Source organism: Rutidosis leptorrhynchoides, chromosome 6 (genome assembly GCF_046630445.1).
Source record: "Rutidosis leptorrhynchoides isolate AG116_Rl617_1_P2 chromosome 6, CSIRO_AGI_Rlap_v1, whole genome shotgun sequence".
Classification (NCBI taxonomy): Eukaryota; Viridiplantae; Streptophyta; class Magnoliopsida; order Asterales; family Asteraceae; genus Rutidosis; species Rutidosis leptorrhynchoides.
The window spans coordinates 48,143,447-48,215,535 of NC_092338.1; the positions used below are offsets into that span (position 1 = coordinate 48,143,447).

The 72,089-nt window shown below is 33.9% G+C and overlaps 3 protein-coding genes and 1 pseudogene across 3 annotated transcripts; 2 read left to right on the plus strand and 2 right to left on the minus strand.

Moving 5' to 3' along the window:
* Positions 1 to 7,689: 7,689 nt before the first annotated feature.
* Positions 7,690 to 18,241, plus strand: LOC139851348 (F-box/LRR-repeat protein 15-like). Its single transcript, XM_071840371.1, has 17 exons — positions 7,690 to 8,465; positions 8,625 to 8,832; positions 8,929 to 9,061; positions 11,478 to 11,577; positions 11,668 to 11,865; positions 11,946 to 12,216; positions 12,610 to 12,708; positions 12,792 to 12,880; positions 13,037 to 13,136; positions 13,226 to 13,396; positions 14,165 to 14,317; positions 15,053 to 15,213; positions 15,305 to 15,503; positions 15,601 to 16,034; positions 16,743 to 16,806; positions 17,087 to 17,173; positions 17,892 to 18,241. Exons 1-17 carry the CDS (start codon positions 8,146 to 8,148, stop codon positions 17,970 to 17,972), a joined length of 2,868 nt encoding a protein of 955 aa, XP_071696472.1. The 5' UTR covers positions 7,690 to 8,145; the 3' UTR covers positions 17,973 to 18,241.
* Positions 18,242 to 19,788: 1,547 nt separating this feature from the next.
* On the plus strand, positions 19,789 to 36,440 carry LOC139851347 (myosin-15). Its single transcript, XM_071840370.1, has 38 exons — positions 19,789 to 20,138; positions 20,909 to 21,052; positions 22,683 to 22,828; positions 22,922 to 23,078; positions 23,447 to 23,505; positions 24,089 to 24,245; positions 24,538 to 24,687; positions 24,784 to 24,920; positions 25,046 to 25,192; positions 25,284 to 25,385; positions 25,520 to 25,577; positions 25,854 to 25,955; positions 26,488 to 26,525; positions 26,619 to 26,745; positions 26,839 to 27,012; positions 27,161 to 27,292; positions 27,396 to 27,505; positions 27,960 to 28,020; positions 28,181 to 28,358; positions 29,042 to 29,247; positions 29,340 to 29,459; positions 29,769 to 29,867; positions 29,968 to 30,189; positions 31,113 to 31,252; positions 32,007 to 32,118; positions 33,255 to 33,305; positions 33,388 to 33,477; positions 33,621 to 33,791; positions 33,938 to 34,087; positions 34,306 to 34,479; positions 34,682 to 34,819; positions 35,145 to 35,215; positions 35,296 to 35,395; positions 35,495 to 35,551; positions 35,635 to 35,691; positions 35,774 to 35,854; positions 35,944 to 36,026; positions 36,132 to 36,440. The coding sequence occupies exons 1-38, from the start codon at positions 20,019 to 20,021 to the stop codon at positions 36,253 to 36,255; spliced, it is 4,545 nt and encodes a 1,514-aa protein (XP_071696471.1). The 5' UTR covers positions 19,789 to 20,018; the 3' UTR covers positions 36,256 to 36,440.
* Positions 36,441 to 36,862: 422 nt separating this feature from the next.
* LOC139853614 (endoglucanase 16-like) lies at positions 36,863 to 48,701 on the minus strand (annotated as a pseudogene).
* Positions 48,702 to 49,497: 796 nt separating this feature from the next.
* On the minus strand, positions 49,498 to 52,460 carry LOC139853615 (endoglucanase 16-like). Its single transcript, XM_071842994.1, has 8 exons — positions 52,260 to 52,460; positions 51,688 to 51,900; positions 51,365 to 51,565; positions 51,193 to 51,270; positions 50,674 to 50,823; positions 50,477 to 50,585; positions 49,957 to 50,120; positions 49,498 to 49,833 (listed from the first exon to the last, which is right to left on the minus strand). Exons 1-8 carry the CDS (start codon positions 52,458 to 52,460, stop codon positions 49,498 to 49,500), a joined length of 1,452 nt encoding a protein of 483 aa, XP_071699095.1.
* Between the last annotated feature and the right edge of the window lie 19,629 nt (positions 52,461 to 72,089).

The window sequence follows — 72,089 nt, forward strand, 5'->3', positions numbered from 1 at the left end:
TATCGTGTCGGAAACGTTAAAGATTAAGTTTAAATTTGGTCAGAAATTTCCGGGTCATCACAGTATCCCCCCGTTAAAGAAATTTCGTCCCGAAATTTGAGTGAGGTCGTAATGGCTAACAATAACAATGTTTTCATGACGTATATGAGTCGATAAATAGAGTTTTATCACCGTTGAATAATATGGATATAACAATCCGATTACTCGAATCGTAAGAGAGAAGTTATCGCATAATAGTGAATTTGAAGGAATAGAGATTCGTCTTAACTTTTGATGTAGTAACGATTGATTTTCGGAATTTAAGGAATAGAAAATCTTCATAATCTAAATAAGATTTGATTCTTCGGGAATTAGGGAAATTAAGTTTTCCTTTGATTGAATGCGTAATCTACCTCGATTGCTATATCTGATATTTCGCTATAAATTGACCACTTCCGTTTCATTTATTTTCACCACTCCTATAATCTTCTTCCTTATTTCATACTTTCAACAGATTGTGAAATGCTTAATCCAGTTCTGATTCTTGATATACTCCTAACTTTCATATCTGTCATTCTTCTTTTTCATCTACCACCAGAGGAAGTTACTTTCTTCTACCATTACCTTGGGGTTATAGTGTTTTTCATTCTCCCGTGTCTTTATATTGCTATACGTATTGATATACACGGTTTGTAATTTCGGGGTTGTTCCAGGGTTTTATATCCTCCGTTATATTTCGGAGCTCCATGCTTTCGTTCTCTCTTCCCGACTTTAAGTCAAGCGAATAATGGTCCAGAATTCGTAGGTATGGATTTCGGAATGAACATAATTAATGTTCAAGGAAAGAAATTGTAATGGCACGATCTTGATTTGTCAAATTACCAGAATATCTGGAAAAGGCCGAATCATCAAGAAATATGTTTTCTTGATAATTTTAGAGGTTAAATAGAATGAAAGAGTTATGTAACATGGTTCATGATGAGGGTGGGATCTGTGAACCTTCATCACGTTCCATTAGAAACTCAGCATGACTTACTGTAATATAATCACGTTGGCCTGACGTCATTATATTATACTAATTCATGCTTCAGTTCTCAACACTACTTCATAACATTCATATTTTAAACTTGAATTTTTCAGAATTTAGAAACTAACACAGTTTCTTTTATGATGTAACACAGATAGCGTGAAGGAATGAATAATTTCAGATAGTCACGAAATTATCCTCAGAAATATTGAGGATATTTATAATGAAAGATACGATGATATCTTAGAATATTCAAGATAAGATGATGATGAAGAATATTATCCGTAAGGGTTTTAGAGTAAGGAGTAAGGTATTCGTTAATGGCTTCGGCAGATACTGAATCATTTGAATTCTTTGAAGGCAGGTTCAATCTTTGTGATTTATCCTCCTTCATACTTTGCTCAATCCGTTTTCCAGTTCCAACCTCCTATTTTCTCAGCTTTACCATCATACCATTCTTTATCATCAAACTTTTGACTGTTAAAGTCGTTTACAGTTTTTGCTGCTTCATCAGCATTTCTAGAACTAGTTCGCAGTTCAGGGTGTTTTTCAGAAACTTCACATTCAAAGTATGTAACTGTTGGCGTAGAGGTGCTGCAAGATTTCAAAATACTGATTGCTAATTTCCTTTAATTCGTATGGCAATTATTGTTAAGAGATGTGGATGAGTACATGATAGGGTTATAATGAGTATACGGATTTTTCAGAAGGTCAAGAACAAATGAAGTTGTTGGTAAATGTGGTGGAACATAAAAGGTTCCCCGGTAACAATATCATATATGTCAAGGTTACAAATCTGAAAGGTCGAAATTTACTGGTTGCAAGGGTGATAACACTAGATACCTTGAAAAGGAATTGCAAGATTATTTTCGGTAAAAACAACGCTAAAGGATCTTGCACGGTTTTGAAGTCAAAGTATAGCTTTGAAAGATGTAGAGATCTAAGAATGATGTCACCGGTTCAGAGTTATGAATTGGATTCTGATCCGTCAATATCAGAATGTGTAATTGAATTTGTATGAGATGATTGGGTATCATTGTGAGCATGATTGATAGATTTGTGAATCAAAGTTGAAGAATGTACAATCTAACATATTAATTGCGAACTTATATATTTCCCGAGTATTACCTACCCGTTAAAGATTTCACAATTAACATTTTGTACAAAAGAATTTTTATTACAGTCTTTATGAAAATATATGTATGTATATTTTCTTCAGATGTAATACAGATTTAATGAGTTAATATCATATTAAGCTCATTTGATTTTTGGCTTGAATTAGAAATGAATAATCTCTAAAACATTAGAGATTGCATAATCTTCGCGGAGTATTTCACTAATGAAATCAATACTTCATTATTTATTCTTATTAATATTCCTCAATAAAGGATGTTGGTATTCGTGGAATTCTTGCTAACTTTGCAAGGTGCAATTGATGTTTTCTAGAAAGTTTCGAGTGCATCGAAGATGAAAGTGTAAAATCAACCATGTTATTGAATAATACACTTGGTTTATTATGAAACGAAATTCATTGAATTGAAACAGAGATTGTAGTTAACGAAGGTTGTACATCATATCATATTAGTAATATGAATTAACAGAGTAGTTAAGTTTCATACATAATAGCTTAGCACAGAAAGATTTATTAGGGTTTAAAATTTATATATATATAAGATATACATATAATTTCTTCGGAGGGAATGAGTTATTATTTTATAACTCGTTGATTCAATATACGCGTTATTGATTCGTAATGATGTCCACGGTAATTCTTGACCTAGAGGAGCTTGTGATGTTAGAGGTGCTGACGATTCTAACGATATTGACAGCACTGACTGTGCTGGTGAGGCTAAGGGTATTGTTGTTATTGTGATATAACAAGTCTAACTTGTAAATCATTCACTATTCCGATCAAGGTTTCTAATCTATCTGATTTATGGTTAAGGCTTGAATAGATAATCTCTAAACTTTAGAAATTACATAATCGCCGTAGAATGTTTCTCCGATGAAGTTATGAATCAATACTTCATCGTTTATTGTTGTTGATACTCCTTGGTATCTATGGTGCGTATGATGTTGATATCCGAGGTACAGATCGTGATGTTGAGGCGTGTGATGTGGATGTTGTTGGTGGTGGTAATGGTACTGTTGGTGTTGTTGTCAGTGGTACTAGTGCTGTTGGTGCTGAGGATGGTGATGTTACTGGTGTTGGTGATACTGCTGGTGTTTGTAAATTGTGTACCGTGCTCTCTAAAGTTAACACTCGAGCTCGAAGTTCTTTAACTTCTTCTACTAACCCTGGTTGGTTATCGGTGTGAGGTCGGATATCTTTTCTGGTTCCGTTAATGGTAGCTTCAAGATGAAAAATTCTCGCAAAAAGAGTATAAACGGTGTTGCGAACAGGTTCGCCAGTAAGTGGATCGAGTACTCCGACGTTAGGCGGTAGGTTCGGCTCGTGGTATGGAGTACCTTCTTCATTTCTCCATAGGGTAAGTATTTCGCTAACCCATCTCCACTTTCTAAAGAAATCACGGTAGTTAATCGGTCGATGCGGTCCCGTCACGCTGTCTTCGGAGTTGGAGGGACTTGGTCTATTCGAGGAGGCCATCTTACGTGTTCACAGAAAGTTATGAAATGATTCTTGGTATAAATTGAGGGTTGAATACTGGATGATACCTTCGTCTTCTCGCATACGTATATATAGTAAAAGGATTCCGTAATTTACGGAGGAAATTTCGAAAAGCGCCAAATAAGATTCACTGTAGTAGATATGATAGGATATGATTTGTATATACACCGTGTATGCAATAAATGCAAAAACACGTGTCAAGACGTAAGATTGATAAACAGGTAATTTCCGACAAGAAATGATAAGCAAAACTTTTTACATGCAGACAAGGTCAAAGTCCAGACTTACGAATGCATCCTAACATCTATCAGTTAGACACATTAATGCAAGACCTGATTCGCTAAGACCAACGCTCTGATACCAACTGTGACGATCGCTCCAAATCCATATGGACGAACACGTCATTCGTTGATTTCATTGCGAGGTATTTGACCTCTATATGATACGTTTTGTAAACATTGCATTCTTTTGAAAAGGAACACCATAAATGTATATTTAAATCAAAGGTTTTCGACAACTGATGATTTCTACATATAGACAATCACCGTATATAATAGTTTACAATAGTGCTTTCGTTGACAATACAGTCAAATAAGGTACATGGTGATGAATTGGTGAATGCAACGTTTTCTTGAAAAATATGTCAGGTAAGACTCCATGCACATAGCTTGTATATCATATAAGCAAACAGCGGAAGACTTCTAGGGAACCTGAGAATAAACATGCTAACAAGTGTCAACACAAAGGTTGGTGAGTTCATAGTTTATATGTTTCGCATAATCTGTATATAAAGATGGATCACAAGATTTCAGTTGTTTCTCCCATAAATGGTTATCAAAATATTCTACAAGAATGAGCACCCTGGTAACTAAGCTTTAACGTCTATATAATAAGTACCCCTCGTTTAACATGCAACCAACATGTACAATACACTCAAATAGCATACGTCTGTTTTATAGTTCAGGATAGGATTTCTATACCTGGAACAGACGGGGATGTCAAACCCTATGGATCCATATACTACTACTCGCGCCCACCAGTTCTTATAACTGGCAGTTAACAGTTACCAAAGCTAAGAGATTTTCGGTTCAAACTCGGTGTAGAATTTAGTATGTACTTGTATCCATTATGTTTAAAATAAAGTGCATGTATTCTCAGCCCAAAAATATATATTGCAAAAGCAATTAAAAAGGGATCGTATGAAACTCACCCATATAAATATTGTAAATCAGTTAATAAAGCATTTGCATGTATTCTCAGCCCAAAAATATTGAGAGAAAAAGGGTTCTTATGAAACTCACATTTCAATATTGTGGTTCAATATTGTAGGCAAAATATGTAGATGCAATGACAACAACGAATGCATAGTTGGTCTGAGATTCACGAACAATACACCCGAACATTATCCATAACCTCCTTAGCTATAACCCACTTGAAACTCGTTTTCAAAATCACCCGAACATAACCCCGTCGTTGTATTTTATGTATATTATTATTTTTGTATCATAAAAATAATAATACTAATAGTAATAAAATTGATAATAATAATATTAAGTATAATAATAAAATATTGATACTATGAAGTAACAAGTGTGTTTTATAAAAAAAAATGATTGAGTGTAATCCATCTATCTATCCATATGCGTATATATATAGAGATATAGATGTAGATATTTTAAATTTAATAATATAATAAAACATTAATATAATATAATAAAATAATAAAATAATAATCATTTTTGTTGTTTTCCTTGTCGACATATTTAAATATAATATATATAATAATATAATAATATTGAAATAAAATATAATAATATAATAATATATTTAGAATCAAATTTGAATCGTTTAAAAAAAGTCGTATTTATTAAATACTTCAGGGTTATATTATGTAACTTATAATTAATAATTTCTATCATGTCGCTTTCATGTGAATAGTAAATTAATTAATTTCGTTTCATATACTATTCAATGAATAGTAAATGAATTAATTTAAATTCAACTATTTAAGCTACACGTTGTTGTACGTTATGCTTTACAAATTGTACATTTTTAATTTAACTTCGTTTCTTAAAAAAAATTACAAAAATTATATCATAAAAATAAAACGACTTAATACGTAAAATTTTTAAATAGAAAAAGCATCGTTTAATAGTAAATTTTTATCATTTCATATATAAATATTATAAAATTTAGTTTTCTAGAACTAATTATATTCAATATTCATAACCACGTTTTAAATATACGTCGCAAGTTATTCATACAATTACTATTCCAACTTATCATATATATTCAAATAGATATATAAACCAATAAGTTCAATGTACGGTATCATACAATTAATACCTTATTACGCTTTCAGGTTATAGTATATATAGGTATCTATTTACATATAATTGTTCGCGAATCATCGAGAACAGTCGAAGGGTAATTGTATAGTTCAAAATTTTGAGATTCAAATTCATAGACTTTGCTTATCGTGTCGGAAACGTTAAAGATTAAGTTTAAATTTGGTCAGAAATTTCCGGGTCATCACATATTCATAAGTCATATAATAGTTAGTTTTCTCTGAATCCCGATTAACTTCCAGATTTGCAAATCAACTAGGAAGGGGCTCAATCTAAACGTCATGTGGATCAATATCGTTGCCTCTCTCGACGTTTCTGCGAAGTTACCCCCGGGGTACATCAACATCTTACTCGTTTGACCATTACCTAGCAACTCTGATACCAAATAATGTTCCATCAGATGGCCAAACACAAAACACGAATGAACAAGCTGAAAAAAGCAAAAACCGTGCAACTACTATTTTATTTATTAATTAAAAATTTGATAATCAAAACCGTAAACATCAAGTATTTATTTGAAAACAAATCATAACTAGAAAAACAAATCTGATCAGAATAAGGAAAACACTTCTGACCAGAATAGCCTTATGATTGTCTTTTTGGCTGGTCTCTTTAGCCCTTTATTGACCGCAGGCTTTGCAGCCCCAAAGCCACCAAATACTCAGCCACCCTTGTTGCTTGACTTGAGCCTTCGCGACCCGTTCAATTTTGCATTAGTAACTAATTGAATAGTTTCTTCATAAATGTATAATCAAATGTGTTTATATGATTGACATAAGAAGTAATAATATGGATGTTAACAGCTTGTTAAAAAATATGGATAATAACAAATCCATTCGAATTGAGAAATAGAAAATTTGAGCTCGACTTGTTTGTAAATTACTTCGTAACTATTAATTTTTTCAAGGATGTTTCTAAGTGTAGCTCTAAAGATTAACTTTAAAAATTTATGACATGCTTTATCTGGTTATACTATGATTTTAAGCGTAAATTAACTTTTAAAACTACTTTTTCCACCTTTTATGTGCCATCAAATATACATAAAACTATTTCATAGGTATAGATTTGTATTTTTCAAATTAATAAATATATTAAGAAATTTCTAATCATATCTCTAAAGGTCAGCTTTAACAGAAAGTTAATGCACAAAATAGAACATTAATGGAAAAAAAAAAGAACATTAAAGTTATTGTGGTAGTTAAGAAGAAGCGAATGAGTTGATTAATATCAATGCATAAGCGAATAAAGATGTCTAAAAATTTTAAAAATAACTTTTAGAGCTATTTTTTTAAAAATTTCATAATTTCATAATATAATATATAGTAGTTGCTTTATTCGTATTTTCAAAATACATTATAAAAATTTTTCAAGCAAATAAAAAAGCTGAATTATTAATAGAATTCTTCAACTCTCAACAATTCATTACACTTTTTATTGTGGTTTGTGTAATTTATCAATCAATCAATTATTCAATTAAAAGTCTTAAAATAATTTAAATAAATATAAATATGGTAAATGGCAAATAGTAAACGCTCAACATTGACCAATGAATGATAACACTAAAGTACTACAAACACTAGTTAAGTTGCATGGCATTTTCGGCATTTCACTGATAAAGATTCATCAAGACAAACATGTTTACTTATTACTTATTACTTATTAAATCAATATATATTCTATAAGTATTCCTTTTTGGATTCCATCAGTCATCTCATCAACACACATACACCCCAAATCCCCGTATACAAAACTAACCTAATAATAAGCTCTCACTTTCTTGAATTCCCAGAGACCAAATCAAGGATTCTTCAACTCTTTTGTGCCGCCGATCGACGGCGATCACCTACCGGAGCAAGATCCGATCGGATCCGCCCCGATCCCACCTCAAAGTTTCCTCCTTTTCACAGTATCATGTTTATGTCCGAACGCATTTCATTGATTTCCGTTACAAATTTCAAATTCGTTTCAATTTTGTCAAATAAGTTTGTTTAATTGTTACAATGCGAATTCAATCGTTTTCCTAGGGTTTAGGTTTGTTTAATTGTACAATTAATTTGTAATATTTCGCTTGTGAGATCTTAACCTAGGGTTTTTATAAATAATAAAATCAATAAAAAATAAGTTCAATAAAAGCCATAAAATTTAGGGTTTTTTGTCTGTGCATGAAGATTTGGTGTTGTTTATGTTTTGACGAAGATAAAGAAGAAGAAGAATATAAGAAGAGAGAAACAATGAGAGATAGAGAGGACGTTTTCCGGGATTTAGTTGATTCTGATCAATTTCAATTAGAAGAAATTGAAAACTTTGAAGAATTAGGGTTTCCATTGCCTGGAGGTGAGGGCACATCTAAAGGTAGTACTGAAAATGGTAATTTGATTTTTGGAGGTGAGTCTTCATCTTCATCAGCTGTGCCTGTACTGGTAAGAGACGATTTGGATCGCCATAATTACAGCAAACGTCCAAAAGTTCAGTCTCATTTGATGTGAGTTTTCTTCATCTTACAGAAAAATGTAATCTTTAGGTACTTAATGATAGTATGTGTTAATAGGAATTGGACACCTTGGTCGTCTTGTGATTGAAGTGGTTAATTGTGTTCTTTTGGTTGTATGTAAGAAATGTGTGTTATGTTTTTTTTAATCAGGCATTACGAAGACGTTGCTCGGTCTCATAGAGAGTATAGGAGAACAGATAATAGCTCAGGACACTACGGCTGTTCGGTATCCGATGATGATGAGGAGGAGAGTCCTTTCGTATCTGACAATTGTAGAATGGAAGAAAATGAAGATGTGTTGGCAGAAATGGATGATCAAGTAATTCGAATGGATCTTACCGATGACTTGTTGCATATGGTACTGATTTGTTCTTTTTACCTTCTCTTGATCTTTTGTTCTGTTGTTCACTTGTTCTTGGTACTATGAGCTAACGATTATTGCACTGGTTTGTAGGTTTTTTCTTTTCTGGATCACATTAATCTTTGCAGAGCGGGCAAGGTTTGCAGGCAGTGGCGAACTGCTAGCGCACATGAAGATTTCTGGAGGTTTTTAAATTTCGAGAATCGGAACATATCTCTACTACAATGTAAGATGACTTCATTATATTTCAATTTTTTTTATGTCTGTAGTACAATTTGAGGTTTTGTATAAGCTAGAACCAGCATAAAACCCAAAATCATGCTTTATTTGCAGCATGAAAAACCTGTTATTTGCAGCACACATGCTTTATTTGATTAGGTATATGTCTTGATAAAATATATGTCTTGATAAAATATCTGCTTGATCAAGTTAAGGGGCATATAGATTGCCTTATTTGGGACGCCAAAAATAGATTTTTTTTCACTTTACAACTCAGTAGTAGCTGTTGATTTTGTAGAATGTAGACTGTCTTGCAGTTTCTTATGCCTTTACGGCTGAGTTATCATTTTTATATAAAATTAAATATATATACATATTTAAATTGCCAAAGGATGTATTATAATTTAAGTTATTATGTTGTAGTGCTTCGGTGTGCTTTTGTTTTTGCTATTACATTTAACAATTCTTTAGCTTAGAGACCTCTGCTGCAACAGAATTTGTGCTTGTGTTTGACATTCCTAGTACTATCATCTTTATAAGGGGATCTATTATTATGTTATTATAATTATACGGATGAAAATCAGAAGAAATTAACAATCACATTTATGAATGATTATCTAATGGTGAATAATCATTGAAAAAGGAATTTCTTTCCGAAAATTATAACGATGCGAGAAGCCAGGAACTTGTCTACTTTGTAGTAATATGGATATTGATGATATATGTATATTGGTCTTGTCATAAGCACTGGGAAAACCATTACGTTATTGATCAAGTGTTCAAAGTCACATGGGACAGCACATAACATATGTTATCCAAGATTTGGTCCCAAGTACAAGAGGTAATTTGTGAAAATTGGAAGTCTGGAGCTTAATCATATTTATCGGGAACAGCATTGACAAATGGCACTTTATATAGTTGCATTTTCTCCACCCACTAAGAATTCACGGTCAGACTTTACCTTTTTTGTGAAGACTATTATGATTTTCTTTGGGAAGTTAGGCATTAGCGAGTTCTTTGCTTAGCTTGAACTTCGGAGTAAGAATTTTCTGTTTTTGTATTGTCATTGATTAATCTGTTCTAATTTAAACCCAAACGAATGATTCCATTTTTGAGACCCATATGTAAACTTAGTAGGATGGAGGAGGATCTGAAAACTAAATTTGGTTAAAAGAGTCAGCTGGTGGATCTATTGTTTTTTGCTTTCAGATAATATTTGATGTTATCTTCCTGAGTTAAGTTAATGAAGGTTCTGGACTATGTACTTTATTTGTATCTAGAGGATTTGTTCAGATAATGCTTAGGCAGATTGTAGGTAGAGAGTATAATGTGTTTAGGGATGGGTCGAATGTGGATCGGGTGATGACATATCCACATCCTTATCCATTTAATTTTTGTTTATCCATATCCGTATCAATATCCTTTTAGTTTTATTTCATCTATACATATCCATATCCAATGGATTAAGCGGGTTAATGGATATTCATTGGATATTCATTGGATATCAATCTAACGACAATTTTGGAAATTAAATATAGATTATAAGAAATGTAAATGTATAATCTATGTTTTTCCTTTATTACACATATTTTGATTGTAATTTGTTGTCGGGTGTAACAAATATAAATATATAACCCTTATTTTTGTAATTAACTTTAAAATTTATAGGTTATATGTATATGTATATGTATATCGATATGTATGTAGATGTATATGCATATATATTAGTACATATATATGTATGTATAGAAGTATTTCGGGTCGTTATGGATGTATCCATGTATGATAAATTGTCATTCATATCCGATCCACAAAATATTTAGATCATCCATATCCATATCCATTATTCGTCCATTTAGATCATCCATATCCATTATAAATGGATCGGATCGGATGGATATCCATGGATGGATGTCCATTGCCATCCCTACGCATATTGGTCGATTGGAACTGATATTAGGTCTTTTTGAAGTGATGTTTGGTCATTCGTGTTACAAGGCATTTGATTTCACAATTTGCTTATCTTTTGAATGCTGTTATGTTTTTCTTTGTAGTTAATAAATTCATATATGATCTGCATACTAAAATTCTAATGGTGCAATATTGCCAATTGGTTAACTAATTTCATTTATAAGGTAACTTGAAATTATGTCTCAATCTTTGATTCATATCGTGTATCATAATCTCATTGTGGTAAATCATGAATTGTGATCAGAGTTTCCATTAAATACTTTTGAAGTTACAAATCCACGGACAAATTACAGAGTCTACAGACTTCGTTTCACTCCTTCCGTTTATACTTTAAGCGCGATTGTTTATGAATTTGACAACCCGGATCCAAGTTATGATGTCAAATATCTGGTAATTGTCCTGTTTTTGATCCTACTGGATTATGTAATCCTTACGAGTGTTTGTTTTTTCAGTTGAAGATATGTGTCAGCGGTATCCGAATGCCACTCAATTAAACATTAACGGGGCTCCGGCAATTCACTCACTTGTGATGCAAGCAATTTCTTCTTTGAGGTGATCACTGTTCATTTTCCTTGTTCATTTCTCAAATAGTCTCTTCATCTAACGTTGTTGTTCACTGGATATTCTTTTGGCTATTTTTAGGAACTTAGAGTTTTTAACTTTGGGCAAAGGACAATTAGGGGAGACATTTTTCCAAGCTTTAACTGATTGCACTATGTTACGGAGTTTGATTGTAACTGATGCCATTCTTGGCAATGGCATTCAGGAGATACCCATACATCATGATAGTTTACGGCACATTCAGATTGTGAAATGTCGTGTAGTCCGTATATCTGTCAGGTGATAGTTTACTCATGTAACTACAAGTGTCGTATGTGGGTGCACGATTAAGTTTTTTTGAGTTACTGTTATCTTGACAGGTGTCCCCAACTTCAGACTTTGTCATTGAAACGAAGCAGCATGGCACATGCGGTACTGAACTGCCCTCTTCTGTGGGATCTTGACATAGCATCTTGTCATAAGCTTCTAGATGCTGCAGTTCGGTCAGCAGTGACATCATGTCCTCTCCTGGAGTCCTTGGACATGTCGAACTGTTCGTGTGTCAGTGATGAAACGCTACGTGAAATTTCTCTAACTTGTGCCAATCTCCATTTCTTAAATGCTTCATACTGCCCAAACATATCTCTTGAGGTAATTTCCGTGGTTTATGCTGGTATTGTAATGATTCTAATTGTCAATTATAAAGCAAGTAACAAGCTTTATGTTACTTTTATAAAATATAATGCTAAATGTACATGAATCATACCAGTTTAATGGATGGGAAAGCTTTATGTTACTTTTATAAAATATAATGCTAAGTGTACATGAATCATACCAGTTAATGGATGGGAAATTTTAAATAAATTCACTATATAACCAAAGCAGGTACTCTAATAATATCGTTACTAAAATACAGAAATTATCCTGATATACGTGATAATGATTAGTATTGTGTTAATTTTTATCAACCAAACTGAATCGTGTATACTTTCAATTGATATGTTGATGATATGAGTTTTTTTTTTTTTTTTTTTTTTTTTGAAGTCTGTGAGGTTGCCAATGCTGACGGTTCTTAAACTTCATAGCTGTGAAGGCATAACTTCTGCTTCTATGGCTGCCATATCTCATAGCTATATGTTGGAGGTGAAAACTTATTTCTCTGTGTTTCAATACTGAAAACTAGTATCTGCAACTTTCCCAGTTTTTGTAACTTTTCTCAAACACAGGTCTTGGAGCTTGATAATTGCAGTTTATTGACATCAGTCTTCTTGGATCTTCCTCGTTTGCAGAATATCAGACTTGTACATTGTCGCAAGTATAATACTTTATACCAAACAAACTACAATTCCTAGGATAGACAATATTCTGTTAACATCATTAGTTTGCATTGCTACACGGTTGCATGTTCGACGACCTAATTTATATTGGCATCCTTTAGCGTCTTTAATTTTTTTCACTAATATGGTTTCAGGTTTGTGGACTTGAGTTTAAGAAGCATGGGATTATCATCTTTAAAAGTTTCTAATTGCCCTTCACTCCAGCGAATCAATATCGTATCAAACTCGCTGCAAGTATGGTTTATTTGTATATTTTTTTTTGGATTCCCAGTTCTTTATGCGATGGCGTATTGAATGCTCGAATTCTCATTATTTTTGTACAGAAATTAGTTTTGCAAAAACAGGAAAGCTTAACTTCCTTAGAGCTGCAATGTCAATCTCTACTAGAAGTTGATCTCACTGACTGTGAATCGTTGACAAATTCGATCTGTGAAGTATTTAGTGATGGCAGTGGATGCCCCATGCTCAAATCGTTGATTCTTGATAACTGCGAGGTTTGGATCTCACTTTCTAAGAACATTATTTCTGTTAGTTCCATTTGACATTTTTATTCTGTAAATACTGTTTATATAACTTGCAGTTGAATTTGTGATTATGGGCCCTGCTTTCATATAACGAGAATTGAATATGAAGTTTTAGCTTAAATGTTTTAATTTATTATCCATTCGAAGTAGGTTTATTATTCCGTACTTTCATATTTTTAAACCGTTGGCTGGTCACCTCGACTGCTCGAAGGTTTATTATTCCGTACTTTCATATTTTTAAACTGTTGGCTGGTCACCTCGACTGCTCGACAGTCTTGGTTTTGTTCCTTCGTATGTGTGTGTTTATCAGCTTGCTGAATCATTGTAATTGATGTTTAGCTGAGTATGCTAAAATTTTGTAGTTGGGTGTTAACATTTTATGTTTTTTTTTGTCAATTGGATTGTGTATCAGTGGTTAACTTACGTTCGCGGCTAGTTGATGTTAATGGTATTAGTGAAATTGTAGATTAGTAATTCTGCAATGTATATTCTGTTGATGTTGGGATTTTCTTGGCCCCCTTCTAAAAAGTGCTGCTTTAGCGTTTGTTTATTGATACCCCAAGTGTTTACACATTATTAATGCGTGCAATATACTTTTTTTTTTCCTTTTAAATTTACCGCAATGTTGTTGCTTTTTCTTTGTCTAATTCAGTTCGGCGGTCATTGCAATTATGATTTTGTATTATTTGTTTTTAATTGGTTTAGATTCTCTGACTTTGGTTACGTTTATATGTTCAGAGCTTGACAGCAGTTGAATTCTCGAGCAATTCTATAACTAGTCTTTCCCTTGCTGGTTGTCGCGCTATTACTTCTCTTGAACTAACTTGCCCTTATCTCGAGCAAGTGTCTCTAGATGGATGTGATCATCTTGAACGAGCTACTTTTAGTAAAGTAAGTTAATTGATTACTAAAATTTCTTGGATGTTTTATTCAGTGCCGAATCAATCTTGATCTCTTTCATATTTCTCAAAGTATATGACTTATCGAACTATGCACTTATGATCTTTACACAATTGACAACCACTACATATACCAAATAACGTATAGGACTTTGTCAAGCAACGGACCAACTTTCCTGTACAATAGCTCCTCCTGTGTCTAGTGTTTAATATTATGTGTATATAAATTGAATTTAGGCGGCATTCATCATCTCAATGGTATTATTTATATCTATGTCATTATTAACTAGTCACGAGAAGGGCTACCGTGGTTGCTGAAACCATGTTTGTATGGTGTGTTATTGCTCAAATAGGCCACCAACTCTGTCTAACTTCAAACTTTTGGCACCTATGTTTAAAAGTTACCTACAAAAAGCTTTTACCTGCAATAGTTTCTGTCTAGGGTATGTGTCTAAAGTTGTTTGCCATCCATTGAAATAGTTAGGTCTAATTAAATGCAAAGAAAGGCGATCAGCTTGGGTTACTTTACCACAGATGTTACCATCTTGAGTATTTAAGCCTTTTCTTGATGATTCTAAACTATCTGTTCCCAATTTAGAACATGGATAGGCAGTGCATATTTTGCGTTTTAATCTTGTTTAGTAATTAGTTAAGTTCAAATACCTGCCAGACTTGTCTTAATCTAAACCGTCTATTTCTGACGTGGTTCTTTTTGTTCTATTACTAGGTCGGCCTTCAATCTCTTAACCTGGGAATATGTCCAAAACTAAACGAGCTCAAGATTGAAGCACCTGCTATGGTGTTGCTTGAACTGAAGGGGTGTGGTGTCTTATCAGAAGCTTCAATAAATTGCCCATTGTTAACATCTCTAGATGCATCATTTTGCAGGTCATGTCAATTCACTTGTGTGCATTTGTTTATTTTGTGTTTTTTTTTATATATAATAAAGTGTGCTAAAGTTTAATGTTCTTGTATGCAGCCAATTGAAGGATGCGTGCTTATCTGCAACTACTGCATCATGTCCCCTCATTGAAACACTGATCTTGATGTCATGCCCATCAGTTGGTTCTGATGGGCTCTTGTCTCTGCGTCGCCTTCCAAATTTGACATCACTTGATCTTTCCTACACCTTTTTAACCAACTTGCAGCCTGTTTTCGAGTCTTGTTTGCAGTTAAAGGTGAATATACACTCTTTTATCTTAATTACATCAAGTTATTACATTCTCTTTTTTGTCCTCTTGTTTTTGGCTTACTTGCTTTCTGATTTTATTGAAGGTTTTGAAGTTGCAAGCATGTAAATATCTCACCGACTCATCACTTGAACCTTTATACAAAGACGGTGCTCTATCTACTCTTCGTGAACTTGATTTATCATACGGAACCTTGTGCCAGGCCTCCATAGAGGAGCTTCTTGCATGTTGTACTCACTTAACTCATGTCAGTTTGAATGGGTGTGTGAATATGCATGACCTGAATTGGAGTTTTAGCATTAATCGTCTGTATCTCTCAGAAGATGATGCGTCATTACGTGCTGAGCAGCCTCAACGTTTTCTACAAATTCTTAACTGTGTCGGCTGTCCAAATATCAAGAAAGTGCTCATCCCTTCAGTCGCTCATTTTTCTCACCTTTCTTCATTAAATATTTCGCTTTCTGCAAACTTGAAAGAAGTGGATGTGGCCTGCTTTAATCTGTGCTTTCTCAACTTAAGGTGTGACTTCTTCCCTTGTATTTGTGGTATTATTTCAGTTACTGTAATCAGGTAGCAATCTTGATCCATTTACTCATGTATAGTTTGGTTTAATTTTATCTTAAACGTGTCAATTGAATTTTAATTTCGCTAAAAATCAAAAAAGGTCGATGACATTGCCCAATGTCTATTTTTAATGCATACAACCTTTAAATTGTATTATTCAGAGATTTAGACCACAGTTGTATATATTGGTTCTGTAACGCAACTAACACAATAGTCTCCTAGGAAGTTATATAAAATGGTGGTTTCTGTGTTGACCCATTATCCAACTCGCTAAGAATGGGCCAATAGCCTAGTGGCGAATGACTCACTCTCCCTTGGGGGAGGTGAGGGTTCGATTCCCACTAGGTGAGGATTTTTCAAATAATTGGGACAAAAACCATTCTTACCGGGCCCAAATGATCCCTTGGTCCCACGCATGCGAAGATTGAAACAATGACAATGCAGGTTCGTTTATCGGGCCTGGCATGCTGTGGGGAAATGGGTGATGGTGTTTCGCCAGGCTCCAGTGGGCTACCGGGGACCGCTGGATGGGTTGACAAAGTCAACACAGGGCTAACATGTCCCTGCCGATACACATGTTTAGAAACAATTATCCAACTCGCTATTTTGTCACATCTAGATGTAATGTAAACTCGTGTTTCAATTTTTGTGTTTTCATCTCAGCAATTGCAGCTCATTGGAAATGTTAAAGCTCGACTGTCCAAGATTAACTAGCCTCTTTCTGCAGGTATTCATCCACATTAGTTACCCTTTTCTTGCATATATCTATTTATCTATGTACAAACTATATACAGTACTATTTAGGCTATTCGTCAAATACCTAACAAATCTTATGATATAAGAAAGTTAAGAAAACTTATGCATCACAATCAGTCTTACTAATATTTTGTTATTATATGTTTATTTTCACGGACAACTTCAAGTAGAAACTGTCGCATTCCTTTAGCAGTGTCGATATTGAAATTTGACTATATGCATTTCTAACCTTCAATTATTTCTTTAACCAGTCTTGCAATATTAGTGAAGAAGAAGTTGAATCCGCCATATCACAGTGTAACATGCTGGAAACTCTAGATGTCCGCTTTTGTCAAAAAGTAAGAGGGTTAAAATGCTTTGATAGAGTTGTTTTAAAGCAGTAGTTCCATCTTCACTAAGTACTTATTATTATTATTATTATTATTATTATTATTATTATTATTATTATTATTATTATTATTATTATTATTATTATTATTATTATTATTATTATTATTATTATTATTATTATTATTATTATTATTATTATTATTATTATTATTATTATTATTATTATTATTATTATTATTATTATTATTATTATTATTATTATTATTATTATTATTATTATTATTATTATTATTATTATTATTATTATTATTATTATTATTATTATTATTATTATTATTATTATTATTATTATTATTATTATTATTATTATTATTATTATTATTATTATTATTATTATTATTATTATTATTATTATTATTATTATTATTATTATTATTATTATTATTATTATTATTATTATTATTATTATTATTATTATTATTATTATTATTATTATTATTATTATTATTATTATTATTATTATTATTATTATTATTATTATTATTATTATTATTATTATTATTATTATTATTATTATTATTATTATTATTATTATTATTATTATTATTATTATTATTATTATTATTATTATTATTATTATTATTATTATTATTATTATTATTATTATTATTATTATTATTATTATTATTATTATTATTATTATTATTATTTTGGTAACTGAAACAGATAAGCTCAGCGAGCATGGGGAAATTACGGACCGCCTGCCCTAGCTTGAAACGCATATTCAGCAGCATTGTGCCAGTTTGATCCGATACATTGGTGTTTATCATAACTTATTTCAAGTGTTTTAAATGTTGTTGATTTACCAACTCTTGTGGTTTTGTTTGTTTCAACTCTGCTCTTCTTTTTTAGGGTGTATAAATGCTTTCATGTGATGCATACATACCTTGAGTGTTGTAATAACTAATAATAAATGGTCTTTGTGGCTTATCATTTTGAGTAGTGATAAAGCGAAACTTGCTATGAAGTATTAGATGAATCCTATGTACTCGAAATCTCATAGTTTGACTTGGCATAACGACAATTATTTAGTTTTTTACTTTTTATTTTTTTATATCAAACATCAACATACGTAGATGCAAGATAGTTGATACGTGTCACATGCCTTATTTAGCAGTCAGCTACTTGTTGTGACAAAGACACGGGGGGGTGAATCATATACAAAACAGTCGCGTGTTTTTATTATATTATATTTATAATTTATAATATAATTTATAACTTGAATCATATACAAAATAGTCATAGGACTGAAAACTGAATTGCGTAACAATCTTACGCAAAACTTGCTATGCATTTTCTAGTAGAAATCACAATTATAACAACTTAAACATACAATTACTCTTTTGTCTGAGCCAACTGCACAAAATATAAAGTTACTGTCATATTTGACTCCTAACTTTTTTCACATACCCTTCAATTTGTTCATATAAAACGATCACGCCACACAAAAAATACCATTACTCACACTACACTTAGCTAGTGATAGCTTTTATGTAAATTCGTAATCATGATCTTGATAGTTTAATTACTTTTTTAACATCGTTGTAGTTTTATTCTTTAACTAGACCCTTAAATTATTAGCAAGTCTTACATGTAAGTGGATTGACGGAACATCATAGAGATGAAGGGATTGTAGCGTCTCAAACATTTAAGTTAAAACCATTCGTTATGGTAATTGTAAATGTTTGTGATGTTAAAGAGTTGTGTGAGTGATTTATGTTGACGTGACATTGTTGTGGGATGGAGGAGTGTTGTGATAAATGTTGTGTTGTGGGTGATGTGGTAAAATATTATTGGTACTTGCGTGAATAAAGAGATAAAAAAATTAAAATCAGTAATTCTAGCCAATCAAATAAATCTTTCGTCGGTTATTATCTTCGTTGTTAGCCCCACAACTATCACCACGATGTCATGAATAACGGTTGCACAAGGGCCGTTGTCATCATAATAGTTCAACAAAAATGTTCGTTTCGATTGGGCAGTGCACGGTCTTATTTCCATGACATTTGTGATATATAAAAAAATAAAAATAAAAAATTATAAAAATCGCCTTCAAAATTAAAGTCATACATCATGTTTCACCTACATTTTTGTCAATAAATCAGCCATATATTATTTTCACAGTATTAAACCTAATCAAGTGTGACATGCAATATTGACTGTCCACTCACTATGACAAATTTAATTTCTTCCCACAAAGTAAGTATTAGCCCATTGAATATTAGTTGACCCAAAATAATATATTCATTTTCAAAATAATATATTCATTTTCAATTATCTATAAATATCACTACTAAATAAAATAAAATATTGGTATATTATAATTCTCAAAATTTTAATTTTAATTTCTAAGTTTTTAATTTTGTTTAATTATATAGTAAAAAAAAAAAAAAAGAATTGGAGTGTGTTTAGACTAGCAAACTCACAAGTGACAACTCACAAGTCATAAAAAGTAAAAAAGTAAAAAAGTTAAAAACCTCACAGTAAAAAAGAGGACTGGGGGGTTTAAAAGAGAGTAACTAAAATAGCAGATGTCTAATTTACGTAACCGCAGAATTTAATAAACCCAAATTTCCATTTCCATCTCTCCAACATTAAATTACTTTTCGATTACTGTATATGTCCATCGTCACATGCTCATCTTTATTTGTAGGACCATTTTTTAGGGCGGGAACCACTCCAAATTCACTCTTCCCTAGGGTTTCTTCGAATTTCAAATTTTAGGGTTTTGTATTTTGAACACCTAAATTAGATGATTTGTTTGCTGTGATTATCAGTAATAGTAACGCAAGTATGAGTCTACGCAAGGGTTGTAAGGTGTGGATTGAAGATAGAGACACCGCTTGGATCGCCGGTGAAGTTATTGATTTTACCGGAAAACAGGTTCAAGTAGTTACTGAATCTGGTAAACAGGTAATGAATTTGCTAATTTTAATTGTGTGTTTATGCTGTTTTTGTATGTTATTTGTTAACTCATGGTATATGACTTGTTGTTTAAGTTACATCGATGAATAATATGTTAATTTGTCAATGGATGATTAATTAGAGTGGTTGTTGATGTTGAAGCTATTATTATATGTTCAAATTGTATTACTTGGAACTTATTTGTTTCCATTTTTTTAATATGCTAAAAAACGCAATATGATAATGTGCGTTGGTGTAAGGATTGGATTTAGTTCAGAATGAAATCTAAGGTTTTGAATTTTGGTAGTTACAATAAACTTTATAATGATAATGATATATGTTTGTTACAAGTTGAGTGGTAGTATTATTGTTTCACATTTGGAATATTACTTCAAATTTGGGAAAAAAATGTTGTGGCGGTTAAATTGGGAGTTTGGGGATATTAGATTTGTGCAAATATTTATCTAACTAAATTAATGGTTAAGATTTGAAAAACCTTATTGAGACTTTGACTTAGAATTTAGGCTAGAGAATAAAGTGATTGAATGGTTACTATGGTTGATGACGAAACCAAGTCCATTTCACTGTTTATATTGAACAAAAGGAAGTGATGTTATGAAGTTCATAGTTGATGACGTTAACTTTTGGATTATCAGAAAAAGAAAGACGAATGTGACAACAAACTTTAAATGATTGATTAACCCATCGTTTGAGATTTATGTGGCAAAAGAAACTGCTTAGTTGATATTGACCATTCTATCGTTCCATGTCTCGTTCAGGTTTCAACGTCTGCAGAAAATCTGTTACTAAGAGATGCTGATGCAGACTATGGTGGCGTGGATGACATGACCAAATTGGCTTACTTGAATGAACCAGGAGTGCTTGATAATCTTAAGAAACGTTATGCTCTCAATGAGATATATGTAAGTGCCTTCTTTAAATAGGTACCGGGTAATTCTGTATCGAAACAGCTAGATCTTGAAACACCTTTTTATTTATATCATCCATATATGTATTTGTGCCCCTTCTTGTCTGGTTTTGTGCATTTGGCTTTGTTCAATTTTTGTGGTTTAGGGTGTGGTAGCTATGCTTTTATATGATAAACAGTAAAGGTGCGTGTGTCAATGTCTGAGTCGTTGTTACCAGATTCTTTGCCAACTTGAAAACTCACGAGTCACCTCTTTTGTACCATCTGTATCTTGTAGGTGAATTTGCGAATCAAAATATTAAAGTAAACAAATATATTAAGACCTTGGGATATGTAAGTATAGGACACTAATATACATCTAGTTGATGAGAAAAATTGGTGATGTTGCGTGTAGACCTTGAAGTATTTTATGAATGGGTAAGATATAATTATTGAATGCAAAGCGATGAGCTTTATAGAAACATATTAATGAAAATTCCCTTGACTATTTATTATTCATCACTTCATATACAATTTATTAATGGTAGCTGGCAATGCCCTTTTTTCTAATCCTGAATAGGGAAAACCTTCTCCATATGTCCATTTATTCTCCTTTCATTATATAGTAGGAGACTGTGGATGAATTTCTTCCATTGAGCTAACGTATAAGCAACTCACACAACTATCCCTATGGACCTCTGAGTTATCCTTTCTTACGGCGTAAAAAAAAAACTACAACCATTGAAAAGATCTTTATATTGTTTTTTGACGATGGCTGAAGCGGGTCGTTTTTCATAATAAAACATTGGATTGTGTTTTATGTGGATTGTGATGTTATTACATGAAGCAATAGAATTAACGTTTTAGCTATGGAATTCCTTATCCGACTAGAATTTGAGATTCAAGATTTAAGAAAGTCTTAAGTATCTCTTTGACATTGAATCATGTTCATGATATCTTTGCGGGGTGGACTAAATAAGTATCAAGAACTTGTAAGTCGACCATGGTTACTGTTTGATATCGAGGTTTGGGCATTTTTGATGTTTTAATAGGAATGTCGCTTTGTATCATACTAGTTCACCACTAGAAGTATCAAGTACTTGTAAGTTGACCTTGGTCAAAATTTCATTCTATGCGAGTGGGTTGGGCTTGACCTGAAACAATTTTATTTCTTAGGTTTTAATTAGTACATAGTACATCAATTATGGTTATAAAGTTTTATTATTCTAGTAATTGTATAATTTACCAAAAGGATATAAAATGTTCTACTCTCTATTTTTATTCTATTTTAAATGTATATTCTCCTAGTTGACATGTTACAAAATATAGCATAACTTGAATTGGTCCATTTCTGAATAAATGGCTTGGGATTTCTACTTCTACTCTCTTGCTGTTTCTCAGAGTCTCAATTTGGTGACCCTTTTTTTATAAGTTCAATAATCAAACAGAACTTTCTCTAAGTTTTTTTCTCTGTTATAATTTGTTCCTCCTCTATCTTGATACTGAACTCTCTAACTCTCTAAGCACTTGCTATACTTCTCTTATTGTATTTTTTGTATATTTTATCACACTGTGTTATCATTCTTTCGCATTGCTTAATCTTTATCTGGTTTGTCCTGAATTGGTTTTTTTGGTGTTTGGGTTAGACATACACAGGAAGTATTCTAATTGCTGTGAACCCGTTCACAAAGCTTCCTCATCTTTACAATGTGCACATGATGGAGCAATACAAGGGAGCTCCATTTGGTGAGCTGAGCCCCCATGTATTTGCTGTGGCAGACGCATCTTACAGGTTTGTTTAATCTGGTGTACTTTTGGTGTCAATTCATGAATTTTGGACAGTGATATGATGCATTACCCTCTTTTTCTATTTGTGTAATTGCAGAGCAATGATTGGGGATGCAAAAAGCCAGTCGATATTGGTTAGTGGAGAAAGCGGGGCTGGAAAAACTGAGACCACAAAATTGATTATGCAGTATCTTACTTATGTTGGTGGCCGTGCTGCTAGTGATGACAGAACTGTTGAACAACAGGTCCTTGAAGTAAGTGCTGCAAATCCCACATTGTCATTGATAATTTTTTCTAACTCTAAACTACACAGTAACAGTATTATTGACTTGATTATCAGCCCCCTTTGTTACTGAAAAGATAACAAGTTTGTGATAAGTTCTATTTTTATATATATTTCCTGCACCCACCCTATTTTTCATGGCATCTGCTTAAGCATTACACACTCTCCCTTCTTTGGTCTTGTCCGTTTCACATTTATGTTGACTTGAGATAACATGATCTGCTTGTCTCTTCCTATTTTGTGCATATACGAATACTACTTTATAAAACATTATACTGGTTCATTGTTTAGCTTAAGTCAATCACATTAATTTGACCTTATATTATGTATTTGTTACAGTCGAATCCTCTTTTAGAGGCATTTGGGAATGCACGGACTGTACGAAATGACAATTCAAGGTTTGTGTTGGATTCTGTACCTCATTTAAATAATTACATTTTCACTTTGTTGGTCACCTGTGCTGCTCTTTTTGTTTATCCGTAGATCAAGCTTTGCAGTCTATCGTTATCAGGTGTCATATGCAATCAGTATTAGTAGTCTTCTTAAAATAAAGTAACATTTAAGGCAATTTAATTAATTCGAATGACTCTTAGTGATTTACTTGGAGTATGTCTCTGAGTTTGTTTATTTTGGGAATAATCTGTTCTATGAAGTAGAAAATTGCCTACTCATAGGTGAAAGTATATCAAACGTGAGTTCTTTGTTACGTTGAATGTGCAGAGGTTGAAACACATTAGTATGATATCTTTGGTTAGTTCCACGGTACATATATATAAAATGTTATATGAGACTAACTACATTGTAAGTAACTACAGCTGTACATTCTTATTCTTTATGAGCTCTTAGCTTGGGATATACGTGAATATCTAGCCTTATGTTATGATTTCATCTATGAATCAACTGAAACCGTACTTTTTTTGGGTACACTATATGGCTATTAGCCGTTTTTTGAATGCTAATACTTTGGGTATTAAATTGTAGTCGTTTTGGCAAGTTTGTGGAGATTCAGTTTGATGCAAATGGTAGAATATCCGGTGCTGCAATACGAACTTATCTACTTGAGCGATCTCGTGTAGTCCAGATTACAGATCCTGAAAGAAACTACCACTGCTTCTATCAGTTGTGTGCATCTGGGAAAGTACTCTCTCTCTCTCTCTCTCTCTCTCTCTCTCTCTCTCTCTCTCTCTCTCTCTCTCTCTCTCTCTCTCTCTCTCTCTCTAGTTACAATTATGGTTGGTTTTTTGGTAAACTACTTAGGAAATTGTATGCTTTGATAATAAAATTCTGCTGGCAAGTTTCAACCACTCCCATTTAAATTTTTTTAGTGACCTTTGAATATGTTTGTGTGTGCGTGCATTTAATTTATTTTTTTTGCTTTTCTCTTTAAGCTTGAATGAATAATGTTTACCTAGGTAGTCTCTTGTTTCTAGGATGCAGAAAATTACAAGCTTGGTCATCCAAGCAACTTCCATTACTTAAATCAAAGCAAAGTATATGAGTTGGAGGGTGTGAGCAGTGCAGAGGAATACGTGAAGACTCGAAGGGCTATGGATATTGTTGGAATCAGTCATGATGAGCAGGTGTTCAACATCTCTACAAACACACTTTATTACTGTTGTACTGCTTTGAAACATATTTCTTACTGTTTTGCTCATATCAATTTCATATTTCCTTAGGAAGCCATATTTCGTACATTGGCTGCAATTCTTCATTTGGGGAATATAGAATTTTCTCCAGGGAAAGAGCATGATTCCTCAGTGGTGAAAGATGACAAATCCCATTTTCATCTGCAGACCGCTGCTACACTTTTTATGTGGGTGTTATTCGGATGTTTCTCACTAATGTGTACTTCATACATTATACAAAAATTTTAGGTTTGGTTTCTGTTTTGTGTTTGTGGGTATCAGAAAATTTAATGTAATAATGGCTTTCTTTTAGGTGTGATGTAAAAAGTTTGCTGGCAACACTATGCACACGTTCTATTCAAACTCGCGAAGGAATTATAATTAAAGCCCTTGATTGTGATGCTGCTGTTACGAGTCGTGATGCTCTAGCAAGGACTGTTTATGCTCGGCTATTTGATTGGTCTGTTTGTATTTGCGTTCTATACAATGCTCTCTCCCTATCATCTTCTTTTTGCTTTCATATTTAGTTGAAATTTTTTGTGTTCTTTCAGGCTTGTTGAAACGATTAATAGATCTGTTGGGCAAGATCATAGTTCTCGGATGCAGATTGGAGTACTTGATATATATGGATTTGAATGCTTTAAGAATAATAGGTCAGCTCACCATCTTCTTAATCATATACTGTAATTCTTTTCTACCGTGTGTTGTTCCTTACATGACTTACATTTGGTGTCTTTATTGTACAAGCTTTCTTTGAAGTGATATTATGCTTTTCCTTTTTTAACAGTTTTGAGCAGTTTTGCATTAATTTTGCAAATGAAAAGCTTCAACAACATTTCAATGAGGTGAGTGCTGATGTGTAACTTTGAGTAATGTTTTTGATTGCTAATACACTCTCGTATAGTCGTATGTATATAAACTGCCTTGGTGGTCATGTATGGGATATATATTAATCTATCTTAATACAATTATATGTATCAATACAATGAACTGAAAAACATAGATTCTCCTGTCTATGGTTTTCTTTATTTGTCTCCAAGTCTTTCCAGCATGTCATATATTTGTTTTTTATTTCGTTTATTTACTTTTATCTTTGACATTTACTTTCTGAATTGATACAGCATGTCTTTAAGATGGAGCAAGAGGAGTACCGGAAAGAAGCAATTACTTGGAGCTACATCGAGTTTATAGATAATCAGGATGTGTTAGATCTCATTGAAAAGGTTATATCTTATTCTAATAACACGTTTTTTCTGTTTCGTCTATTAAATGCCTATGGTTTTATGATATAAACAACCTACAGATTGACTATGGTCACTTTACGAATTTATTTAGCCTTTTCCTCACTCTACGCATTTTAAGCCCTATGACTGTTTTCGACCCTTTTCCCTGACAACCCTAAGATATGCTTGTAGCGCGGTTTGAACGGCCTCTTAGGAAGAACTTAGGGCCCCAACCACTAGGCTATCTTGTGATGGATTTGGTTCTAAATACCAACGGCTTATTTAAGACATTATTGTATGTATGAAAATGACATAGCTTGTATGTAGTTGCAATAGACTGGTTTTTGATAACCCTCACGGTTTTTTCAAAGTTGTCAAACGTTGTTGTTGTTTCGTTCATATGCTTGAAGCTGTAATGTATTATGTACTGCGTCAAGTTTGGATATTTGCGATACATCCACTTGTTTTTATGCATTGTATATAAATCTTGATTATCAGCTTTCTTATTATCATACATTTTTTGACATTGCAGAAGCCTATTGGAGTTATCGCTCTTTTGGACGAGGCATGGTACAAAGTGGCTAACGGGATTCTTATCAATGCACATTTATTATAGTTATTGTTTTTGCTCTAAATAATCATGTTTTTATTTATTTCTTGCAGCATGTTTCCCAAGTCAACACATGAAACATTTGCAAACAAGCTTTTCCAGAATTTGCGGGCTCACCCTAGGTTAGGGAAGGCAAAGTTCTCCGAAACAGATTTCAACATTTCTCACTATGCTGGCAAGGCAAGTCATAAACTATAGGATACCGGGAGTGAAAATGCAGCTTCAACTTATATAATACATGTCATAATAGTCTATCTGGATTTTTAACTGTAGGTCAATTATCAAACAGATTCTTTCTTGGATAAAAATCGTGATTATGTTGTCATTGATCACTGCAACCTCATGTCTTCCTCAAAGTGTTCTTTTATTGCCAGTCTTTTTCCGGCATTGCCGGAAGAATCTTCAAGATCATCATACAAATTTTCTTCTGTGGCTTCTAGATTTAAGGTATGTTATATCATCTATGTTAAGTTGTAACTAAATAGAGTGTGAGATGCCTATGTTTTGATAACCTTTTAGATTTCTGTTTTTAGTTCATTGTTGAAGTAGTTAATTGTTATGGCATTCATGTTTTTGTTGTTGTATATGTCTATAGCAACAACTACAGGCACTCATGGATACCCTCAGTTCAACAGAGCCTCATTACGTCCGCTGTGTGAAGCCGAACTCGGTGAATAGACCCCAGATATTTGAGAATCAGAGTGTGTTACATCAGTTACGTTGTGGGGTCAGTGGCGTTATATTCATCTTCAATTTCCATCATAGCAAATACTCTCTTTTTTTGTTCTGTTTGAAACAGTCTGATGTAGCTGTAATGTGATCTTCTGTAGGGTGTTTTAGAGGCTGTACGAATAAGTCTTGCAGGTTATCCTACTCGGAAAACCTATCACGAATTTGTAGATCGGTTTGGGCTTATCGCCATGGAAGTTATGAATGGAAGGTTAGTTAATGGCAGGATTTTCGAGTTGAAACATATTCAATATGTGTCAAGTCACTTGTTTTAGCTTTCCTTGTCATTTCATATGAAGCTGCTTATGAATTCTGTTTCTTGTTTTTGTACAAAATTTTAGTCATTACATACACAGACACGCGCACGCACATACACACACGTACACACTATGTGAGTAGTTGAAAGAGCAGTTATTATTAAATATTAAAAATCACGACGCAAATGGAGATTCACACATATTTGACTTTTCTTATTAAGACGCGTCTTATTTAATAAGTCAAAAACAAACACCCTCGATGACTCTCCAGGTTAAGATTCATACTGTTAAGTCCATTAAGCCAAAAACAAACATGGCCTTATTTTCACACTAAGCCTGACCTTTACCCGCTTTACTTAAATATCTGTAAATATTATTTTTTATTAACTCTATCCAATGTACTTGCAGCTATGATGGACGAGGGATGACCGAAAAAATCCTGCAAAAACTAAAACTTGAGAATTACCAGGTCTGCATTCTCAAAGCTGCAATATGCACTTGATTTTGCTAACGTTTGTAGTTAGAATACATTACTCTAATGCAGAGGATTTTCTACTGCAATGATTGCAAGCCTTTGATATTATCCGAGGTTTAACTTAATCATATCCCTTATGATATTGTTTATATAGTTGGGGAAGACCAAAGTTTTTCTGCGGGCTGGTCAGATTGGTGTATTGGACTCTCAACGTGCTGAGGTCTTGGATTCTGCTGCCAAGCGCATCCAGCTTCGACTTCGAACGTTTATTGCACACAAGGATTTTACCTTGAAGCGAGCTGCAGCAATTTCTTTCCAATCGTATTGCAGAGGTTCTTTGCTTCAAATTTACTTGCTCTAAATCATGCTTATTTATTTACTTTTTGGGTTATATGGTCATAATCTGCTTAAAGTTTGAGGCAACTTACTGTGTTTTTCTTTATCAATCATCTCCTTTTAGTGTCTTATAGCAATTAGCCAGTTAAACGTATTATATTGCGTGAAAACAGGTAACATTTTTGCTCACTTCTATTGAAAGTAATATTTGATATTCATGCTACTTGGTGAGCTGAGAAAGAATATCATCCACCCTCAATGAGTTTATTTGTTTATCGTATCCAACTTATATTATGTAGGTTTTGCTCTGTTATTTTAAAATTTACTTTTTGAAACTAATGTTGCGTTGCATTGTTATAAATAACTGGTGAAAGGTTTATACTTCTGAGATAAATTTTATCTAGTTTGTTGAAATGAGTTTCATTCTTTATAGATGCGAGTTGGATGATCTATTATTGTATATTATAGTGGATTTCAGGTTGTTTTTTCTTGTAACTATTTTAAAACAGGATTCTTGAGGATGAACTCACTTGCACTTTTCATTGTTTTTGCCGTGACCATCCACATCGAATCCTTTTTTCCCATTGGAATTGTTTAGCATTCTCTAGCTCATTCTTTATCCTAATAGCTCTTTGCAATATTTCACTAACTGTACATTGTGTGAATAATGTTTGTGCAGGCCATCTTGCTAGAGTTTTATATGCCGCAAAACGAGAAGCTTCAGCTGCCATTTTGATACAGAAGTATATTCGTGGGTGGCTGTTGAAAAACGCATATACACAGCGATACATTTCTGCTTTACTTTTACAAGCAAGCATTCGTGGTTTCATTACTCGACAAAGATTTCTATACACAAGGGAACATAGAGCTGCCTCTGTAATTCAGGTAAAGTTTCCATGTGTAGATTTTAGCAGAGACAATGTATTTGGAATCATTAAGCATCAAGATCATAATGTTTTTGTTTACTTATTTCACAGACTCGATGGAGGGTGTTTAAGGTTCGTTCTGCCTTTCGTCACCGTCAGCGTGATATTACAAAAATACAGTGTCTTTGGAGAAGAAAATTGGCAAAGAGAGAACTCAGGAAGCTTAAGAAGGTAAGGCGACACTCGCATCATCATCATCATCATCATCATCATCATCATCATCATCATCATCATCATCATCATCATCATCATCATCATCATCATCATCATCATCATCATCATCATCATCATCATCATCATCATCATCATCATCATCATCATCATCATCATCATCATCATCATCATCATCATCATCATCATCATCATCATCATCATCATCATCATCATCATCATCATCATCATCATCATCATCATCATCATCATCATCATCATGTTTATTCTAGTTATGTATGACATGTCATTTCCTATTACGTATGGCAGGAGGCTAATGAGACTGGTGCCTTGCGCCTAGCAAAATCTAAGCTAGAAAAGCAGCTGGAGGAGCTTACATGGCGCTTGCAACTAGAGAAAAAATTAAGGGTACTAGTTTGTGTTCAGTTTCGCTCTTTCTTGAACATTTTGAGCAACATTTTTGCTAATTCTTGGCTATAATAATAAAATGGACCACATTATGATGCAGGGTTCAAATGACGAGTCTAAGTCTGTAGAAATAGCAAGACTTCAAAAAACTGTGCAATCGTTAGTCCTCGAGTTAGATGCAGCGAAACTGGCCACGGTGAACGAATGCAACCAGAATGCTGTGCTGCGAAACCAATTGGAGATGTCAGTAAAAGAAAAATCTTCATTGCAACGTGAAATTGTTGGAATGGCCGACTTGAGAAACGAAAATTCATATTTAAAGGTATATAGGGATCCACCTACTTCTCTCTATCTTTATTAGTGGAGATTATGTTGAGTTAACATTTACAAATATAGAATAAGGTCGTTATTTTTGTGATACATATTTGATATTTTGCCAAAAAGAGAGAAAAATCATCCCATCCCGTTACTTATGATCCATTTATGTTCCACCAAGTAAGATTAGGGAAGCCTTATTATAACAAAGGGTTAACGGATAATGTTTTTCATCTACTTGGGGTGGGTGAACATTTTACTTAGATGTATGTAGCCTAACTTGGTATCCCGTAACCGTTTCTGACTCTTTCTTTGGCCATCTCAAGATACACTGTTAGTGAGGTTTGAACTTGAGACCTCTTTTGAGGATATTAAAATGTCTTATAATGTCAAGGAAAATGTTTAGTTTAAAAATTTGTGTTTATTATCGAATTAAAGGAGTCCTGTTGCTCGAACACATCAAACACTTTATGGTAGAGTTAACAAGTTATGATGCTATCCATAAGAAAAGATCAAAATAATCAAAAGTTTCATAACATTAATGGTAAGAAGAAGCTTTCATGCATTTCATGCAAAGCATTTTTTTCAATCATGGCTATGATTGCACCATGTATTATAACAACGTTGCCATGTTGGTTCATCTAGAATTAAAATATATACGTACGCATTGGAAAATTCTATGTTGGAGTAGTTGTCTGAACACCTCTTAATATCCCATTTATTGGCACAAATACTATGTATGCTAACTTTGATGTCAAGATAGACATTTTTCTAGTATGCAAATGGCAGAGCTATAATAATGGATCTTGAATCCTAAGTCAAGATGGCTGAGATCTTTCAGACAATATGCCACCTGAAAGTTATAGACATATGTCATCTAGATTTGGATATCTTATGTGATATGATATTAGTTATCTTCCTTCCATGTAGAGCTCATTGAGTACATTGGAAGAAAAGAATTTAGCACTACAGAGCCAGCTTACAGAGGCTAAAGAAGATGCATCTAATAACCTCAAAAAACTGAGGGAGGTTGAGAAAACATGCTCACAACTCCAGCAGAAGTTGAAAAGGTATTCTGATACTATATATATTTTTAAGGATTTATCTAAGGATAGCCCTAAGGGCTATACTTAAGAAGATAATTTATGCAATAAGAATGTTAAATGGAGGTTAGTGAGATAGTTATTTGTAGTGGTTATTTGCATTGTACAACTAAATTATGCAGTTAGTTTCTTAAGGGCTATGTTTAGAAAAACTCTATTTTTAAATACTATTCTCTTCACATGGAGCCTTGATATCAATATATATATATTTTTTTTTTTTTTTTTTTGAAAGGCAAGAATTTTATTGATAAAAATTAAAACTAGCAAGAAGCTAGTAATTACAAGGATCTTAAATGATAACTTCGATTTAAGACCCTAAATACTCGATTCAAACCAACACGACTTCACGATCCGGCAAGCTATAACCCTTAACGACATACTCGATCAAGACCCACACAACTACCTAGTTCACACGATTCCTAAGAGAACTTAGGACTAGATATGATATACGACGACTCGAAAAAATCAACAATTATGGTTGTAATCCAACAATTGAAAAAGCGATCCACCATCCACCATCCATATCAATATATATTTTGAATACTATTTTCTTTACTTGGAGCTAGTAGCTGAAATGTTGCACTCTAATTTTAACATGGGTGATATGTCTAATCTGATGAATTTGATGAATCTGTTCCAGCATTTGCTTCTAGTTCCCTATGGGATTTGATTAGTTCACAATGAGATTGTTGTTTTACATTTGCTTGATATTTGTATGTAGTTTTGAGGAGAAACTCTCAAGTTTGGACAATGAAAACCACATTCTAAGACAGAAGACTTTTAGTACTCCTCTAAAAGGGAACTGGCCAAGTAACACCAAGCCCTTTATGGAGGTATGTTGATGGATCAGCTTAGACTCTATTGTGAATCATTTCTGGAACCTAAATTTTGTCTCGAAATTAAATGGATTTCACTGACTTGCTAGTTCTCTCCGTCTTCTTAAACCATTTTGCTATAAGAGGGTGTTTGGTATTGCTCACCGCGCATCTGCTTAAAAAATAATCAAGGGATAGGATGCTTAAAAAATAATCAAGGGTGTTTGGATCTGCTTATCTTCTATTAATATATAAGCAATAAGTAAATAAGCGCATAAAAAGCAATCCCACACAACCTCTAAGTGCACCACTTTGTATTAATTTTTCCCTTCATATTGGATGGAGTCGGATTCCTTTTACACGAAATGGAGATCCGTCTGCAACATATAGTTTTTCTAAATGGGAAAATGATAGATAATTAATGGATATGATAACATCCATGCCTAAAATTGGGGTTAAGACAAGTATAATAAATTCAGTGGTGAAAATAAGAAAGAGCAATTTTGAAAGCCATGTGTCATGCAACGTATATATTAGGTATGTTTTTAGGCTCATTTTAGGTATGTATAGCATTGCTTTTTTGAGAAAATGCTTCCACTACAATTTATCCACATCACATATTTTAAAACGTGAAATTAAGTGAGATTATGTTATCTTAGCTAGGTTCAGTTTCTATGAGATGGCTGGATACTTCAATAAGTGTATAGATCTTTCAAATGGCTGCAATCTAATAGAACAAAGTTTTTTACTAATTACTTGGCTTTCTAATGCCGGCTTTATTATGAAGCAGTAATGGCTTAATACACATGTGAGCAGTAATAGCCATGTACTGTAATAAATAGACAGAGTTGTTCAGTAGGACATGTCTCAGTAACTCTGCATTCAAATTTGGATATTCCATTAAACATTCAACACATAATGTTTAAAAAAACAAATAAGGCAAAGTATTGCATCTATTAATAAGTGTACACTTAGCATCAAATTTGTATGATGTAATATCACATAAATAGGATCCATTTCTTATTGACATCCGGGAGGAAGTTCTTGATAATATCTGTAATTTCTCATAGTTGGTATAATTCTGGTGAATTTCAAACATGAATAATCGAGCCATTTGATTCAACTTCTGACTATCATGTGGTTTTTCTAAACAGAAATTCTCTGGTGCACTCGCTCTTCCCTTTTCAGAGCGCAAATCTATATATGTAAGAATTAAGATCAGTATCTTATTTTTAATCAAATATAATATCTTCCATTTTCTCATGGCACTTCATAAATTGGTTGTAGGAGACACCTACTCCTACCAAGAGCGCAAATCCCGCTTCCCAGGGTTTAACTGATTCACGGCGGACAAAATTGACTACTGAAAGGCACCAGGTTTTAGTTCTCTTTACCCTCTGTGCCCGGTTATTACGTTTGTTCACACTAAAATATCTGTTTTCTATTGCAAGATCGTCCATCTTTTCAATTACACCTTACAACATCTATAATACAATCTCTACAATCGTGATTGTGTGCAGGAAAACTCTGAAATCCTCTCACGGTGCATTAAGGAAAACTTGGGATTCAAAGATGGGAAACCTGTGGCTGCGGGTGTTATATATAAGTGTCTTCTTCATTGGCATGCCTTTGAGTCTGAAAGGACTGCTATATTTGATTTCATCATTGAGAATATCAACAATGTTCTGAAGGTAATATTTATTCACTTGAACTAGTTTTACCTCTCTTGATATGCTTTTTTCTTTTTGTTTTTGGATTTGAATTTTCTGTTTGTTTCTTTCTATACAAACCGATGCTTCGAATAAGAAAATCTATAACTTTCAGCATGATTTTTCAGGTGGGAGATGAAGCTGTTACATTGCCATACTGGTTATCTAATGCTTCAGCTCTCCTTTGCCTACTGCAAAGGAACTTTAGGTCCAATGGGTTTTTAACACCAATTTCTCAACGTCCCGGGGCTTCTTTGCTTAATGGAAGGGCTGCACAAGTAAGCCATATATTTTCTAATATCTCCTTAATTTCTCCTAGAAATGAAAAGTTACCATTCTACAAAATTAATATCCTGCTTATGCTTAAAGATCTTTGTTTGGAGCTTTTAGAATCTGCACTTGATTTGGTTTTCTGACATGTGATCATCCATTTCTCTCCTGCTATCTTACCCATGTACCCAAACGGAGCTGACGTTATATTGTATGCACTTTTCAGGGATACACTCCACATAAATACATTGGTTTTGATGATGGAATATCGCCTATGGAAGCAAGGTATCCAGCTATATTGTTTAAACAACAGCTTACAGCTTGTGTGGAGAAGATATTTGGTTTGATAAGAGACAACTTGAAGAAGGAAATATCACCACTTCTAAATTCATGCATCCAGGTTAGTGTTCTTTCTTAGTGAAACTCAATTTATTATGTATATTCGTGTGTATTGTCATATTGGTGCGACATTTCAAGTCTCGCTTGAACATTTGTTGCATAGAAGTTCATTTTCTCATCATGTATATGCTAAAATCAACAAGACAGATTCATAGCTGAAAAAGTTTCTAATTTGATTTATTGTGTTGCAATTATGCGTGAAGGCTCCAAAAAACCAACGAGTACATGGTGCTAAATCATCCAGATCACCTACTGGAATTCCTCAGCAAGCAGTTGGTAGCCAGTGGGAGAAGATCATAGTGTTTCTCGATTCTCTAATGGATCGTCTACGTGGAAATCATGTATGTTAAAATCTCTTAACCAATTCTACTTCAATTGGTACTACGGTTAAATTTATATTTACACATGGTTACATACTGGGGTCTTAAATTGGGTCACATGTAAATATGTAAATACACCATGAAAACAGATCCTTAGTTCTATTACTATAACTGCATTTTACGTCTTCTCGTTTTGGTTATTTCAGCCTCTATCCTCTAACAAATATTTTGCTGCACCAAAATAGTTGATACATCCTCGCCATCACAAAAAATCCACTAACAAAATAGAAGTTGTAATATATAGATTATTTTCCTGCTTATTTAAATTACGAAAACGTCCCTGCAGGTACCTTCTTTCTTCATTCGCAAACTTACCACCCAAGTCTTCTCGTTCCTCAACATATCACTTTTCAACAGGTATCCAATTTTTATTCATCAAGTACACTTGCCTACAGGTTCTATGAAGTGATACTATAACGAGCTGTACCTTTTTTTAGTCTTTTGCTGCGGAGAGAATGTTGCACATTTTCCAATGGGGAGTATGTTAAATCTGGTCTAGCAGAACTTGAGAAATGGATAGCCAATGCAAAGGAAGAAGTAATAATAAAATTTAAATTTTTTAACAGAACTTGTTTATTTCATATATGAATATGAATACTTTTCTTCTTCTTGAGGCTGACTGAACAATCAATGTAGTTTGCAGGAACTTCTTGGCATGAATTAAATTATATCAGACAAGCGGTTGGGTTTCTGGTATAAATCACTGCCTACTATAATCATCTTTAGTGGTGTAAACATGACTTTTGGTTTACTTACAAATCTTGTAATTCTTTTAGGTAATACACCAGAAACGAAAAAAGTCTTTGGAAGAGATTAGACAGGATCTATGCCCGGTATATATAATTTTTAAGCTCAACTATGATTAACTCTTTCAATGCTAATCTGATATCGATTTGAATTGTCTGATTTGAACAGGTATTGACCGTTAGACAAATATATCGTATAAGCACAATGTACTGGGACGACAAATACGGAACCCAGAGTGTATCAAACGAGGCTAGTGTTTTTTTACTGTTATTCGTGTCTGTTTGTGTTATTATACTACATACATGGTTAGTAACGTCTGTTTTTGATGATTACTTTAGGTTGTTGCTGAGATGAGGGAGATGTTAAACAAGGACTCTCAGAATCTTACATCCAATTCCTTCTTGTTGGACGATGATCTAAGGTTTATTGAGTTATGATTGTCATTAAAGTTACAGATTGTGCGACTAAAATGACTGTTTGGATATCTCATAACACGATGATCTAACTATGGTTTTATGTATTTCAGCATTCCATTCTCTACAGAAGATATCTACCTGGCGATTCCCGCTATTGATCCTACAGATATCGAGGCCCCTGCGTTCTTGTCTGAATATCCTTCTTCACAGTTTTTACTTCAAAACCCAAAGTAAATTTGTCGAGGTGCGTCAGACAAAAGCCGATGTCTCGAACAAAGAGTCGGCTATGTGTGTGTTTGTCTCCAGTGTGTAGGTGTAGCCCATGGGGAAATATAGCATTTCTGTGTTAGTTTAGTTTAGGACATGCACGCCAAGTTAATGTAAATGGCCAAGCTATGTAATAGTACTAGCAACTAGTAATGCATACGAATGTCTTTTTATTCTTTTGTATAGCTTGTATTCATCAGGTGTACATTGTCGTTGATTCTGGAGGATTGTTCAAATTATAAAGATGACTCGCATAGCGAGGAGGAAACCTAGGCTAATCAAAAAAAAAAAAAAAACAAAAAAACAAAAGATGATGTCATTACTAATCATGAAGCGATCATTTATTCCTTATCCTATCATCATTTTATATTAACCTATCATCATTTGTACTACATAAACAACTATTATGTTACAAGTTACAAGAGCTTGTTGTGTATCTTAACCAATTCTTGTGTATAACCACTCGCACAGCACAAATATGACATCACATCACTACAGCGATGATCCATGTCTTTATGTGCAGTTAGCTGTACATACTAACCGTATGCTATATGTACAATCATTGATCAAAATATCACGTTGATGCATGATGTATTGCCAACTTTGCAAGGACACCGATGGCACACGAATTGATATATGTACATGGCTCAGTATAAGACGAATTAACCCGCTTGTCGATAAAGTTATCAGCCCTATCAGGACCACCCGATATAGCTCCTGTGAGCTCATTAGGGTTAGGTTCATCCTTATTGTACCAATATACAAAACTCATCCCACAGTTTACATCTTCGGCTGGAGCCAACACTGGCACCGATGCACCTCTATGATGAGCCTGAACAGGTGGGTTATGTCCAAACCCTACCATTATTGATCTCTTTATTGGATTATTACCAAGTAAATAATCCATCTACAACAAACACATGAACATGAAACGTTACATGGGCAAATGTTTTATTTGTGATAACAAAAACAAATTTGAATGATGTTAAGTAGTGTTATAGTACCTCTTGTTTAGCGAAAGCCATAAGTGTAACATCCCACCTTTTTCCGTTTTCTTTTCCGTTATACTAATTTAAACTCCGTTATATGTTTACAACATCTCCCGTTAATACGCGTTTTAAAATATTCCGTTTAGGTATTTTCCGCACCCGACTACAAACTCGAGGGACTAAAATTGACACGGGGCAAACTAGTTGACTAGGTCACCTAGTCTACCCCAATTACCACCATTCAACCATCTCTCACTCTCTCTCTCTTTCTCTCTAGCAAGAACACACCCAATTTCCAAATTCATTCATTCATCATCTAAATCCGGATTAAGGAGCTAGCAACCAAATAAATTACATATTCGTGATCCTCTCTTCATCCTCTTCATTTTGGTACCAACTTCATCTCATTTGGGTAACTTTCTAAAATCACTAGATTTTGTGTTCTTGATGTTTTTAACTTATAAAAGTGTTAATTAGTGTCTATGGCTCAAGTCTAACATGAATATATGATTTATATGCTCGATCTCGTTGTTTTAGTGTAACTAGCATGAACTTGAATTTTGGTGTGTTGTTCTTGAATTTTGGATGATCATATGTTGTTAGATGTTAAAAGTTGGTGTTTTAATTGTGTTACTAGCATCACTAGCTTCAATTTGATGTGTAGGTTGCCTTAGAAAACTTCATGAACTTGATTATTGATTTTGGTGAATTTGAGTTAGGGTTTGATGAACTTGAAATGGACTTTTGATGCATTGAATGCCATGGATTATTATTGGTAAGTGTTTAGTTGGATTGTATGCTTGATTACCTTCGAAACGGCATATCATTCATGTAAATTGGTTGCCCGAATCATTGAATTGCATTTATGAACTTGTATGCGGCTAATGTTAAGCATTAGATGCGGTTTTGGTTGTTGTAATAGGTAGATTGATTGATGAAATGTGTTTAGTTGTTTTCCTCGTCAAATTACCTTCCCAACGGTATAAGATACTTGTCTTGATTGTTTGCGGATCATAAATGGTGATTGTTTGAAGTTAGGTTCGTGCATAAAACTTAAAAACTGCCAGAATTCTCTGCACAGGTAATGGCGCGGCGCGCCATATACCCGCGCGGCGCGCCATTTGGGTCTGTCCAACTTGGTCAATTTTCGAATAATGTTTGCTATGCTACGCACCTCCGATTCACATGTAACTTGTCCTAACATGCTCATACATGATTAAAAACCTCAGAAAAATAGTTCGGGACACGACCCGAACGTGTTGACTTTTTCGTTGACTTTGACCGACCAAAGTTTGACTTTTTGTCAAACTTAACCAAATGAGTATGCAACCTTCCTAACTTGTTTATATACTTGTACCTTGCATGAAACTTGACAATTTGATTTCACATGCTACATAATCGAGTCGTAACGAGCCATAGGACTAATTGAACATCTTGACCTATCGTGTTTACCGTTATTGATACGACCTATTTGTTTAGGTCAAGACTAGCACTATCCTTCGCACACGTTATTTTGTGAAGTACTTTTCGTACGTGCACTCAAGGTGAGATCATAGTCCCACTTTTACTCTTTTTGAACTTATATTTGGGATGAGAAAACATAAACGATTCTTTTGAACTAAGTGAACACAAGAACGGGAAAACAAACATTCTACATACGAGTTTAGAACAAAAATCCTCAATTCGATTATCATTAGTTACACTTGCCGGGTGTAAGCGAGAACTTATGTTATATGGCCATATGGGTTGACAACCCTCATCTTTGACGGTTCGCTACCGTCTACGGATGAAATATATTTTCGAGAATCAGTGTTTGTTCTAGCACTATGGATGGGGTATACAATGGATGGAATGTTAAGCTTTGATAATTGGGTGCTCGTGAAACAAACTTTTGGAATGTATTACTATTATTTCATTGATGCAAATCTTGTGGTTCACTTGTACTTACTTACTTAAACCTATGATTTCACCAACGTTTTCGTTGACAGATTTCTATGTTTTTCTCAGGTCCTTGAACGATACATGATACATGCTTCCGCTCATTATTTTGATACTTGCATTGGATGTCGAGTATACATGCATACATGGAGCGTCTTTTGGATACTTTTAAATTGTGTCGCATAAGTTTCATTTGTACTTAAAACTTTGTATCGTAACTTGTGGTGGAACTATTCTTGTAAAACTTGAACAACCTTTACATTTGAAATGAATGCGACATATCTTTTGGTCAAACGTAGTTTTAAAGACTTATGACCACGCAACGGGACCTAAGTAGACGGCGCCGTCAATGACGATTTGGTCGGGTCGCTACAGATGGTATCAGAGCGTTGGTTGTAGGGATTTAGAGTTCATTAGTGTCAACCCCGAGTCATAGGGTACATTGGTGAGTCTAGACTACAACCGGCATATAGACTTGAAGTAGGAATTACTTGACTACTTGTGCATTTATACTCGAACGCTTCTACTCATATCTACTCTTAGTTCATCTTAATCTCACGTTGTTTAATTTGATTGACGCGCCACCTTGACTATATGAAACGATGTCGAATGCACATATGAATCAGGGTAATATAATTTCCGGGATTATATTACGGTGACTCATATGAACGTTCCGACATTATGACATAAAGAATTTAAGGCGAGTCGAGGAAAAACTTCTCTTTATCTTTATTCTATATCACGGTTAGTATTATTGAGAATACTAATCAATGATATTCTTGTGTCTTGAAGGAACAATGGCTCCTCGTCGTGTACGCCGCAATGAAACTCCCGAACAAGCTCTCGAACGGATGATAGCCACCGCCGTAGATGCGGCCATGGCCGGTCACTCATCCAACAACAATAATAATAACAACCACAACAACAACAACAACAACAACAACCAAGGAGCCGGTAACTCTAGCGAAGGGTGCTCCTACAAAGCTTTCATGGGGTGCAAACCCCACACTTATGATGGAACCGGGGGACCGGTTGTGCTTACTCGTTGGTTTGAACAAACCGAGGCCGTCTTTAGCATAAGCGGTTGTCGGGACCAAGACAAGGTCAAATACTCCACTCACACTTTCTCCAGAATTGCTCTAACATGGTGGAACACCTATGTTCAATCGGTGGGTACCGATGAAGCTCATGCCCTCTCTTGGGCCGATCTAAAGGAAAAGATGATTGTTGAATATTTTCCGCGTGAAGAAACCCGAAAGCTTGAGGAAGAACTAAGAGCTTTGAAAGCGTTCGGAAACGATCTTAAAGCTTATAATCAACGCTTCGCCGAACTATCCTTGATGTGTCCTAATCTTGTTAACCCCGAATCTCAAAGGATTGAGCTCTACATGCTCGGTCTTCCAAAAAGCATCAAACAAGGGGTGATGTCATCCAAACCCACTACTCATCAAGCCGCTATGAACATGGCTCGCCAACTAATTGAAACGGTTGACGAAATCGTAGTTCCGGCACCTAAGGCCGAGGATAAATCGGGAGGCAACAAAAGAAAGTGGGAACCCTCCCAATCAAGCAACAACAACTTTGCTAAGAAGCCTTACACCTCCGACGGCAAGAAAGGTTATGCCGGGAACCTACCTCTTTGCAACAAATGCAACAAACATCACTTTGGCGAATGTAGTAAGTTAATTTGCCACCGGTGCCAAGGAGTTGGTCATAAGGCCAACGATTGTAAAAGTGCCACTCCCGTCGCTCGAAAGTGGCCCAATGCACCAAAGACGGGCACTTGTTACGAATGTGGCCAAACGGGTCATTTTAGAAATGCATGCCCAAAGAAGAAAGATAACCCCAATACGCGCGGCCGAGCTTTCAACATAAACACCGAGGAAGCCCGGGATGACACTGAACTAGTCACGGGTACGTTTCTTCTCAACAATTCTTATGTCTCTTGCTTATTCGATTCAGGTGCCGATAAATGCTTTGTATCCAAGACTTTGACTCATTCTTTTAGCACTCCACCTCTTCCATTAGATACCACTTATACCATTGAAGTGGCTAACGGGAAACTATTAAGTGCCGACACATATTACCGGGGGTGTACGATAAACATTTTGGGTAAGGAATTTGAAATTGATTTGATACCCATGGAACTAGGAAGCTTTGATGTAATAATCGGTATGAATTGGTTAGTCAAAACGAAATCTCACATTCTTTGTGATCTTAACGCAATCCGAATTCCTATCGAGAATGGTGAACCTTTGATCGTCTATGGCGATAAGAGTTGCACCGGACTCAACCTCGTTTCGTGTGTTAAAGTTAGAAAACTACTCCGTAAGGGTTATTTTGCGATCCTTGCTCACGTTAAGAAAGTCGAGTCCGATGAGAAGCACATCGATGATGTGCCAATTGTTAGTGACTATTCCGATGTATTTCCCGACGAATTGCCGGGTCTTCCGCCTCATCGACCGGTTGAATTCCAAATCGATCTTATTCCGGGAGCCGCACCCGTAGCGCGTGCACCATATAGACTCGCTCCATCTGAAATGCAAGAATTGCAAAGTCAAATCCAAGAACTACTTGATCGTGGTTTTATCCAACCTAGCCATTCACCTTGGGGCGCTCCGATTTTGTTTGTTAAAAAGAAAGACGGATCCCTACGAATGTGCATTGATTATCGTGAACTAAATAAATTGACGGTTAAGAACTGATATCCTCTTCCTCGCATCGATGACCTCTTTGATCAACTACAAGGGTCTTGTGTATATTCGAAAATCGATCTCCGCTCGGGTTATCATCAATTGAGGGTTAAGGGGGAAGATGTCCCCAAAACCGCTTTCCGAACTCGTTATGGTAGTTATGAATTCCTTGTCATGCCATTTGGTCTCACTAACGCACCGGCGGTGTTCATGGATCTTATGAACCGCGTGTGCAAACCGTATCTCGATAAATTCGTTATTGTGTTCATCGATGACATATTGATCTATTCTAAAAATGAAGAAGAGCACGAACAACATCTCCGACTTGTGCTTGAACTTTTAAGACAAGAACAACTCTATGCCAAATTCTCCAAGTGTGAATTTTGGTTAAAGGAAGTTCAATTTCTTGGTCATGTTGTAAGTGACCAAGGTATTAAAGTCGATCCAACGAAAATCGAAGCCATTAGCAAATGGGAGACTCCTACTACTCCTACTCACATTCGTCAATTTTTGGGTCTCGCCGGGTACTATCGTAGATTCATCGAAAACTTCTCTTTGGTTGCACGTCCTCTAACCGCATTGACTCACAAGGGAAAGAAATTCATCTGGGCGACCGAACATGAATCCGCATTCCAAATCTTGAAAACGAAGCTAACCACCGCTCCTATCTTGTCACTTCCCGAAGGCAATAATGACTTTGTTGTATATTGTGATGCCTCGAAACATGGTTTTGGGTGTGTATTGATGCAACGAACGAAAGTCATTGCTTATGCTTCTCGACAACTCAAAATTCATGAACGAAACTATACGACACATGATCTCGAACTCGGAGCCGTTGTCTTTGCACTTAAAATGTGGAGACACTATCTTTACGGGACCAAGAGTACTATCTTTACCGACCACAAAAGCCTCCAACACATTTTCGATCAAAAGCAACTAAACATGAGACAACGAAGGTGGATTGAAACCTTAAACGATTACGATTGCGAGCTTCGTTACCATCCCGGGAAGGCAAATGTAGTAGCCGATGCCTTAAGTCGAAAAGAAAGAGCGGTGCCTCTCCGTGTCCGAGCTTTAAACATCACCATCCACACAAACCTTAATAGCCAAATTCGGGTAGCCCAAGATGAGGCTCTCAAGGATGAAAACATCTCTCTCGAACACTTGAACGTCCTCACCTCTCGATTCGAAGTTAAAGAAACCGGACTCCGATATTTCGCCGGAAGGATTTGGGTGCCTAGTTATGGGGACCTACGAAGCCTTATTTTAGATGAAGCCCATAAGTCACGATACTCGATTCACCCCGGTGCCAATAAGATGTACCACGACCTTAAACAGCTATATTGGTGGCCGAACATCAAAAGGGACGTAGCTACTTATGTTTCCAAGTGTTTGACATGTTCCAAAGTCAAAGCCGAACACCAAAGACCGTCCGGACTACTTCGACAACCCGAGATCCCGCAATGGAAGTGGGAAAGAATAACGATGGATTTTATCACCAAACTACCAAAAACAACGGGCGGTTATGATACCATTTGGGTTATTGTTGACCGTCTCACCAAATCCGCACACTTCCTGGCCATGAAAGAAACGGACAAAATGGAGAAACTTGCACAACTTTACATTAAGGAGATCGTAGCCCGACACGGTGTACCTTTATCGATTATCTCCGACCGAGATGGCCGTTTTGTTTCTAGATTTTGGCGTACATTGCAAGAAGCGTTGGGAACGCGTTTAGACATGAGCACCGCATATCATCCTCAAACCGATGGACAAAGCGAACGTACAATTCAAACCTTAGAAGACATGTTACGAGCTTGCGTGGTTGATTTCGGAAAAGCTTGGGACAAGCACTTACCTCTCGCCGAGTTCTCTTATAACAATAGTTATCACGCGAGTATTAAAGCCGCACCTTTTGAAGCACTATATGGCCGCAAATGTCGTTCACCTCTTTGTTGGGCCGAGGTAGGCGACGTGCAAATCACCGGACCCGAACTCATTCACGAAACCACCGAGAAAATCGTTCAAATCCGAGATAGGCTTAGGACGGCCCGAAGTCGTCAAAAGAGCTATACCGACAAACGACGCAACGATCTTGAATTTCAAGTCGGTGACCGAGTAATGTTAAAAGTCGCACCTTGGAAGGGTGTAATCCGTTTTGGGAAACGCGGGAAGCTAAATCCGCGGTATATTGGTCCTTTCGAAATCTTGGAGCGTATTGGAACCGTTGCTTATCGTTTAGATCTTCCGCCTCAATTGAACTCCGTTCATCCTACCTTCCATGTATCTAACTTGAAAAAGTGTCTTGCCGAACCCGATATCGTCATCCCTCACGAAGAACTTACTATTGATGACAAACTTCATTTTGTGGAGGAACCGGTTGAAATTGTGGACACCTCCGTCAAGGCATTGAAACAAAGCCGAATCCCGATTGTCAAGGTTCGTTGGAATGCCAAAAGAGGACCCGAGTTTACTTGGGAAAGACAAGATCAAATGCAAAGGAAGTATCCTCATCTATTTGTGAATTCAGAAACGCAAGATCTCGAGGAAGAAACAACGACTACTACGCCTACTTAAATTTCGGGACGAAATTTCTTTTAAGGAGTAGGTAATGTAACATCCCACCTTTTTCCGTTTTCTTTTCCGTTATACTAATTTAAACTCCGTTATATGTTTACAACATCTCCCGTTAATACGCGTTTTAAAATATTCCGTTTAGGTATTTTCCGCACCCGACTACAAACTCGAGGGACTAAAATTGACACGGGGCAAACTAGTTGACTAGGTCACCTAGTCTACCCCAATTACCACCATTCAACCATCTCTCACTCTCTCTCTCTCTTTCTCTCTAGCAAGAACACACCCAATTTCCAAATTCATTCATTCATCATCTAAATCCGGATTAAGGAGCTAGCAACCAAATAAATTACATATTCGTGATCCTCTCTTCATCCTCTTCATTTTGGTACCAACTTCATCTCATTTGGGTAACTTTCTAAAATCACTAGATTTTGTGTTCTTGATGTTTTTAACTTATAAAAGTGTTAATTAGTGTCTATGGCTCAAGTCTAACATGAATATATGATTTATATGCTCGATCTCGTTGTTTTAGTGTAACTAGCATGAACTTGAATTTTGGTGTGTTGTTCTTGAATTTTGGATGATCATATGTTGTTAGATGTTAAAAGTTGGTGTTTTAATTGTGTTACTAGCATCACTAGCTTCAATTTGATGTGTAGGTTGCCTTAGAAAACTTCATGAACTTGATTATTGATTTTGGTGAATTTGAGTTAGGGTTTGATGAACTTGAAATGGACTTTTGATGCATTGAATGCCATGGATTATTATTGGTAAGTGTTTAGTTGGATTGTATGCTTGATTACCTTCGAAACGGCATATCATTCATGTAAATTGGTTGCCCGAATCATTGAATTGCATTTATGAACTTGTATGCGGCTAATGTTAAGCATTAGATGCGGTTTTGGTTGTTGTAATAGGTAGATTGATTGATGAAATGTGTTTAGTTGTTTTCCTCGTCAAATTACCTTCCCAACGGTATAAGATACTTGTCTTGATTGTTTGCGGATCATAAATGGTGATTGTTTGAAGTTAGGTTCGTGCATAAAACTTAAAAACTGCCAGAATTCTCTGCACAGGTAATGGCGCGGCGCGCCATATACCCGCGCGGCGCGCCATTTGGGTCTGTCCAACTTGGTCAATTTTCGAATAATGTTTGCTATGCTACGCACCTCCGATTCACATGTAACTTGTCCTAACATGCTCATACATGATTAAAAACCTCAGAAAAATAGTTCGGGACACGACCCGAACGTGTTGACTTTTTCGTTGACTTTGACCGACCAAAGTTTGACTTTTTGTCAAACTTAACCAAATGAGTATGCAACCTTCCTAACTTGTTTATATACTTGTACCTTGCATGAAACTTGACAATTTGATTTCACATGCTACATAATCGAGTCGTAACGAGCCATAGGACTAATTGAACATCTTGACCTATCGTGTTTACCGTTATTGATACGACCTATTTGTTTAGGTCAAGACTAGCACTATCCTTCGCACACGTTATTTTGTGAAGTACTTTTCGTACGTGCACTCAAGGTGAGATCATAGTCCCACTTTTACTCTTTTTGAACTTATATTTGGGATGAGAAAACATAAACGATTCTTTTGAACTAAGTGAACACAAGAACGGGAAAACAAACATTCTACATACGAGTTTAGAACAAAAATCCTCAATTCGATTATCATTAGTTACACTTGCCGGGTGTAAGCGAGAACTTATGTTATATGGCCATATGGGTTGACAACCCTCATCTTTGACGGTTCGCTACCGTCTACGGATGAAATATATTTTCGAGAATCAGTGTTTGTTCTAACACTATGGATGGGGTATACAATGGATGGAATGTTAAGCTTTGATAATTGGGTGCTCGTGAAACAAACTTTTGGAATGTATTACTATTATTTCATTGATGCAAATCTTGTGGTTCACTTGTACTTACTTACTTAAACCTATGATTTCACCAACGTTTTCGTTGACAGATTTCTATGTTTTTCTCAGGTCCTTGAACGATACATGATACATGCTTCCGCTCATTATTTTGATACTTGCATTGGATGTCGAGTATACATGCATACATGGAGCGTCTTTTGGATACTTTTAAATTGTGTCGCATAAGTTTCATTTGTACTTAAAACTTTGTATCGTAACTTGTGGTGGAACTATTCTTGTAAAACTTGAACAACCTTTACATTTGAAATGAATGCGACATATCTTTTGGTCAAACGTAGTTTTAAAGACTTATGACCACGTAACGGGACCTAAGTAGACGGCGCCGTCAATGACGATTTGGTCGGGTCGCTACAATAAGATCGATGTGAGTGAATGTTTTATCACTGCAAGTGACTTGCATATTATTTCTAGCCAATAAATCACTGTAAACACTGAATAAAAATGCAGTGGATGTCACGTATTGTGAATTTGCACCATCTCTAAAGTTAATCAAACCTCCTGCACATATTTTTGAATCACGAGTATTTGAGACCTTAAAGCGAAAACTGTTTCAAGTAGAAGCACTTTTGGCCCATATTTTACAAGTTTTTGTACATGAGGAAAAATTAAGACAAACCTGGGGTGATAAAAGGTTGTCGGTAAGGGCTATCAGGAAGAACTGAACAAATGTATTCATCAGCTTGTCGTTGGAACGTTTCGAATTCCTTTTGACCTTCCCAATACAACTGTTTCAATGTATTATCAGAACTGCTCAAAACCAGTTGGCAAGTATTGAAATCAACATATAATCATAACAAGCAAAATTCTGTGATTATAACTCATTTAGTTTATGAAATGAGTCAATTTGAGTTCTGTTTAATGTCAAATTGTTCAAATCAGAACAGTTTTTAGCTGCATATGCAGACAGAGATACCTAACCAACTTTTTTAGGACGTTAATTTTGGTATTTCAATAACAATATTGGTGACTTTTTCGAACCATTCGGCCTATTTACCTGAGAGAGAAGGACCTGGACTCCAGCATATTTGAGGTCCCAACTGAACTCATAAACAACAGCACTGGTGGACTCTTCTTGTATATATTGTAAATACTGTGGGTCCCTTGTTGCAATGTATAACCATGCTGCTCCCCACAGCAACTCATCCTGATATTTTTTCAAATTAAATATCAACTTGTTATTTTACAATATGAAAAAGTATCCTAGAAGCAAAAATTGTTGCAGTAAGAAACTCGACTGGGATTTTACGTTATAACCAGAATAGGAGCAGTAAAAAGGGCACGCCCCATCGAAAGTTCCTTTAAATTCTTCAGCAAATTGAAAGAGCTGCAAATCAGACCATTTTTTTTAATTCTTTAAGCAAAAGAAAAACTGTTCATAAAAACTAAAACAGTTTTTTAGGGTGTTATCAACGTATAACGAATTTAAATTTAAGAAACCTGTTTGGATCTGTCAAGTATAACTTCAGCATACTCAAGATCAACTTTGCGAAAAACAAGAGATGAAGCAGCCAAAGCAGCTGCAGTTTCGGCTGCAATCTCAGTTCCAGGAAGACTTTAATTAATATCCAACACTGTTCTTGGTGTTTTCATGTTCTCGGGCCTAATCCAACACTGATGATCTTGTTTTGGATCTCCTACCTTAAAATTAAATGTTCAAAATTTTTACAAATTCTTAATAATCGGTGATCACCTGAATGTTTAGATTAACGTTCAATTGCTAAAAATGCATATGTGAAATCAGAGGATCACCTGAACGAACAACCGATTTTCTTGTTCACTAGCTTTTAGAAAATAATCGGTGCCCCATCGAATAGCATCAAGAATATTATTCATTTCTCCTGCATCTTTAATCTCCGGTTCATAAATATACGCAGCCCACGCCATGGTGGTGACTGTAAACGCCATTGGAAATTGATATTTAACGTTATCTCCTGCATCATAGTATCCCCCAACCAAATCAACCTGTAAATAAACACAAGTAAAAAAAATCAAAATGTCATGAATCACCTTCTCTTTTTAAAATACATAAAATCAACTTTTCTTTTTAAGGATTATTACACCGGCTTCTTTTCCATCTTCAAGAGCAGAATCACCTCTCCATGGAGGCCTATGGTTCGGAGGAAGCTTCCCAGATCTTTGGGCCTCCAAAAAAATTATCGATTTTGTTAACGCTTCTCTATAATTAAGATGAGCATTCACCGACAACCAAAATATCGTAAAAAGAGCAAAAGAGATCATAAATATGCATGATTGTGCCATTACAGAAGCTCCTGCAAGGAAAAAAAAATATTTTCCCTTATTTTGGCGGGAAAATTATGGATGAAAGTTAGTTATTTTGGTGGTTGAAAGGTGTGAGACTTTTACTTGACACCAACGGTTCAAATCTGTTTAAATTTGTTTGGCTAGTTAATAGACAAATGTAACATCCATACATAGTTCTTAGATTGATCCATCACCATGAATATAATATTTTACTGAGACAATTAAGCTTGAACTTACATTTACTATATTTATTAGAGTGATCCATCGAGTAACATAGTTAATTAGTCGTTTTTACAGCGGCACTAAAAAGGACTTGATTACCATAAAACCATATCAATTTTTGTTCTGGTGTGTATATCCTGATTATCATAAAACTATAACAAATTTGTAATAGAATTGGAATTTAGGTACTTATGTGAAGGAAATTTGGGTACTTAGCCTACTATACTAACTGTGGGTCGACCCGTTTTGTCATGATATGTAGAAACATATACCCCTATATAATTCTGTACTTGAGTTGTTCTGTTATGTCATCTTTTCACTTTCAACCATTATATAAAACCACAAAAGATGATTAATTAATATAGTACAGAGTATATGTCTTGTTCTGAACCCCAAAACTTAATTACATCAGAAAGCTAGTTTTCATTTGTAAACATTTCTTGTATGCCAAATAGTATACTTCAATTAATCAATTAATTAATTACAATTCACAACAAATGAACAAATTCTACCAAAGTACCAATAAACATCTATTTCTTCTATATATTTGTCCTACAAACTTAGATCAAGATTATATAACTTTAGCATTAGGTTTAGCCAGCTTTGCAAGGACCCCAACGGCAAGGGAATTGACATACGTACATGGCTCAGTGTAAGATGAATTAACGCGCGAGTCTATAAACTTATCTGCCTTATCAGGACCACCAAGAATAGCACCCGTGAGCTCATTTGGGTTAGGCTTATCGACATTGTACCAATAAGCAAAACTCATCCCACAATTTACATCTTTGGTTGGTGCCATCACTGGCACCGATGCACCTCTATGATGCGCCTGCACCGGTGGATTTTTACCAAACCCTACCATCATTGATCTCTTTAACGGGTTATTCCCCAATATATAATCCATCTGCAACAAACCAAGTATTAAATTAAATTAAATTAAATTTCAAATCCAACACACAAAAATTATATACAACAGAACCAATTTACATAGAGTAACTCCACACGGTATTGGGCTTCATCGTGATACCTGTTTTTTAGCGAAATCCATGAGCTGGACATTGGTGAAGTGTTTGTCACCACAAGTGACTTGCTTATTATATCTACCCAACAAATCACTATATACACTGAAAAGAAACGCGGTAGCTGTCACATACTGTAAATTTGCACCATCTCTAAAGTGAACTAGGCCACCTGCACCAATATCTTCCAGTTATGAGTACATGTAAATGGGTCGTTAATAATACCTGGGAAACGGGTCGGGTTGGGTCAAGGATTAAAAGGGTTTGGGTCGAAACATATCAGTTTTCTAATAGGTCGTACGGGTTGGGCCGAGACCCATTTTTCATCTAAAATTTTTGGGCCGGGTTGGGTCGAGACGCAGTTTCAGTTTTCAGTTTCGCATTTCAGTTTTAGTTTGATAGTTTCGCGTTGCAGTTGTACGCGAAACGTACACGTGAAATGTAATCGCGAACGTAACCGGCAAATGTAACAACATTGACCCATTTAATTTAATTATAACTATTATTAGTGAATAAGGTGAAAAGAACCTGGGGTCATGAAAACTTGATGGTAAGGGCTTTCGGGAAGAACTGAACAAATATATCCATCAGCCTGCTGTTGAAATGTTTGAAATTCCTTTTGTCCTTCCCAGAACAACTGTATATATGCGTGTTTCGATACTTTTATTATTTATAATAATTAAAATAAATTTTAGTATCAATATAATTGGTTAAATTTGAGATACCTGAGAGAGGAGGACTTGGGCACCAGCATATTTAAGGTCCCAACTGAACTCATAAACAACAGCAGTTGTGGACTCTTCTTGTATATATTTCAAATATATTGGCTTCTTTGTTGCAATGTATAGCCATGTTGCCCCCCATAGTAATTCATCCTAAACATTTACATCAACTATGATATCAACTTAAGAAAAAGAAAAGAAAAAAAAAAAAAAACCGCAAGCTTCCTGAGTGGCCACCGAGTTGCCCAATAAAGCATACTACCAGGGTTTGATTCCAGGCTATGCCAAATCGTTCATTAAGGGAGTGTGACCAGAGGGTGCGCATAATGCGCAATTCACCCGGTACCAGGTCTCTCGCTCGGTGGGCTTGATTTCCCGAGGTTTACCCTCTATGGGGAGCCAATGTACTCGTTCACAGGGGGTTTCCTCGCTAATCCAAAAAAAAAAAAAAGTAGAATGCAAAAACACGTCATAAATCGAAAATGTTATATGAATAAACTCGAGTTGGAACAATATTTTTACATGGTAACCAGAGTAGGAGCAGTAGAAAGGGCATTCACCATCGAAAGTTCCTCTATGTTCATTGGCAAAATCAAAGAGCTGCAAATCAAATTTATTGTGTTTAATAGCTAAAAGTAATCATCATGTCCATAATTAATTATTTAGCATAATAATTCATTTTCTCTTTAGAAACCTTTATGGCACTGTTAAGGAGGATACCAGCGTAGGCAGGATCGGTTTTACGAAAAACAAGAGATGAAGCAGCCAATGCAGCAGCAGTTTCAGCAGCAATTTCGGTTCCTGGCCGATTTTGATTAATCTCCAACACTTTTCTTGACGTTTTCATATTCTCGGGTCTTACCCAACACTCATGATCCTTAACTGGATCTCCTACCTGAAGCATAACTTATATCTTAATTTGAATCTTTTGTTTAGGTTATCATGTATCAGGGGAGAATCTTGCTATATTTACGGATTTACCCTTGGCTAAATCCTAGGAGAATAACAATTGATCACCTGAACAAACAAACGATTACGTTGAGTACTCGCTTTAAGAAAATAATCCGTGCCCCATCGGACGCCTTCAAGGACATGATTCATCTCCCCTGCAGCCTTTAACTCTACCTCATAAAAATAAGCAGCCCATGCCAATGTGGTCACCGTAAACGCCATTGGAAATCCATATTTCACATTATCTCCAGCATCATAATATCCTCCCACCAGATCAACCTATAAACGCATATCAAAACTATAAAAAAGTCGCCTTTTTAAAATGTAAACATGCTATATGTTGACATATTAGTTACAATCACATGTATTATGTAGACTTCAACTCACAATCAAAGAGTCATTGGTCTAGCAGTAACGAGGTGTTGTCTAACTATGATGTCATGAGTTCAAGTACAGAGGTGGATGATATGCATATATTCGCGATAAAATTGTGTTGGGTGTATGGATTGTCTTTTTATATAGACTTCAACCTTTTTGGTAAAAAAAAGGTTAAAACTATAAAGTCAAAATTACCCTTGAACGTATTATATATGCACATATCTATATCTATATCAATATCAATATTTTTGAAATCTTACACCAACTTCTATGCCATCATCAAGGGCAGAATCACCTCTCCAAGGAGGCCTATGGTTCGGAGGAAGTTTCCCGGATCTTTGGGCCTCCAAAAAGATTATGGATTTCGTGAGGGCATCTCGGTAATCAAATTGAGCGTTTACAAACACCGATAAACTCGTAAACAGAACCAGCAAGAATATTAAACTGCACGACCACGACATTAGACAAGTTCAATTCCTTAATTGATCAAGAATACAAAATAATGTGGTTTAATTTAGTTTTTGGCGGGAAAGTTAGGGAATAACATTATATTGTTTATTTTTGGGTGGTTAGAAGAGAGATTTTAAGAGGACTTTATAATTTATATGCACGCATTTGTGGCTGTTAAATACAAAATTGCAACATCCACACGTATATCCTAGATTCATTTATTACCATTAATAAAACTTAAACTTACATAAATGATGTATCTTGAAATAAATAAGATCGGTTCGGTTACGATATTTCTCTTTTAGAACGTAATTGAAAATATATCTTAATCGCGATTGCTTTAGACGTTTCAAAAAAATTGAAGATTAATCATACATTTCTAAGATATTGTTTAGTATGATCATGTTGGATGGTTGGGACTATAACTAGAAAATTTGTTTTTAGGACTATCGCTAAGAACAGTTAAATAAAAATTTAAAGATAGATTGATACATCATCTTCATGTTAACACTTGAACGATTGGCACAATATTTAATATGACCAACTTTAGTTTGGTAAAAAAACCGTTGAAATTGCATGTACACTGCCAACTTTATTTAGGTAATTTTTATTTTACAATGACCATTTGGTTTGATCTGTAGCAAAGCACACTGCCAACTTTCTCGTCTTTTTACCGTTGGAATTGAAATTTACATTTTTTGTTTCCTTTTGCAAAGGAACATTAAAAAAAACATAAACTTGTGCATTGGACCCATCAGGAACCAAACATGCATGAATGCCAGGGTACCGGGGGCTACAACGACGCCCAGGACATCAAGTATTAATTGGGCATGATATTTTTTTTTTGTTGAACTATAATATCAAAATAGCTATCATCACCAATGAACTAATAGCTCAATGGTACCCTTGTTTTGAAAATTGAGGGTCACCATGTGAAATTCTTTGCCAAAATGGTGATGATCCAAGAAAGTCAAGGGGCTTATGGGCAATTCTTTAAACTATAGAGTTGATTATTTAGGATTTGTCTAATGCGTGTCATAAAGTCATACAAATACAATAAGAACGTTATTACATCTAAAATTATTTATTACATATTCTTTTTCAAATTTACTGTCCATCTTATCGCTTTTAATAACTCAAATTTAGGGGCAAATATGGAAAATCAGGAATAATAGCATGCCGAAACATTAAAAATTATTGTCGGAATATAAATTTCATATGTAATAATGGTCTTATCATTTACACTTAGGACGACAGACATTAGATATTTCCATGTATTATATGTCAGTGTGTACATTTATGTATCCTACAGATTTACCAGAGGAATATAACGTACGCCTAAGAATTAGTTTGGTTCTCCAAACTTGAGAGATATCCTACATCTCGAATTTTAGGCATGTGTTGGATAGTGTTGTATCCCACATCCGCCGTGGTAGTAAAAATTAAATAGTTTATAATAGCTTGAGTTCCCCATCCCCTTGAGTTAACGTTTGGGGTTGAATTGGGCTCAATTCTATTATACTCATTATGGTATCATAGCCAAACGAGCCAAATGTGTGATGTTGGGAGCCCATGTGTGCACATCTCGATGTGAGGGGGCGTTTTGGGTAATGTTGTATCCCACATCGGCCGTGGTAGTAAAAATATAATAAACTTTCAATACCCTTAATGGCCGTAGCGGATCCAAGAAATTTAATTGCTAAGGACACAACATTTTATTATAAGTCTTTCAAAAAAATAAAAATAAATAAATAAATATATTATAAAAAATTATAAATTGAATTGAACTCAAATCTATTATACTCGTTAGATATTGTATTATTAATATCAGTATTGACTAATAAACTTTCAATACCCTTAATGGCCGTAGCGGATCCAAGAAATTTAATTGCTAAGGACATAACATTTTATTATAAGTCTTTCAAAAAAATAAATATATAAATAAATATATTATAAAAAATTATAAAATTATTAAAGCGATTCAAAACAACGTGATTATGTATTGATGAAAATAAAATGTGAAAAGCTATTTTATACATATCTCTTATATTATGTGTACATACCTCTTATATTATGTTGTACTAGAAAATTAGAAGTTATGAAAAAAATAATGTAGTCATTACATGCTCGTCTTCCTCTGATCCGGTAGGATCTTAACCCGTTAATTACCCGACCCGTGAAGCAAAGAAGATGAGAGATAAAACATGGGAGATAAGTAATCTAGTCAGGGGCGGAAATATGTGGGGGCGGGCGTCAGCGTAAATATGTGGGGGCGGGTGGGACACCCGCTCTCAGTGGATTTGTAATTTTCAAAGCAAAAACTTTGAATTTTTCGATTTTGCCCCCAGTGAATTTTTCTTTTGCCCAAAAGTCTCCATATTTTGCTCTCAAAGCCTCCGTATTTTTCCCAAAAGCCTCCGTATTTTACCTAAAAACCTCCGTATTTTGCCCAAAAACTTTCATATTTTGTCCAAAAAAAATTGCTACACTTTTTAAAATAATTTTACCCCCGGTGAAAAAAATTCCTGCTTCCGCCACTGTATCTAGTCAACCATGAATTTCTCAAACAACAAAAAACGTGGGTAGTAGGCTAGTGATCAAACACCATAGGGTCATGATCATGCAAAAAGTGGGATCATGAGATCAAACTCCATTTACTTATTTAAGTATAAATAGACGTAAATGTAAGAAAAGGGAAATAGGCCTCTAGTTTATTATTTTTTACAATGTAAAGCTAGGGAGAAAAAATTCAAATATCCTCAAACTACTCTTCTTAACATAGAGTTTGAGAGAGAAACAAATAGCCTCTAGTATTTTGTTTACATTATGTATTAGAGAGAACATATGTCTCAATTATTTTTATCATTGTAATAGTATTGAGAGAGAAATAAAAATACATCTTCTACCTAATATATTATATTGTCATTCTATTTTCCTTCATATTCCAATTCGCTAACCAGAAATTTGATATACACACACTTTTTCGTCCTAAAATAATTGTTTCATTTCGATTTTTAACTTTTTTTCAACGTTGATTCTAAATAAGACAACTATTTTGAATATACTAAAAATTAATAATTCAGTAATTGATTGAGCCTTCACCAATCACCATATGGCTATGCATGCATATAAATATAAATACAATTTAGAAAGTAAACAATCATATATAAATAACACCAAAGTGAGATATAATTAAAAAAAGGACAAAGTGAATAGTGATTTCACTTTCATGAATAAACAGATTATAGATATAGATATAGATAAAGATATAGATTGTAAGGATAATAACATAAATTATAGGGGTAATTATGGTTATGATAACCTCATAACCCATTGATGAAATAGCTAATAGCTAAGAGTAAAAGAAGTCGTAACATGAGAGATTCGAACTCTCGCTAATAAGTAATAACATGGACTATAGGGGTAATTATGGTTATGAAAACCCCATTATGAAATAGATAAAAACAAAAAAGTTCGTAACCTGGAGATGTCCAATTCTTTGGGGAATGTGGAGATAATTGATGATGTGTCTCGTAACCAGAAAAACAGCAGCACGCCTATTCAATGCCAGGCGAAGCAGGCTACTGGTTTGTCAGGCCCAAGTACACCCTTCGATTCTAATGGGCCTATTTCGGCCAGCGGCCCAATGGACCCAAATGATGTGGTTAGGGTAGAAGACTTGGGTGAGACTGATTTTTCTACAGATGAGGAAGTGGGCTCAAGCCCATTAAGTGGGCATGTTCCAAAGGGAGATCCATGTGACGTTGGGCCTATAGAAGTGCCTGGATCAAAATTGGACGATGCAGGGGTTCCGGATAAACCTGCGAGTATTCAAAGTGCGAATTTGAGGGTTAATAAAAAAGAAAAGGCGTATTGTTCAGATTCAAAGATAATTGTTATAAAAATATGGAATTTTTCTGAGTACTTTAAGTCCGCCACTGATTTATCAACGGAGCACAAATTTTAATCCGTAAATGAAATAGTACACGATGGCTAACTTAATCACACGTTTTAATTTTATATTATATTATAATTTTTATTTTTATTATTAAATATCTTAACCCACTTGTTTCAATTATTTTGATCTGTGTCACATATGATTGAATCAAGATTGTGTAAGTTACATATTACTATCATCAACAGTATATATCCAACTATATTCGTTTCATCTCACCAGAGAATATATCTATTCTCTATATGTCTACATACATATACATTACTTACATAAACCATTCAATTATATTTGGTATTTGATGACACACAACTCAACCCACCATAAACCAACTTACACCACCACCTAGCTTTGATCACCGCCATCCTGCACCACTACGTTTTCACCACCACTTCACACCATGAACAACCATCGAACCACCTCTATCTCTCTCTCTCTCTCTCATCTTAAAAACACTTGCTAAAACCCCTTTTACTGTTACAGCTGCTGCAATACGAGTGTTTTATGTTCAGTCAATGACTATTACGAACAACCCTACAACCTTTGTATTCTATTTCCTGTGAAACCGTTGCAACCCACCAATATTCAGCTTGCAAACCCACCTGCGTATTACTAGTATTATTATATTTTCTTTTCCTTTTTCCTGTTGGAACAATCACGATGTAGTGATGATGTTACAATCATGGTGTACAATGAAAAATAATGATGATACGAGTTCATGAAGAAGAAAAAGAAAGGATGACCGAAACCCTATTGCTCCTTTTCGTGAACCCAGCTCAAACCACCAATTATTATTTATTTTTATTTTTTCACTGTATTGATGCTACTGCTACTGTAAGCTTCTGTTTCTGTTTATGTGTAATGAAGTTCGATAAAAGTGATAATGATTATGATCGGAGAAGATATGATGAGCACGATAATGAAAGGAGGATGACGATGAATAGTGAGATGATAAGATGATGAACCGTATGATATCATGATGGTAATGAAATCGATGATGATGAGGATTCTGATGGATCTGTTGATGATGATAAATCGATGATGATAGATCGATGATGATTAAATTGATGATAGATATTTGATGATGATTAGGTTGTACGAATGAGGTTGTTAGGAATGATGCTGCACAATTTTTTTTCTCTTTCTGTTTTAATTAACTCCCACCGACGATTTTTTTTCTTTGCCTGCTTAAATCTATTTCGGTTAAAGAGTTGGGCTTGGAAATTCTTTTGCTGGGCTGCATTGTTCGGGTTGTATATTGGGCCGAGATTCAGTGTTGTTGGGCCAAGTGTGGTTGGACTAATTGAACTTGAAACAGAAAACGTGTTATAAGTAATTAGATTGGATTTAATTCAAATAAACGGGTTAGATCAGAGGGTTTAAAGCTGTTTGTGTTTATCAAGAGGTCTGGAGTTCGAGTTCCGTCTCGGGTAGTTTCATTTTTTTTAATGATACAAAGGTATAAATCGATATTATTTTTATTATTTTTATTATTATGATTATTATGAGTTATGATTATTATTGTTATCACTATGAATATTATTATTATTATTATTATTATTATTATTATTATTATTATTATTATTATTATTATTATTATTATTATTATCATTCCAAAATTATTAGTATTATCATTACTTAATATTATTTTTATTATTACTAATATTAACATATATAGTATTACTATTATAATTATGATTATTATTATTATTATTATTATTATTATTATTATTATTATTATTATTATTATTATTATTATTATTATTAACGTTATTATGAACATAATACAATTTAACATTATAAATATTATTATAAGTATCATAATTACTCTTATTATTATCATAATTAAAAGTATTAGATCTATTATTGATATTACTATGAGTATTACTCCCGATATTATTGGTAATTTCAAAACTTCAATATTATTGTCACTATGATGAAAAGTTTTATTAATAGTATTATGAAAATAATACAAATTATTATTATTTTCGTAAATATTAGTATTAGTATCATTTTAGACTTATTATTATTATAATGAATAAAAGTATTATTATTAGGATTACCACTAGTAATAAGATTGTTATAATTATTATTATTATTAAGTATTATGAAATGATATCAAAACTATTAATTTAATTACCATTATTATTAAATTATCAATCTTATTAAAACTACTAATGTTATCATTATATTTAATATTAGTATTATCATTACATTACTTCAAATATTATCTTAGTATTATTAAAATTACTGTGTTAACAACCAAATGATTTACATATATATATAAATATATAAATATATCTAATATATAAAACATAACAAACTTAATATCTTATTTAGTTAAAATATATATAATAAATACACAGAACATATAAGTTATTAACATAAAAACGATATAACTAAGAAAGTTATATATAATTATTCGATTACGATTTTGTGTATTAATATATATACACAAATGATATAGGTTCGTGAATCCGAGGTCAACCCTATACTTGTTCAATGTCGTTCTATGTATTTTTACTACAAAATACATTAGGTGAGTTTCATTTGATTCCCTTTTACTCTTTACATTTTTGGGACTGAGAATACATGCGCTGTTTTTACAACTGCTTTATTAATTGCTTTTGAAATATATTTTGAACTGCGAATACATGAAATGCTTTTATAAATGTTTGACGAGATAGACACAAGCAAAACATTCCTCGAATGAATTATTATGCAGACAGAAGTTCTGCGGATTATTATTGAATTATGTGGACATGATAATTGTCACTATTGAATTATGTGGACATGATAATTGCCACCATTGAATTATGTGGACATGATAATTGCCACCATTGAAATATGTGGACATGATAATTGCCACCAATTGAAGTGAATGTTATGTATCGAGAGAATGATTTTATACACATGTTATGTCTATGTTATTTTTGTGCACGAGATATGTGTACGGTTACTAAGATTTATGAAAGATGATTTCGTACACGAGAAAGGTGTACTGTATTTAAAAGATATCGCATGTACATTACAAGTGGGTATAGGATTCGGGCCCATTTGTACCATGCAGGATTTAAATCTTGTGGTCTATCAAAATGATGAATTTTATTGTTTTATGATAAACTTATGAACTCACCAACCTTTTGGTTGACACTTTAAAGCATGTTTATTATCAGGTATGAAAGAAATCTTCCGCTATGCATTTGCTCATATTACATGGAGTCTTTCATAGCATATAGAGGTCAGAACCTCGCAATGAGACCAACTGTTGAAGACTTCGTCCAGATGGAATAGGACGGGGCATTTCATACATTTATGTATTTATGTATCCTCAGGGGCGGATCTACTATAGGTCGAGTGGTGGCACGGGACACCACTGAAATACGCGGTCTAGTGAAATTTTTTTGGAGATTTTTAACTAGTGACACCACTGAATAGTGTACTTTTTTATGAGTGACACCACTGAAATAAGATATCTAGTAGAAAGTTTTTTGTGGTTTTAACGGTGACACCACTGACTACCAATCCTAGATCCGCCACTGTGTATCCTACAGATTTACCAGAGGAATATAACGTACGCCTAAGAATTAGTTTGGTTCTCCAAACTTGAGAGATATACTACATCTCGAATTTTAGGCATGTGTTGGGTAGTGTTGTATCCCACATCGGCTGTGGTAGTAAAAATTAAATAGTTTATAATAGCTTGGGTTCCCCATCTCTTTGAGTTAACTTTTGGGGTTGAATTGGGCTCAAATCTATTATACTCATTATGGTATCATAGCCAAACGAGCCAAATGTGTGATGTTGAGAGCCCATGTGTGCACATCTCGATGTGAGGGGGCGTTTTGGGTAATGTTGTATCCTACATCGGCTGTGGTAGTAAAAATTAAATAGTTTATAATAGTTAGGGTTCTCCATCCCCTTGAGTTAACTTTTGTGATTGAATTGAACTCAAATCTATTATACTCGTTAGATATTGTATTATTAATATCAGTATTGACTAATAAACTTTCAATACCCTTAATGGCCGTAGCGGATTCAAGAAATTTAATTGCTAAGGACACAACATTTTATTATAAGTCTTTCAAAAAAAATAAAAATAAATAAATAAATATATTATAAAAAATTATAAAATTATAATATTAGAAGTTATGAAAAAAATAATGTAGTCATTACGTGCTCGTCTTCCTCTGATCCGGTAGGATCTTAACCCTTAATTACCCGACCCGTGAAGCAAAGAAGACGAGAGATAACACATGGGAGATAAGTAATCTAGTCAGGGGCGGAAATATGTGGGGGCGGGCGTCAGTGGAAATATGTGGGGGCGGGGTGGGACACCCGCTCCCAGTGGATTTGTAATTTTCAACGCAAAAACTTTGAATTTTTCGATTTTGCCCCCAGTGAATTTTTCTTTTGCCCAAAAGTCTTCATATTTTGCTCTCAAAGCCTCCGTATTTTTCCCAAAAGCCTCCGTATTTTACCTAAAAACCTTCGTATTTTGCCCAAAAACTTTCATATTTTGTCCAAAAAAAATTGCTACACTTTTTAAAATAATTTTACCCCCGGTGAAAAAAATTCCTGCTTCCGCCACTGTATCTAGTCAACCATGAATTTCTCAAACAACAAAAAACGTGGGTAGTAGGCTAGTGATCAAACACCATAGGGTCATGATCATGCAAAAAGTGGGATCATGAGATCAAACTCCATTTACTTATTTAAGTATAAATAGACGTAAATGTAAGAAAAGGGAAATAGGCCTCTAGTTTATTATTTTTTACAATGTAAAGCTAGGGAGAAAAAATTCAAATATCCTCAAACTACTCTTCTTAACATAGAGTTTGAGAGAGAAACAAATAGCCTCTAGTATTTTGTTTACATTATGTACTAGAGAGAACATATGTCTCAATTATTTTTATCATTGTAATAGTATTGAGAGAGAAATAAAAACACATCTTCTACCTAATATATTATAGTGTCATTCTATTTTCCTTCATATTCCAATTCGCTAACCAGAAATTTGATATACACACACTTTTTCGTCCTAAAATAATTGTTTCATTTCGATTTTTAACTTTTTTTTCAACGTTGATTCTAAATAAGACAACTATTTTGAATATACTTAAAATTAATAATTCAGTAATTGATTGAGCCTTCACCATCTGGCTATGCATGCACATAAATATAAATACAATTTAGAAAGTAAACAATCATATATAAATAACACCAAAGTGAGATATAATTAAAAAAGGATAAAGTGAATAGTGATTTCACTTTCATGAATAAACAGATTATAGATATAGATATAGATATAGATAAAGATATAGATTGTAAGGATAATAACATAAATTATAGGGGTAATTATGGTTATGATAACCTCATAACCCATTGATGAAATAGCTAATAGCTAAGAGTAAAAGAAGTCGTAACATGAGAGATTCGAACTCTCGCTAATAAGTAATAACATGGACAATAGGGGTAATTATGGTTATGAAAACCCCATTATGAAATAGATAAAAACAAAAAAGTTCGTAACCTGAGAGATTCGAACGCCCAATTGCTTAGCAGGCAACCGCCTTAACCACTCGGCCAAAGTTACTACAGTTAATTGTTATTTTTCAGAGTTAAATGTAATAGTAAAAAAAAATCAGCTTTGCTACTTCAATTAACGTGAGCAATATAATAGACGGAAAACGACGACCAGTCAGGCGGTCTTAAGTAACTTAACGGCCGATGAATAGCAGTTTTTAACGGCGTGTAACAGCGGTGCATCCACTTTGTCACTTTCAGATTTTGTAAGTTTTCATTCAAGCTCGTTATTATCATAGATAAATAAATGTAAATTCAGATCGATGTTATACAATTAAATAACTTATCTAAAATATCAGTTTGTATAGCTTAACAAAACTAATTCATTTCTTTTTCTGAACGGCAAATAACAAAATTAATTCTTATGTAAGCGTATCATTAGTAATGCTAGGGATTTGCGCTAGTTAAAGTTTGAATTGATTCATATTAATGTATATTATAATTAGACTTTTTTCTCAGTTAGTCCCTCTATTATACCCCAAATCGCTACTTTGGTCCCTCGATTTTTAATTTGGCAATCAGCGTCCCTTAATTATTTTAATTTTGCAATTCGAGTCCCTCCGTCAAATTTCTGTTAAAAAGGTCCGTTAACCCCTGTCATGTGCAATGCATGTGAGGGTATAATTGTCTTTTTACTCTTTTATTCATTAAAAACAAGGGACCACCGACGCAAAATATCTTATAACTATATATTTTTAATTTATAAATTTATATTTATATTTATATTTATATTTATATTTATATTTACATTTACATTTTATATTTATATTATATTTAAATTAAACTGATGACCCAAATTTAATTGAATTGGTGCACACCCATCTGCTTACCATCGATTCATCACCATCAGGTCGGTACCATCGTTTCATCATCACCATCAGGTCACCATCGGTTTAGACATGGTTTCTGGTACCATCGATTCATCACCATCTGGTTACCATCGATTCAGATGTGGTCTCATCACCATCGATACGTCACCATCTGTTTACCAACGATTCAGATCTGGTCTCATCACCGTCGATTCATCACCATCTGGTTACCAGCGATGAAGACGAAGAGTGAAATAATAAATTGGGTACTCCGCGTTATTCCGGAGAGCAATCTTACCTCAGATCTGGAAATATAACAAGTTCCTTTTTTCCTTGTAATTGTAGGTGTTTTTTTGTGTGTGTGTGTCTGTCACTGAATCAATTGGGTACATGAGGGAAAAATACAACATATAAGCACGATGGATGGTGATGATGATAATGAAGGTGATAGATCTGATTTAATCCATTTTTAAGTTGTAGATATTACTTCATGTACAGTTGTATGTTGAGCATTCTAGGCTTGATTTCAAACTTTTTTTTATATTGGAAACAACCTCTGTAACGTCATGGAATTCGAAATCAATTTTCATCTTCATCTTCAACGTCATGCCACACTGATTTTTGGTATTATGATGAAGTTTTTGGCTGAAAATTCTTCACTAAAGATCTAAGTCACAGTTTAACTGATTTATGGATATGGATTATGGATGAACATGAGAGTGATGAATATAATTTGATATAGGTTTGTCTTGTTTTTTAATTTAATTTTTGGTTATTTTTTTGAAAAAAATAGGGTTTCTAATTTTGGGAAGATTAAGTTGGGCAAGTGTTTTCAGATTCAGATGAAGAACAAGGTAAAAAGACGATTTTACCCTCACATGCAATGCACATGTCATGACTTAACGGACTTATTTAACTGAATTTAGACGGAGGGATGCGGATTGCCAAATCAAAATAATTCAGGGACACTGATTGTCAAATTAAAAACCAAGGGACCAAAGTAGCGATTTGGGGTATAATAGAGGGACCAACTGAGCAAAAAAGTCTTATAATTATATTCTATTAATTAATATACGGAGTAGTAAATATTACTGTAAATTACTAGTATTAAGTAACATAAAAATCATACTCCGTGATAAACTACAGTTGAGTTGAATTATGTGTATTTACTGAATAACTAGAACAGGGGCGGAGCATTGTGGAGACAGGGCGGGACATTAGACACAAAAAAAAAAAAAATTATACTAAAAAATAAGGTTTTTTTTAGTGTTCGCCCCAGCTTTAATGAAAAATTAAATAAATTTTTGCACTCGCCCCATCTGTGTTTGGGTTCAAGTTCCGGCACTGAACTAGAATATGTTGATCGATTTAGTAGATTTCGTTTCAGTATTATACTCCGTATCAAGTTAAATGTAACATCCCAATTATTTAAGGTAATATTTTATGTAATATAATATGTACATATATATTGTTGGTGCTATTTTGTATTATAAGTGGATAATATTTAAAGTTTGTTAGTTAAGTTGAAAGGGGACTAGTGATGCAAAGTTAATTTAAGGACCTCCCTTATTATGGTTTTGGTGGGGAGGGTAGAAAGTGCAAATGAGACAAAGTTAAATCAATTAAAAGAGTAAAATACTGAAAATGAATATCAGTTGCAAAAAAAAAATACAGTGTGTGTGTGTGTGTGCGTGTGTGTGCGCTAGAGTGGCGACCCAAACAAGAAGAGAAGGAGAAACCTTCAATTAGAAGGATTTGATGCATGCAAATGAAAATTAGTGAAATCTAGTGTGATCAAATCATCCTAGCAAGTTACAATTCTTCAATTCTTTCTCCATTGTGCACAATTAGGGTTCTTAAATCCCTAAAGTTAAGGTATGAACTTCAATGTCTAAGTATCACTAAAAATTGGGTGTTTAAGATGAATCTCAAGCTTAAAAGTTGTTGTATGTTGAAAAGATGCACACTTGTATGATTAAAAACGAATTTGTAATTGATATTGGAAGTAAATTCATATATGAACTTGCAATTTGAGTGTACATTGTGAATATGATGATTTTGATGTTAGTCATAGCTTAGAAACAAGTCATGCACACTAGGTGTTTGATGACATGCTGTAGCGACCCGACAAAATCGTCATTGACGGCGCCGCTAACTTAGGTCCCGTTACGTGGTCGTAGTCCCTATATGAGACTCGTTTGACCAAAATTATGTTGCGTTCTTTTGAAACGTATCATGCTTACAAAGTTTAGTTTACAAAACCGTTCGACAAAAATTTTAAGTTTACAAAAGTTACAAAGTGTAAATGAAATAACTTGCGACATAATATAAGTTGAAAATCACGGTTGCTATTAATAGCGTAAGTATGTAAACATTTGTTTGAATCCAAAGGTGCTATCACTAGCGTATGCATGTATGCTTGACTCCAATCAAAGTAATCAAAGTGTGCGGAAGCATGTATCAATTAGCCAAGTATGAACCTGAGAAAACAAGTAGAAAACTGTCAACGAAGAACGTTGGTGAGATCATAAATGTATTTGTAAAAGTATGTTTTTAAATCACAAGGTTTAGTATCAAAGCGTATACATCTATAAAGATGTGTTTGTATCAAAGCGTATACATCTCGAAAGATGTTGTTTGTAAACCATAAGATTTAGTATAAAGTGAATATCAAGCGTATACATCCCAAAAGATGTTGTCTGTATCACGAGCACCCAATTACCAAAACTTAACTGAATCTTACCTCTGCATAATAGTGTTAGAACCTACACTATATCCCAAAAATACGTTTCATCCCTTAGATGAGGGTTTGTAAAACCCGCATGGCCACACAACATAAGTTCTCGCTCACACCCTACAAGTGTAACTAATGGTAATTGGACTTGAGGATTTTCGTTCTAACTCGTATGTATCTTTGCTCTTGTATTCATATTTGTGTTCAAAGTATGAAAGTATAAACCGTATAAAATGTATATAAAGTATATGTTTCTCAGCCCACGATTTAAAAGTATAAAAGTATTTGAAAGGGTGGGACTATGATCTCACCTCGAGTGCACGAGTATAAATGTACTTCACAAAGTAAACGCGTGCATGAAAGTTGTTTAGCCTTGACCTAAACAAGTAAGTTGTATCAATTAACCGGTTACGACACAAGGTCGGGCGAAATGTGTTCGATTAGTCATATGGCTCGTTACGACTCGAATAGTATAGCATGTGAATCACGTTGTCAAGTTTCATGCAAGAATCAAGTATAAACGAAGATTAGAACGATTGCATAAACGTTTGTTTAAGTTTGACTAAAAGTCAAACTTGGTCAAAGTCAACGAAAAAGTCAACATGTTCGGGTCGGGTCCCGAACTATTTTTCTGTGCTAATTATTCATATATAAGCCTGTTAGAACAAGTTACATGTGAATCGGAGGTCCATAGCATAGCAAACATTTTGCGTGAAAATGAAAAGTGAAACAGAATCTGGAATGCGGCCAATGCCGCGCCGCAGCAATTGGGGTCGCGCCGCGCCATCAGGCGTGGCCTGATGCCTGGTCAGTCTCAATTATTCAAGTCTTTTCCAAAACTCAATTTAGCACAAAATACAAACCGTAAACACTTAGAATGCGTATCTTATATCGTTGGAAAGCTCTTTTGACAAGGAACACAACTAAGAACATATTATCAATCAAAACATGCATTTAAAATAATCAAATTCTCGTCAAATATTCAATGATCGTTCATAATCAAAGTTTCAAGTTTGTAAAACGCATTTCATGATTCGGGCAACCAATTTACATGTATGATATGCCGTTTTGAAGGTAATGAAACATACATTACAACTAAACACTCACAAATAACATTTCATGACATTCAAAGCATCAAAAGTTCATCTTAAGAGCTATCAAACCCTAACCAAGAATCACAAAATCATTAATCATGTTTTTGAAGTTTTCTTAATCAACCTACGCATCAAAACAAAGCTAGTGATACTAGTAACACAATTAAAACATGAACTTTAACAATTTAACAAGATTAACTCATCCAAAATGCAAGATTAAGCAAACCCATTTCAAATGTTCAAACTAGTTACTCAAAACAACAAATCTAGTAAACAAATCATATATTCATGTTATACACGAGCCATAGACACTAACTAAAACCATTTCAAATCAAAAACACGAATTTAAAGAAATCTAGAGTTTTTAGAAAGTTACCCAAACGAGGTGAAATTGATACCAAAATGTGGAGGATGAAGAGAGGATCACGAAAATGTAATTTGTTTTGATGTTTGCTTCTTGATTCGGATTTAGATGATGATTTTGTGAGTTGGGTGTTTAAGTTCCAAAAATGGAAGTATGAAGAGAGAGAGAGGAGAAAGAGATGAGAAGGTTGGTGGAAATGAATGGGTGGATGAGGTGGGTTGACTAGTTGACCTAGTCAACTAGTTTGCCTACTTGGCAACCTCGGTCCCTCAAGTTTCGAAGCGGGTGCGTGAATTCGCCAAACGAATATTTTAAAAACGCTCGAGTAAACGAGTGATGTTATAATTAAATAACGGGAATATTATGAACGCTAGTCAACGGAAATTAGGAATTTAAATAACGAAAGATATTATAAAAAAAAGTGTTAAAAATAAATTTAACGGAAAAACGCGGGATGTTACAAAAACGGAAAAACGAAATTTAGTGGGAAGTAGTAGTTGTTGTTTCTTCTTCGAAACCTTGCGTTGCAAATTCTACGGATATGTGAAGGTACTTCCTTGGGCATTTCAACGAACTTTGACAGTCAGGATTTTACGTTGTTTTAAAGTTTGGTTTCACGATTTATAGTTTCAATCGGTCCTCCTATGAGGTGGAGTTTATCGTTGATAGTAAGTTCATCGAAGAGGATAACAAGTTCTTGTTTCGCAAGACACGCCTTTAAGTTTGATACACCGAATGTAGGATGAACGGAATTTGTTTGAGTCGGAAGTTCTAAGCGGTAAGCAACGGGTACGATACGCCCCAAGATTTCAAAAGGATCAGAATATCACGGATTTAGCTTTCTACTTTTCCATGAAAGGACCCGTTCATATACATTATAAACAATTCACAATAGTTGATTACATTGTGAGGTATTTGACCTCTATATGATACATTTTACAAACATTGCATTCGTTTTTAAAAGACAAACTTTCTTTACATCGAAAATTGACAGGCATGCATACCATTTCATAATATCCACTATCCAACTATAAATTGATTTAATAATAATCTTTGATGAACTCAATGACTCGAATGCAACGTTCTTCGAAATATGCTATGAAAGACTCCAAGTAATATCTTTAAAATGAGCAAATGCACAGCGGAAGATTTCTTTATCACCTGAGAATAAACATGCTTTAAAGTGTCAACCAAAAGGTTGGTGAGTTCATTAGTTTATCATAATCATTTATTTCCATCATTTTAATAGACCACAAGAATTTCATTTCCAGTTCTCATAAATATACGTCCCATGCTTAGAGACAAAAATAATCATTCATATGGTGAACACATGGTAACCGACATTAACTAGATACATATAAGAATATCCCCTATCATTCCGGGATCTTCCTTCGGACATGATATAAATTTCGAAGTACTAAAGCATCCGGTACTTTGGACGGGGTTTGTTAGGCCCAATAGATCTATCTTTAGGATTCGCGTCAATTAGGGTGTCTGTTCCCTAATTCTTAGATTACCAGACTTTAATAAAAAGGGGCATATTCGATTTCGATAATTCAACCATAGAATGTAGTTTCAATTACTTGTGTCTATTTCGTCAAACATTTATAAAAGCGCATGTATTCTCAGTCCCAAAAATATAAAGGGTAAAAAAGCAAATGAATCTCACCATACTGTATTTCGTAGTAAAAATACATATAACGTCATTGAACAAGTGCAAGGTTGGCCTCGGATTCACGAACCTAAATTAATTATATATATTTATGTGTTGGTTAATATTTGTCTAACAAATTAGGTCAAGTCATAGTGTACCACAATCCTAATGCTCGAGACTAATATGCAAAAGTCAACAAAAGTAAATTTGACTCAAAATAATTTCCAAAAATCTATACATGATTAATATATAGTTTAAATATCGTCGTTTTATATTTTTAAATATTTTTAAAAGATTTATTAGAGTAAATAATATAATTTATTTATTAATAAATAAAATTTTATATTAAATTTATATAATAAAATATACTTTTATATATATTAAGTAATAAAATTTATAGGGTTCATTTAATATCATAAAGATAATATGATAGATATTATTAAAGTAAGTTATTACACGTAGTAAAATATGTTTGTATCACATATTTATTTGATAAAATAATATCTATAATGAATAGTAAATAAAAGTTGTATTATTTTGTAATAATAATTATTATTATAAAAATATCAATATTTATAATTACTAAGATGACATTATGATAAAACGATAATTCTAATTATGATAACTTTAATATTTACGATAATTTTTAATATTATCTTTAAAAATAATAATTATATTTAAAATAATAACAATAATGATAATTTATAGTAACAATGACATTTCTATTAAAATGATAATTTTTGTTAAAATGATAGTTTTAATACTAACGATACTTTTAATAATAATAGTAATGATAAAAAATAATAAGAACGATAATTTTATCTAAATCAATATCTTATAATATTTTAATTTCATCATGATACTCTTACTCATTTATTCCTAATCGTTTCGTTTAATAGCTTTTAATCGTCTTTTATATCGTGTTCCTAATAATGATAATAATAGTAATCAAAATAATTAGGTGTTACAAATATTTGTTTTAATTACACTAATATTAATAATGATAGTTACTATAACATTACTAACGATAATACTAATAATTATCCTAATGGTAATATAGTAATAATAATAATAACAATAACAATAACCATTTTTAAATAATGATATATATATTAATAATGATAATAATAATAATAATAATAATAATAATAATAATAATAATAATAATAATAATTGGATAATAATAATAATAATACTAATTATAACTTTAACGATAATAACGATAGTAATAAATAAAAAAAATAACAATTTTTAATGATAAATCCCTTTTATTGATAAAGATAATAATAATGATAATAATAAGATAAAACTAGAACGACGATAAAAACGACGATAATAATAATCATTTTTAATAAAAATATCGAAAATTCAATTGATTATAACTTCTAATCCGTTCATCGAAACCATTCGATATCTAAAGGAAAAGTTCTTAATTTTTCGCTAGCTTTCCAAGGACATGCATATCTTATACCTTATCTCAACCGCAAGTGTAACTAATTCAAGATTCAACCTAACCTGTCTAAGGGCAATATCAAAAGTGCAAGCATGCATAATCCTAAATACTCGAGCACTAGTCAGGGATACACTATTAGTATGTAAAAGTTAAATTATGAGTACTCACGTATCAATATTGAGATTCAATATTGCAGGAAAGGTACGTAGACGCAACGAAAATGATAAACACTATATTGACCTCACGAGCATACCCATGAACCATACTCAATCACCTCCATAGCTATAACCCATAATTTCCTTCATCCTATCCTACTCGAAAAACAATTTCGAAATCACTCGGACAGCACTCCGTCGTAATATTTTATGTATACTAATAATATCTTGAAATAATACGGAGTAAATATATATATGTAAATCGATTGAGAGAGTTTAGAGAAAAATATTTTCAAGTTTCTATGAAATAATGAAACCTATTGAATTCTATTTATAATAGATTTTTGAATTATTAAAGTATGAATTATTAAAGTGAATTATTAAAGTATGAATTATTAAAGTGAATTATTAAAGTATGAATTATTAAAGTGAATTATTAAAGTATGAATTATTAAAGTGAATTATTAAAGTATGAATTATTTAAGTGAATTATTAAAGTTAAAGTAAAGTAAAAATAAAGTAAAGGTAAAGTTTAAGTATAGTAAAAGTATAAAATTATGTACGTATAATACGAGTATAAATATATATAATATTAATTTAAATCATTATATATATTTAATAAAATAAAATATAAATATCGTTATCTTTATCATTCTAGTTAAGTAATGAGTTGTCAAAAGTGGTTCTAGATATTTATAAAAGTTATATACGTTTTAATAATAAAGTTTCTTTTAAACTGAAAACGTTTTTTGTACGTTTGAAACTAAATAGATCAATCGAGTCTTTATGAGATTCAATCTTCCACTATCCTTTGTCTAGTTCTCAATGATTGATAATTTGTTCTTATTTATAAATCACTTTACCATTTCTCAAATATTGTTAAAATGGAAAGATTTCTCAAATCAACGTGGGCCTTTCAACAGAGACTTGTAATCATAATTCAATATATCTGATAATTCAATCATTTGATCTTATCTTCTAATTCCATTGATAAACATTTTGAAACAGATACAATCATGTAAAGTATTTAATCTAATATTTTGTTTACGTTTCAAGTTATAATATATATACACATATACATATATAATCATATTCGTTTAATGGTTCGTGAATCGTTGGAACTTGGTCGAGGTTGAATGAATGTATGAACATAGTTTAAAATTCTTGAAATTTAACTTAACAAATATTGCTTATCGTGTCGGAACCATATAAAAATTAAAGTTTAAATTTGGTTGGAAATTTCCGGGTTGTCACAGTACCTACCCGTTAAAGAAATTTCGTCCCGAAATTTGAGTGGAAAGGTCGTGAATGATAATAAGTATGTTTTCATGATGCATACGGGCTGAAAATTAGAGTTTTATCATCAGCGAATAATTTGGATAAACAATCCATTTATATGAAGAGTACGAATGAAGCTAACATAGAAGAGTGAAATGAGTAAGTGTAGATTCATCTTATCATTTGACGTAGGTATGATTGATTCCCAGATTTCAAGGGATTTGAAGAAAATCTTCTTAATAAGATTTGACTCTCCGGTAATCAAGGGAATTAGGATCCGCTTTAAATGCGATCGTCCATTTTAATTGTTCCGTCGGAGATTTTCTTATAAATTCACCTCCTTCGTTTCCTTACAACTCACACCTTCTGTTGATGCATTTTATGCAAGTCCCTAGACATCTACCCACGTCCATTGCAGGTACAACAGTTTACAGGCCACCATGATTGCTCGTTATTATCCTATCCATGTTTGTATGTGGTTACAGGAACTGCAGGAACGAGATTTAGATGTTTGACTATGTTAGACTTAGTCAGACGTACGAGTGAAGCCTCACTACTACG

What these genes read in the sequence shown, in the direction of transcription:
- LOC139853615 (XM_071842994.1), bottom strand. Translation starts at nt 52,460, where the DNA reads ATGTCGTGGTCGTGCAGTTTAATATTCTTGCTGGTTCTGTTTACGAGT. An exon ending in GCTCCTACTCTGGTTACCAT is followed by an intron (nt 50,824 to 51,192) that starts GTAAAAATATTG and finishes GTAAATGTTTAG; the next exon opens with GATGAATTACTATGGGGGGC. An exon ending in CCCAAGTCCTCCTCTCTCAG is followed by an intron (nt 50,586 to 50,673) that starts GTATCTCAAATT and finishes GCATATATACAG; the next exon opens with TTGTTCTGGGAAGGACAAAA.
- LOC139851348 (XM_071840371.1), top strand. Translation starts at nt 8,146, where the DNA reads ATGAAGATTTGGTGTTGTTTATGTTTTGACGAAGATAAAGAAGAAGAA. An exon ending in CCGATGACTTGTTGCATATG is followed by an intron (nt 8,833 to 8,928) that starts GTACTGATTTGT and finishes ACTGGTTTGTAG; the next exon opens with GTTTTTTCTTTTCTGGATCA. An exon ending in CAAGCAATTTCTTCTTTGAG is followed by an intron (nt 11,578 to 11,667) that starts GTGATCACTGTT and finishes GGCTATTTTTAG; the next exon opens with GAACTTAGAGTTTTTAACTT.
- LOC139851347 (XM_071840370.1), top strand. Translation starts at nt 20,019, where the DNA reads ATGAGTCTACGCAAGGGTTGTAAGGTGTGGATTGAAGATAGAGACACC. An exon ending in TTGAACAACAGGTCCTTGAA is followed by an intron (nt 23,079 to 23,446) that starts GTAAGTGCTGCA and finishes TATTTGTTACAG; the next exon opens with TCGAATCCTCTTTTAGAGGC. An exon ending in AGTTGTGTGCATCTGGGAAA is followed by an intron (nt 24,246 to 24,537) that starts GTACTCTCTCTC and finishes TCTTGTTTCTAG; the next exon opens with GATGCAGAAAATTACAAGCT.